The sequence below is a fragment of the Camelina sativa genome, chromosome 6 (genome assembly GCF_030686135.1).
Source record: "Camelina sativa cultivar CO46 ecotype springtype chromosome 6, ASM3068613v1".
Lineage (NCBI taxonomy): Eukaryota > Viridiplantae > Streptophyta > Magnoliopsida > Brassicales > Brassicaceae > Camelina > Camelina sativa.
In genome coordinates, this window is record NC_141885.1 from 5,209,579 (window position 1) to 5,276,541 (window position 66,963).

Sequence of the window (66,963 nt, forward strand, 5' to 3'; positions counted from 1 at the left end):
TAGTTCCTTGTTTTCCTGTTGTTTGACATTGGAATGATTATGTTGGATATTAGTTATTCTTATAGATTATTATTGGATATTGGTATTTGTTATTCCGCTGTTGTGTGTGATTGTGGTTAGGTGACTAGTGGGTATGGGACCACTAGTTGTAGCTTATTATTATTATTATTATTATTATTATTATTATTATTATTATTATTATTATTATTATTATTATTATTATTATTATTATTATTATTATTATTATTATTATTATTATTATTATTATTATTATTATTATTATCTACTATTTATTATTTTAAAAAAAAACGGGACAGGTCGTTTCAGTAAGGAAGAGAAATGAGTATAATGAAATCGTGAGATATAAGGCACGACTCGTAGCATCAGGATTCTCCCAAAGACCCGGAACATATTATGAGGTGACATACTCCCCTGTGATGGATGCAACGACTTTTAGATTTTTAATAAGTCTGGCTATAAGAGAAAAACTTGATTTGCGGCTAATGGATGTAGTGACCGCATATTTATATGGTCCACTGGATAATGAGATTTATATGAGATTACCAGAGGGTATTGAGCTCAAAGATTAGAGTGGTTCTCGCGAACAATACATCATAAGGCTAAACAAATCTCTTTATGGACTGAAACAAAGTGGGCGAATGTGGTACACTAGACTAAGTGAATACCTAGCTAGAGAAGGCTATAAGAATAATCCCATCAGTCCATGTATTTTATAAAGAAGTTTGCAAACAAAGGGTTTGTAATCATAGCAGTTTATGTGGATGATTTGAATATCCTAGGAACCTCTGGGGAAATTGCCCAAACCGTTGAATATCTAAAGAAAGAGTTTGAAATGAAAGACCTAGGTAAAACAAAATTCTGTCTGGGATTGCAACTTGAGTACATAAATGAAGGAATCCTTGTGCATCAAATGGCATATACTGAAAAAGTACTCAAGAGATTTAATATGGACCAAGCTCACCCATTGCATAGCCTAATGGTTGTGAGAAGTTTAAATTTGGATAATGATCTATTTGGTCCAACGAAGGACGATGAAGAGATTCTCGGTCCAGAAGTGCCATACCTTAGTGCTAAAGGAGCTTTAATGTTCTTGGCTAGCCACACTAGACCAGACATATGTATTGTCGTGAACCTCCTAGCTAGATTTAGCTATTGTCTAACCCAAAGGCACTGGAACGGTATCAAACATGTATTACGTTACCTACAAGGAACATTGGATTTGGGTTTATTTTATACTAACTATAACAAAGAAGGTTTAGTTGGTTTTGCTGATGCAGGTTACCTATCGGATCCGCATAATGCTAGGTCTTAAACCGGCTATGTGTTTACACACGGTGGTACAACTATTTCGTGGCGTTCTATAAAGCAAACTATTGCAGCCACATCATCTAATCATGCAGAGATTTTAGCTATGCATGAAGCCAGCCGTAAGTGTGTATAGTTGAGATCGATGACTCAACATATCAGGACAGATTGTGGCATGGCCGACGATAAGGAACCAACCATCATATATGAGGACAATACTGCTTGCATCACACAACTTAAGGAAGGTTACATCAAGGGAGATCGGACAAAGCACATTTTACCTAAGTTCTTCTTCACACATGAACTACAAAAGGCCGGAGAAGTTCAAGTGGTGCAAGTTCCATCTTGCGACAATTCAGCCGATCTCTTCACCTAGTCATTACCGACATCGACATTCAAGAAGCTAACGCACCAGATTGGGATGCGGAGACTTAAGGACTTCTAGTGATGCTTGGAACAGGGGGAGTAATACGTGTTGTACTCTTTTTTCTTCACCATGGTTTTGTCCCAATGAGTTTTCCTGGTAAGGTTTTAATGAGGCAACACCACCAAGCGTATTACGGTGATCCTTTAGCATTTACACGGTTATGTCATCCAAGGGGGAGTGTTGTAAAACACGGATGATGTATTTCCATACACGACTCATACACAGCCCATACACGTCCAAGTCCATAATGCCCTCGGCCACCTCCTTTTAGTCTAAGTCGGTTTAGTAGTCCTAATGTATTTGGGCTTTGTCCTTTACTATATACTAGGTTGATACCCGCGCTACGCCGCAGGTTGTTTTTAGATATTTTATTTAATTATTTTTTTGTTTTGTATTTTCTTGAAATAATATTTATTTTTACGTTGTTTAGAATCAAATATTATAACGAGGAATTCCTCAAAACACCACATCATAAGTCTTATGGCCCTGCACTGCACTATGATCATTGTGGAGATCGCTCCTCTCTATCTTGCACAGTTTCTAGAAGATCTGAGGAATAACCTCCGTAACTGGAATAAATCATTCTTCTCAAATCATTGCTCCATCTTTACCTTTTCCCTCCACGGAGTCGCTTGCAAAAACTACAAAGTTTATAATAAAATGTCATTAATAAACCTATCTCTCCATGGCTCAATCTCTTCGTACCTCTCTAATTGCACAAAACCAAAAAAAAATAAAGAAAATAAATCACAATACATATTAGAAGATAACGACCAATATGGTAATCCAAAGCCTTCTAGCAATGATATTACCATATAAAATGAGCACCATACCACCAAAAATTCCCAAGGTCATCAACCAATCCCATGAATGTACTGAAGAGAGTACTCAATTCTCTTATCTCCTGAAATCTCCACACCAGCAACACATAAGCACATTTGATGTTCTTGCATTTTACAACACCAAAAAAAATAAACCTTTAAAACCAGAAAAAAACGGGTTACAAGACAAAACTCAATCTACTAATTTCATCCAATTGCTAAGAAAACAAAAGAATTAGCGAATCGGGTAAAAGAAATTAGAAAAATGAGTAGTCTACACAAGCCGTATTCAATTGAATCTCTGAATTTTGCAAAGTAGCGGAAGGCAATTAGCTGGTGGATCCAAGCATAACCACATAACATCGCCGAGAAACACACCAGAGCCTCAAGCAAAACCTCATCGACAAAGAAGATCAAGGTAGATGAAATTAGATCATGCAGAGAGAAAACCCTCCCAGTCTAATAATCACACAAGCCTGAAATCTTTAACTTGAATATTTGAAACAACAAAAGAAACATGGCCACAAAAAACCATGTTAACGGCAAAAACACGGCAACGGAAAAGCTGTGTTGACAGCAAGCACACGACAACGGAGAAATCATGTTAACGGTGATACCAGACCTCGTCTAGGCATAGAAGCCGCAAGATATGTCAGACTCCAACGGTGATAGATATGAACCTCTTTCTCTCTGAAAAATTGATCGATACAAACAAGAAGACAATCCACCTTGACAAAAAAAAATCTGATCTGTATTAATTGTTTTAATTTGATTGGTTAGTGATTTTAATTGATGTGTCAACACCAGCTTAAATGTTAAAGTTGATGTGTTATCACCTGGTGAAAAACATCCAAGTTTTATTGTATTGATATGTAACATTCGATTGGATTAATAAGAATAATAAGGAGAGAATACAACCTTTTGTTTCTCTAGTTTCACAACAAGTGCTACTATTTTAATAGTATAGATTAAATAAACAGCTGTTGTGGTCCGTAGAACTAAAATTTAACTATAAATTTTTGTTGTAAACAAAAAAAAGTCCTTAAAAAATGTATTTATCAAATAAAACAAAGAAAATTTGCCAAACTTTTGTTATATAATACAATCCATTAATATCCTTACCAATAAAGAAAAAAATCCATTAAATATTATTTTGCAAATAGAAAAGTTAAGGCTGTTCTGAAAATAACCTTATACAATTTGGCTATTCGTTATAAAAATGCTCTTGAAGTATGTACTCATTTTCAAAATTTAGCCTATTAAAGGCCTTTTGGTTTGTCATATCTATTTAAAACCTTTTTGTTTTTTGGAATTATTTTTCAATTTAAGTTTAGAAAATCTATAAAATCATTTTGTTTAGTAACTTTAAAATCTATACTAAATAAAAGGAGGAGCTATAATCTCCTTAAGGCGTCTACATAAGATTTTAAATAACCTATCAGGATTCGACATGTCACTCATGAAAATTTTTTAAATTTCTAGAATTTTCTATATTAAGAATTATTTTAAACAACAAATCAGGATTGACCTGTCATTCATTAACATTTTCTAAATTTTCAGAATTTTAAATTTATGGAAATAAAATAACTATGTACAACGTCCCACATCGGCTAGAAACTTTTTAGACAATGGTTCAAAACCAATATAAATAAAATTAATATGTTTCCAACAACAATGAGCAGGAAAGCTTGATTTATCAGACATCCAAGTTTAAAAGTTTTATTCGATTTGATTCAGTTTTTTATTTGATCAAATTAAAATTTTAAAAGTTTCAAAAAATATATTATAATATTTCAATTTTTTAAATTTTAAATATTAGAAATATTGAAAGTTCTTAACTTTTATAAAGGTTTAAAAATATTATAAATATCTCCATTAAAAGTTTAAAATATTTTAACTATAAATTTATTTTTAAGTCTAAGAAAAAAGGATTGACGTCGCAAGACCTTAATTTGATGTTATTTGTGTTTAAAGAAGAAGGAACGACGAAAAGCACAAATATTGTTTTAACTATACATGTGTTCATATTACTTTTTCTGCAAGTAAAGGTTTTAGTTTGATAAGTTTCAATATGTGTGGATCTAAAATCGAATAATATGATGAAATTATCAATATTTGTTGCATGTGTTGACTATGCTGGTTTTCATGAATTGCACAAATTTTATGAGAAAAAATGGCTTTGGTCTTGGAATTTTATGGGTTAACAAGTTGTGTGGTAGTCTAAAAAAAAGGTTTTTCAAGGGAAAAATGTGAAAGATGTTGATGAAGAAGAAGAAAAAGAGTATAACGAGAACCGGATGGTAAAAGTAATAATGACAATTACCATAAAAATTAACAATGAAAACAACAAGAAAAAATATGAAAAATAAGAAAACATTGAATAAAAAACAAGAAAACATAAGTGGTAGCGATCAATTAAATATGAAAAACGAAATAAATTCATGATTATAAAATAGTTTCGTTTATTTGGTGGTTAAAAAATGGTTTAGGATCAGTGATGTCACCAGTTTGATCTATATCACCTCGATATCGAATTAAATTCATGATTTTTTTTATCAAATTTAAATTTATAACACAACTGATTTTAACACAACATAATTAAAATTTGTTTTTTTCCTTAATACTAATTTAAATTTTATAAGATAATATTTAATCAAAAGTCATCAATTTTATATAATTTTCATTAAAATATATCAAATAAACTGAAGTTACCTAGTTTGCGAAAAAGGAGAATAAAAAAAGATTATGGTAAATGACGCGTTACACATTGACTTAAACAAATACATAAAAAATGGCAACAAAATTTCCACTAAGAGGAAAGAAAGAGGTTACGCCGTAAAGTGTGGTTTCGATTTACCAAAAACATAAAATAGACTCACCATTCCACAATTCACATGCAAACTCACACCATCTCTTCTCACGCCACGTATATTCATCTGACGGCTACCGTTACATCATTATTGACAAAACAAACAAATATACGAAAAAAAAAAAATCGCCCTTAATTATAACTATCCAAATTTAAAGTTCAAGAAAACGTAATAAAAGAAAAGAAAAAAAAAAGTCTCTACGCGTATGTGTTTTGGGTATATAAAAGCTTATTCGTGGGTATCTTTCTAGGGATGAACGACATGCAACGATGAAATCAGAGAGATGGATGATGATGAACATTGGTCGATTAACACCATTGTTCTTATCTTCGTTTTGTATAACTCTCTTCTTCACCGGTTTTTTCGTTTATCAGAATCCTTTTCAATCCATTTCCGATCAAAATTTTCTTTCTCTTCTACCTCAAATCGGTAAGGTAAAAACCAAAGATAATATAATTCTATAATCTTCAAAATCTTGCATTTTCGTGATTTTGTGGGATTACTATGTTTACAAACTATACTTTTTTTTTTGTTTATTTATTTATTTTTTTTTTCTGTTCTTGAGATTTTTGTAAAATGTAATCATCACAATATGATTGACAACACTTTTTCCCCCAAAATTTTCATGTGGGGGTTTTATGTATTAATTATGTAAAATCTTACATTATTTATGTTTAACTATTCCCTTCGTTTATTTTGTTTTCGTGAGAGATTGTCTGAAAATTGTATTGATTTGTTTGTCTTTTGTTGTTGTTGTTGTTGTTGTTGTGGTTTTGGTTGATTAGATCCTGAATGTGATTTGTTCAAGGGACATTGGGTTCCTGACAAAAGAGGAGCTTTGTACACGAACTCAACTTGTTCTACGATTCCTGACTCAAAGAACTGCATAAAACAAGGGAGACCAGACAGAGATTTTTTGTTCTGGGGATGGAAACCCGATGGTTGTGATCTTCCGAGGTTTAATCCGAAGGTGTTTCTCAGTATGGTTCGAGGGAAGAAGATGAGTTTTGTTGGTGATTCTGTAGCTAGGAACCATATGGAATCACTTCTTTGCTTGTTGTCAATGGTAATTTACGCGTTGCTTTGTTTACAAGGAAGAATAAAAATTGATTTTGCTTAAGCTTTTTGTGTGTTTGATTATACAGGAAGAAACTCCTAAGGACATCTACAAGGATGGAGACGACAGAAACAGGATTTGGTACTTTCCAAATCACGATTTCACTCTTTCCACCTCTTGGACTAAGTTTCTTGTGGCGGAACGAGAGAGGAGAGATGGTAACAATACGGGAACTGGATTGTTTGATCTTGATATTGGCGAGATCGATGAAGGGTGGTTTAAGGGTTTGCCAAATACAGACATTGCTATTGTTTCGTCTGCTCATTGGTTTTTCAGACCGATATTTATACACAGAGGAGATGAGACACTTGGTTGCATTTACTGTAGCTTACCAAACATGACTCAGATTAGCCCGGAAGAAGGGTTTAAGCTTGTATACTCAGCTGTCCTTAAGCACATCGATGAGTGTGAGAAGTGTAAGGATGATTTGGTGACAATACTGAGGACTATTTCACCAGCCCATTTCGAGAATGGGACTTGGGATACCGGAGGAGCTTGCAGCAGGAGGAGTCCTTTCGGAGAAAACCAAATTGACGTGCAGAGCAATGAGATGAAGATCAGGAAATCTCAAATTGAACAACTTGAAGGTATAACAAAACGAGACAACAAAGCCAAGAAGTTTGCGGTTTTGGATGTGACGAGGGTTATGCTGATGAGACCCGATGGGCATCCGAATGGTTACTGGGGAAATAAATGGATGAAAGGTTACAATGATTGTGTCCATTGGTGTTTGCCTGGTCCAATCGATGCTTGGAGCGAGTTTCTGATGGCGATCATTAGACAGTTAAGAAGATGATTTGTGAATATAAAACATTCTTATACCTTTATTCTCAATAAGCATAATACTCATATGATTTTTATCAAAGATACACAATATTCAAAATTACACGAAACTTTCATTGACCTCTTATGGTTGCTCCCAGTCTTCAGATAGCCAGTACGGTTACATGTATTCACCGAGTATATCGTATTGGATCCTGAAAGGTATCTATATTATTATTTTTGAAGTACATTTTGGTTTATGCCCTTCAAGTTTTGCTTATTTAATATGTTTTATTTACAATATTAACCCCTAACAATTTTTCTAAAATAACATTTCGTAGAAATTCAATTAATAGAACTATTTAAATCTACCTAATGTGATATGTTTATTGCCATAAATAGCTGGACAACATTTATACATTTCGATTTTTCCACAAACAACTCTACACATTAAATTTTTAATCCCATAAAATCTTCAAACCTATTTTAATAGATCTTTAGAGAAAAAATCTGTTAGTTTCCCTAAATTATCTCGGCTTAATTAATAGTTTCCATTTCATATGTTCTACATTTAATTTTTTCTACATTTATTGAAGGTGATAATATAGTTTCCCTAAATTATCTCAGCTAAATTAATTGTTATTCTCTTTTAAACACTATATATCTATATATATATATATATGCACTGCATAGTAACATGATCTGTTTACTTTTATAACAGTGAATTTTAATTGATAAATTAAAAATAAAAACAATTAATTTTTATATACATTAAATACATAAAATAACTATTACTTCTAACATATCTCTATATTATTCTACATAGAAAAACACAATCAAGCGGTGTACCGCGGGTCAAAACTTAGATAACATAATAACATTTATATTAAAAACAAAAAAAAAAACTTAACCATTTTATTTAAAATCATATATGACCATTAAAATCGTCCCGTAAATTCAATAAATAGTTATAGATATATAATTTAAAAATTAATAAAACAACAGAAAAATAACAAATAAATATAATATACGTATTTTAAATATTTAAAATTTGAAAAATATAGTACCGCGAGTTAAATCCTAGTTAATATTAAAAAAGGGTTCGAGCAATTCATGGTCATGAAATAACCATGTAACACAAATGAAGAATCCCCAATAAATAACATAAATCTGGTCGAACGTTACTCTACACTGCAGTATATTTAAGCATTTGGGTAGCGAGAAGTATGCATCAAACTGCATTAACATAAACAACAACCATAAGTACGTTGCTTCTACACTATTTTTCATCAACACATAGATCATAAAGATCAAATCTTTCACAGAAAATTTTGATCAGGCACAATCTTGAAACGGAAATAAAAACAAAAAGCTCAAAACTTTTCAACACATTGAACTGAGAACAGATTCTTCATACTATTCAACACTACTTAAAGCAGAAGCTAAATTTTCTTTACCAACCACATATACATTGCTGCTATATTGTTCCATCAAGCCTAACATATGGAGTAATAGCACTGAAGAACAAGAAGCAGATTTTGCTTCTACATTGTTCCATCAACATCATCATGTTTGAAACTTTTGTACAGGTAATAACCTAAAACTCATCAAACATGAATCAAGACTCCAAATTGTTACCAAGACCAAAAGAGAAGACTTCACGAACAGGAGAAAAATCAACCAACCCAATATCCATAGCATAACCATTCACAGGAAGCTTCAAAATATGACACCCCGGTTTCAGGGACATGTGGAGAGGTTTAAAAGAATTGATTTGACCACCTATGTCACCAAAGTGCACTTATCTTTTCATTCAAGGGTCCTAAGAGAACTCCAGAGTTAAACGTGCTTGAGCTGGAGTAGTCTTAGGATGGGTGACCTTCCGGAAGGTGACATTCTGGAACTGTGCGAGTGAGGACAAAACACAGGGAAAAATCATGTGGTGATTTGTATGGATGATAACAAGTCTTTACATAGCAACCCGACCATCAGATATGGATGGATTCACAGGCCTAGTGAGAGGACGTGAAACCCATTAAAGAGATGGGCCATGGACTGGGATGGAGATGGGATCCACTAAAAGGTGGCGGTCGGGGTGTTACAAGTGGTATTAGAGCCAAATTCAGACAAGTGTAGAGTCGAGTGGGCTCACACCGTCGGGGGTTACGGTCATGGTGCACAACAAGGACGTTGTGATATGTTAGTAGGGTTGAATTGTGACACCCCGGTTTCAGGGACATTCGAAGAGGTATAAAAGAATTGATTTGACCACATTTGTCACCAAAGTGCACTTATCTTTTCGGTCAAGGGTCCTGAGAGAACTCTAGAGTTAAGCGTGCTTGAGATGTAGTAGTCTTAGGATGGGTGACCATCCGGGAAGTGACTGTCGCAACTGTGCAAGTGAGTACAAAAGACAGGAAAAGATCATGTGGTGATTTGTAGGGACGGTAACAAATATTAAAAACCTCTCGGTCATAGCAAACTGGCCGTCGGAAGGCCAAGGCGTTCGGATATCGGATCGGATTCGGTTCAGATTACTTGTATTTTGGATTTTTTGGATATTGACTCTAACATAAAATTCGGTTCTGTTTCAGTTCAAAGAATTCGGATTTCGGATCGGTTCAGATATGATTGTCGATAAACAAAATTAAACCAAAAGTTATTGACAATGTTTTATTGGAATACTTTTTAATCTTATTGTACCCAGATAATCATACTAATGGAGTATTAAAACAAAAAAAAAAGATAGAAATTAAGTAAATGACAAGATTCTCATAGAACCTTATAAATACATAAAAGATATGAGGCATATTTATCGGAATATCATACTATTTCTTATATGTTCGGTTATATTTGGATATCTATTGGATATCGGTTCAGATCGGATAATAACCGATATCCAAAATAATGAAAGCCAAGAACCGATCGGTTATTTCTTTAATATCGCTTTGGTTTTAATCCGCTTACTTCGGTTTGGAGACGGTTCGGATTTTTGGATTCAGATTTTATGCCCAGGCTAGCATCGGATATTGATGCACTCACGGGCCTAGTGAGAGAACGTGAGGCCCATAAAAGAGATGGGCCCATGGACTGGGATTGGATATAGGGCCCATTAAGAAGTGGCGGTCGGGGCGTTACATCAAAATCTCTCAAAACCAAAAACACTTCAGCCATACGTGACTTATGCCCATCAAGAGCCACATGACAAAACAGAACCGAAGAATCAGTACAATACTCTTAACCAATCTCAAATCCTTCTTTAGTCATAGCTTCACATAACTGAACCTGAGGCTGGAGAGAAGGCGTCGGCGAAAGAAACAGAGCATCGTTGTTGTTTGAAAAGCTTCCTAGTGAAGATAAAGAGAGTGGGATTGGTTCTTGTTTCGATGAGAATGATTTGATGATTGGTTCAAGCGTTGTTAAATCTATTATGAATGGAGTTGAGAATAAAGTTATATGTGGACGAGACTCGTTGTTGATTAGGTTTGTGCTGATTTTACGAAGTAGAGCTCAATTGCGTAGCCTTCTGACATTTTTTGGTTGATTTCTTTTGGGAAATTTCAAGATTTGAGCAATGGGAATGGGAAAATTTTTCAAACTAATTTACTTACATGGGCAAAATACCCGGATCCAAAGATTCGAACCTAACCTCGTTGGAACGGTTTAGAAGTTGGAATTTTGGGTTTACCTAAGTGGTATTTCGTTGAATTTTTGTTAATTTGGATATTTTTGGGTAGTTTAGGTCTTTTGTGAAGTTTTGGATAGATTTTTTTTTTGGGTAATTTTTGGGTAGTTTAGGTCTTTTGTGAAGTTGTACCCTAACACAGGTTCTGAATAAAAAATGAGCACTAGAGGCGACTCTAGGGTTTTGAAGGACGGAGGAAAAGATGCAACTATGGAGGATATTGGGGAGAGGGAACGACCCTCGAGTGATCCACCAGATAAGCCAGGATTCTGGGTGAGGAAAGTGACGGGTAGTTTTGCAGGGGGAAGGCTGGTACCGGAGGAGGTGGTCGATGATGATTTTGTTATGGAGAGAGTGAGGTTGGAGTTTCCTAATGGGGAGGATGGGGAACCGGTGATCACAATTGAGAAGGAGGTATTGGAGGCCATGAATGGCTTATGGAAGAATTGTATGATTGTCAAGGTTCTCGGGAGAACTGTTCTGATAGCGGTGCTAAGTCGGAGATTGAGAGAGATGTGGAAACCAAGTTCTCCGATGCATATTATGGACCTTCCACGACAGTTCTTCATGATACAGTTTGGCAGTGAGGAAGAGTACTTGGCTGCTTTGATGGGAGGACCCTGGAGGATCATTGGGAGTTACTTGTTGGTTCAGGCATGGTCTCCAGAATTTGATCCGTTGAGAGATGAGATTGATACAACACTGGTGTGGGTGAGAGTGGCGAATATCCCGTTGAATTTTTATCATAAGCACATTTTTGTGGCAATTGCTAGGGGTTTGGGGAATCCGGTAAAAGTCGACTTACAAACGATGAATTTTGATACGGCACGATTTGCGAGAATTTGTGTGGAGGTTAATCTCAAAAGACCATTGAAGGGTACAATGATGATTAACGGAGAACGTTATTTTGTAGCCTATGATGGATTGAATATGATTTGTTCGGGATGTGGTATGTATGGACACCTAGTTCACTCCTGTCCTATGAAGGTGCAAGAACGGGAAGTTGTTGCTGTCTCTGTGGGTACGAGTAAGGACGCTCCAAGTAGGGTGGAACGGTTGAATAATGGCTTTGTTCCAGTGAGACAGAAAGGATTGAAGTCGGAGTATCTACCAAAGGGAGGTCAGTTGACGGTGGCTAGCGGTGGTGCAGGTATGGAAACATCCCTTCGGGAATTACGGAACAGCAGTAATGCGGCAAATATTCCACTGTCGAATAGTTTTGGAAGGTTAGCGGCGGATTTGGCAAGTCCTGATAGAAGGGAAGGGGGATCTCCAGATGGACCAGATAAGGAAAATATTAATACCTCGACGAGGGAGTGGCGTGGGTGCGAAGGTAGTGGTTTTTAGGGCTATGGCGGAGAAGAGTGTCACTGGGCCTGGCGATGCAACTGTACAAGGGAGAAATATTAAAAGGCCTGCGAAGGGGGCCTCTAAGCCCAATAATACTAGATTGAATAAGCCCATGAGAGTGGCTTAATTTTTGGTCCAACAAGAGGGGAAAATGAGATGTCTATTAATGGCAAGAGGTTACGCATCGAGAAGGGTACGATGGGGAGACGCGGGGGTGTTGTGGTTACCGGTGATGCAGAAGGACCGGCGGTGAATGGTGGGGATGGGGTTCCGACCATCTCGTTAATGGAGGTCAATTCTGGTATCCCGCTAGTGGTGGCTCCTCGCGATGCTATTGTGGCTGAGGGTCGGATGCCGTCGGAGGAGTCGACGGATCTCCGATTTCAATAAGGTTTTTCCCTGGCTTTTCTAGTCGTGAATTTCTTTGTAATGATTAATGCGTTATTGTAGAATTACCGGGGGCAAATAAACCTAACTTCAGGAGGTCAATCTGGTATCTCTTGAAGAAATTCCATACGGATGTTTTAGCTATTTTTGAAACTCACGCCGGAGGTGAGCGTGCAGGACGTAATTTTCAGGGGCTAGGCTTTGAGAATATGTTTCGGATTGACGCAGTTGGCCAGAGTGGCGGGTTATGGTTGTTATGGCGTTCGGGTAGAGGAGATGTCACCATTAAGGATTCTTCGGACCAGTTTATTCATGCGCAGATAGTTAATGGGACTAAATCGCTGGACCTGATTGTTGTTCATGCTGCACCAACAGTGAGTAGGATAAGTGGTTTGTGGGAGAGGTTAAACGTAGTGGTGAGTAGCGTTATTGGTCCTATGGTGATTGGTGGTGCTTTTAATACGATAGTACGAACTGATGAAAGGACAGGCGAGAATGGCCTCCTATCGCCGGATTCGCTAGCCTTTGGGGACTGGATTAATGAGCTTTCACTGATCGATATGGGATTTCGGGGTAATCAGTATACTTGGAAGAGAGGTAAGGTTGAGCAGTTCTTTGTGGCAAAGCGTCTAGACAGGGTACTCTGTTGTGCTCATGCTCGCCTGAAATGGCAAGAGGCGGTTGTAACACATCTTCCATTTCTAGCATTTGATCATGCTCCGGTCTATGTGCAACTTATACCAGAGATTTCACAAAATCGCCATAGGAGACCATTCCGGTTTGAAGCTGCTTGGTTGCATCATCCGGGATTTAAAGACTTATTGGTAGCTTCTTGGAGTCGTGATATTAGCACACAGGATGCTTTGTCGAAGCTGAGTAAGATGTTAGAATGGTGGAACCGTGAAATTTTTGGTGCTATTAACAAACGCAAGGAGAAGCTCGCAAGGGATTTGGAGCAGGTACAAATGAGGAATGACTAGAACCAGTCTGATGAGTTGTTGATGCGTGAGGATGTTTTGTTGAATGACTTTGAGACGGTGTTGGAGCAAGGGGAGACACTTTGGTTTCAAAAATCACGGGAGAGATGGATTGTCCATGGTGATTGCAATACGAGATTTTTTCATACGTATACGATTATATGGAGGAGGAGAAATTGAATTGACATGCTTAAAGATGACTCTGGTTCCTGGATCTCTAATGGTGATGAGCTTGAAAAGCTTGCTGTTGATTATTTTAGTAAGCTGTATTCTTTGGATGATGTGAACCTAGATGGGGAAATGTTACCAAGGGAAGGTTTTACTTGTCTGACCATGGAGGAGAGAGGATACTTAAACAGGGCATTTTCAGAGGTAGAGGTGGAGAAGGCGGTCCGTAGTATGGGTGGTTTTAAAGCTCCTGGGCCGGATGGCTTCCAACCTATATTTTATCAACAGTGTTGGGATGTAGTGGGTGAGTCCGTTCTGCGATTTGTGTTGGATTTTTTTGGACAGGGTGTCTTCCTCCGGAAAGAAACGTTGCTCTAGTGGTGCTTATACCTAAGGTGGCGACACCAGAGAGGATTACACAGTTCAAACCCATTAGTTTATGTAATGTGCTGTTCAAGAGTATCACTAAAACAATGGTGGAAAGGTTGAAGGGAGTTATTTCAAAGCTCATCGGTCCTGCACAGTCGAGTTTCATACCGGGACGTTTGAGTACTGATAACATTGTGGTGGTGCAAGAGGCTGTACACTCCATGCGTCATAAGAAAGGTAAGAAGGGTTTGATGTTGTTGAAGCTTGATTTGGAAAAAGCCTATGATCGCATTAGATGGGACTTCTTGGAGCATACGCTAAAGGCATGTGGTCTCGCGGCTGAGTGGGTAGTTTGGATCATGAAATGTGTCACAGGGCCTTCTATGCGTCTGTTATGGAATCGTGAGCAGACGGAGCCGTTCAAACCATCTAGAGGACTCCGACAAGGAAATCCTTTATTTCCATACTTATTTGTACTTTGCATGGAGAGGTTATGTCATTTGATTGAGGAGGAAGTGGAGAGAAAGGCTTGGAAACCGACTAGTCTCATATATGTTTTGCTGATGATTTAATCTTGTTTGTTGGAGCTTCTGTTGCTCAAGTTCGAGTGGCGAGGAAGGTATTAGAGAGGTTCTGTTTGGCATCTGGACAGAATGTTAGCTTGGAGAATTCCACGATTTACTTTTCTGAGAATGTTTCTCGTGAGTTGGGTACCCGAATTAGCATTGAAAGTGGCATTGGGAAAATATTTGGGAATGCCTATCCTGCAGAAGAGAATAAATAAGGATACGTTAGCGAGGTGCTTGCGAAGGTCTCCTCTCGTTTGGCTGGGTGGAAGGGGAGGACACTCAGCTTTGCAGGACGACTTACTTTGACAAAGGCAGTGTTGTCGTCAATTTCTATTCACACAATGAGTACTATTAAGCTACATGTCTCTACGCTGGATAGACTGGATAAGGTATCTCGTGATTTTCTATAGAGTTCTACTGCTGACAAGAAGAGGATTCACTTGGTTTCGTGGAAACAGGTTTGCAGACCTAAGAGTGAAGGGGGATTAGGGATTCGGTCTGCGGCTGATTTGAAGAAGGCTATGGTTGCTAAAGTAGGTTGGACGTTGTTGCATGATCATAATAGTTTATGGGCTAGGGTTGTAAGGGCAAAATATAAAGCTGGGAGTTTGCAAGATTCTCGCTGGATGCAAGTTAAGAGTCATTGGTCCTCCACTTGGAGGAGTGTGGGTGTAGGTTTGAGAGAAGTGGTGGCTTGATAACAAGGTTTTCACCCAGGGTATCAATTCCCTATGTAGTTGTAGTACAAAGGGTTATCAATCCAAATGGTTGTTTATGATAGTAGGAAGGATGCAATCAGAACAATGCAGGTCAAGCCAAGCAAAAGATGGTTTTGATCTAACAATCCTAGAATAAATAAAGAAAGAATATAAACAAGAAACCACAAGACCTAAACACTCGATGCAAGTACAGGATCGGGTGGGGTGATCGAGTAAGCAAAGAAGGTATGAACAACTCGAGGTGTTACTCGAAGCAGGTGATCGTGTACCTGTTCGGGTATTGGATCGAGAGATGAATAAAAATGCAAGCAATTTAAATATGAAAGCTTCAAAGGATGGGGTAATCGAATCCTAAGTGTTCCTGACCAATACAGATGTCTTACATGCCTCAAGCAAATATTCCCTAGACAATGAATCTCTAAAACCTTGTCAAAACACTTTCGTGATAGAAACAATCAACTTTGATCACTCCCCTACCCAACTCTCGTTGGAGAAACATGACCAAGCAGGCAATAAGAACCGATTCATTATTGTCAATAAACCCCTTACTCATCTAATCTCTTAGGCTAAGTGAGTAAATCTCTAGCATTGGTTGATTCAAGCATTTCATCTACACCTCTCGATGGTAAAACACCTTAGATTTAATCTCACCCTCTCGATTTGTTGACAGCATTAAGAACACCAACCTAGAAGGGAATCTATAAAATATATACAATCAAACTAAGACATCCTAACCGATCAAGAACACAAAATCATCTATTCCATCCCTAGAAACTTTGCTTCACTACTCGGAAATCATAGCAAGAAACATAAAAGCATATATTAACGAAAAATGCATTGTGTTAGAAGATAGAGTAGAGAAATAAGAGTACAAAGTAGAAATCTAAAGAAATGACAAAAAGATATAAAATAAATTCCAATAAAAAGTGAAATGTGTTTTGAGTCGCTCAGTCCTCTCACAGAAGCTCTCGCTCTCTAGTTTTTGGGTCTGCGGCGTGCTCGTTTGCGAGGAAGAAGAGGGGGGTTTATATATGGAAACCCCTTTGACCTAGCTTCCCAGTCCTTCCCGAGGGTCTAATTCGATGGGGTACACGAGGATAAGGTCGGATTACTCCTCGGGTTGTTCTTCCTGCTCTTGGATCCTCGTCGATCATGTTGGGATTCAGACTATTCTTTCAGCTCGATGGCTCCTTCGGGTACATGCTCGGATTTGTCCTTGTTTCTCCCCATTTTAGGCTTTAAAGCACCTGTTTTTATCAAAAGTATGCAAATGCAAGAATGCAACACCCTAAATGGCCTAAAAGTGAATTCTTACAGTTAATGACCTAAAAATGCTAAGGTAATGGTATAAACAATGCAAAATATGGACAAAAAAGGATGCTAAAAACATGAAAATTAGAGAGTTATCAGACCCCCAAACTTAAATCTTCCAAGTCCTCCAGCAAAGAAGTAGGAGGGTGCGGTTTGAAAACGGGGACTCATAACCTTTATATGCTAAGCGAAGGATTCAAGCTATAGTCCTTAAAGATAGTTTATTGGTGCTAAGATCAATTAACATACTTAAAAATATTTTTCTATGCTTATTACCATGCATCGATCTAGTTCAACCTCCAACTAAAAGTAAAGAACATCTCTTTCACATTCATTTAAGTGTTTGGCGAATTCTTGCAAATGGAAGGTGAATCAAGCTTAATCGATTTCAAGGGTAAGGCTTTTTGGTAAGGTGGTTTCAAACAAATTCTTTGGGTGGTTTTCTCTCAAAAGAAGGAATGGTAGACAGTTGTGAAAACTATCTAAGATTGAGATCAATTTGGGCATACAAAGTTTAACTCTGGATAATCTACCCTTTTCTCATTCACTTTCTTTTTTTATTTATTTAACCCCCTCCCTAGAATTAAACTACCCACAACCTTGATTTTAACTCTTTTTTTTTGTTAAGGTTTAAACTTTAAACATCTAGCTTTTTTTTTTTTTTTTTCTTTCTTTGCTAAACTCCTAATATGTATATATTTTTCTTTCTTCTTTTTCTAGGAGACTAGCAAGATGTTTTTTTTTTTTTTTTACTAAGAGACTTAGAGCTACTTGATTCTAACCTTAGGGACTTCTTTTCTTCTTTTCTTTTATTCCTTAACTCAACCCAAATAAACATGCTAACCACCTATCTTTCAAAACCGATTCTATTAGCTAGTTCAAATTCTAACTTAGCTAAATCAAGAGGCAGTTCTTTGTCGTTCTCAATACTCTCAAGGTTTCACAACCTATAGCACAATGAAAAAGGCCTCACCCAACTATTCACAACAAGGTTTGAAAGAAAGGTTTGGGTTCAAGGGTAGGAAAAAAGAAATCGGGTTAAACGAAAAGATTGGTAAAAATGGAATGCTAACCCGAGTTTAGAGTTACCATGAGCAAGTACTAAAATTCCATAAGCAAGATAGTTTAAGTTCAAATTAAGCCCAATAATATAGAGATGTTCCAATGTTCAAACAGGTGGAGGAAGTATTCAAAAGACACATGGTTCTAAGCAAAGATTTTTCATTTTTTTCCAAAGATTAATCTAGCAACAATGAACTGTGATTAAGGGCTATAGCTTCAATCCTAAGGTTTGATTTTAAACAAGGTGGTTTAATCATTGTCCCCTAAGATGCATATGCAACAATCCTATATGAAGCAAACTAGACTCGATCCTAATATGTAAATGCAACTACATGAACACTCTTTTTTTTTTTTTTTTTTTTTTTTTTTAATTTTTCAATTTTTTTTGGATTTTTCAATGCACATAGATGCAGACTCAAATGAATAAAACTAGCATGCAAAAATTTGAAATAAGAAAATTAAGAAAATGAAACACAATGTTATAAATATTCTAGGACCCTCCCCCAAACTTAAAATACACAGTCTCTGTGTAAATAAAAGTCAGAAAAAGAATCCAAGAATCACACAAAATGAAATAAAACTAAATCCAATGTTATTTATAAAGGTTGGATGAATTTGGTACCTCATGGGTTGGTGAAGAAGGAGGTTGTAGCAGCCTCCATACTCGCCAACGTGTATCCAGGGTCGTCACCGGCTTCAGCAGGTGCCGGTATTTGCTCGTCAGAGAGCTCAGTGATATGCACGGACGACTTGCTCGGACCAGCATCCGAGGGGTTGATCGTAGGGGGCATCGCGTAGCTCATCGGTTAGGGCATCGGGTAATACGACGAGTGTGGTGAAAGAGGTCCAGATTGATCACCCGTATAGCCACTCGCAGGGTGCATTGAATATGGCATCGTGTAAGGCATCTGGTAAGGCGGAGGGAAGAGTCATGAGTAATCACCCGATTGTGTGCTCGATGGGTACATCGGATAAGGCATCATGTATCCCATCGGGTTAGGCATCGAATAAGCGACTGAATGGCTCCTCCGCGGTACTTCAGGTCTTGTGACGTCCCTCTCAGCTTGGGGCTCGTAGGATGATGCTCTGTGAGGTTCTGGAGGTGTCAGTCCTCGAATTCCTCCTAGGGGTCCGCTTCTCCCCATCCATGTTGGTGCGTATGCCGAGATAGGAGCTGAGGCACAGCTTGCCTTGTCTTGCAGCTCCTTGATCTGACCTCCCATCATCTTCACTGAACCGGTAAGATCCTTCACCTTTCTCTCCAAAAACTTGTTCATCCTCTTCAGCCATCCGATCCTCTGGTGGGCTTCCCTCACTCCAACGGGTTGTTTTTGAGAGCAAGCATACTCCTCAAAGTCAAAGTCTTCCGAGCTATCTCCCTGTCCTCGCCCGGTTGTCTCTCCCTTTTCAGCTTTGGATTCTTCCTCCGGATTGTACAGCTCCTCCAAAGGTGGTGCAAAGTCGATGTTGTCCCCCAGCCGGACCTTGGTGCACATTACATTGGGCAGGATCATTTGGGCAGCTCCGGCGGTTGGGGACAAACTTGAAAAGTAGCATGTCGTTTGGCTTTTCATAAGCCAAGTACCTCGCCAGCGTGAGGAAGTCGATATCCAACCATCTCGGATCGTGTACCATCCCCTTCAAAGGTACATTGCAGGCCACCAAAATTGGTGTGACCAGTCCTCCAATGGAGATCTCTCCGCCCCCTTCTCTTCTCTTCATAGCCCAGGACTTGAGGTGGAGGAACATCTCCTACTAGCGGTGTCCCATCCCTAGCATTGTCTAACACTCCACACAATGAAATGTCTAGCAGCTGGAGCTCATGATCATTTACATTCCCAGTCTCTTTTCTAGCAAAAAGAGTGCTTGCGAGGGACTTGTGAAAATACCTCAAAACAGGGCTCCTTATTTGAGCGGATTTGGAGCTTGTGGACTTGTAGGAGAGCTTGTCCCCTATTGTCAGCCATAGGGACCTCATTTCTTCCTTGCTCACCTCCATTCCTTCTCCACTCCAAGCTTTGAAACCATACAGCTTCTCCATCTCCTTGAAAGTAAGCTGGTACTCCTTGTTTCACACGAAGAAGGTGATGAACCCGATCCCCCCATCGGGTAGTAGGGTCGGGTGGTCCTCAAAGTAGTGCAACTTCAGTGTTGAGAGAAAGTGGACCGCCTCCTCCTCATAAGCTTCAAGTTAGGCTCACATCATATGGCCCAGGTAGCACATGTCGAACAGGAACTCGACATCTCTTGCGATGCCCAATTGCTTCATCGTCTCTCGATGAGTGTAGTGGGTACAAACGAAAATCATCTTGCAGAAAACCTTGAAGAGCTTTGCCGGAGTCTCCACCTATTTCTGCTTCAGCCTACGCGAGGCTTGTCGTGTGCGTTCTCTCTGCTCCTCCTCTCGCTCACGGTTCTCCTCCTCTGTGTCTCGATCCTCTTCCTCAGCTGCTCTCTTAGCACTTTCTCAGCCTTTCCAGAGGCTGGTCTCTTCCCTCTTGCAACCGTAGCTCTGCTCCTTACCCGCGACGTTTGGATCTCCTCCACCAGTGTCAGAATCGACCTCCATAGGGACGATAACAGTTCTCTCGGACGTAGACAGTTGCCTACGTCGAGGAGATCGGCGAACAGCACTCGCCACCAGACTTGGTGAGCGAACTCGGTGGTCTACACGATCGGTTTCTCGAGCACCGGATCGGGTGATGGATCGGGTTAAGCATCGGGTTGGAGAAGCGAAACGTCCAGCCAGGTGGTGGGAATGCGGAACGTTTCTTCTTTCTTGGGTTTCTCGAGGTTCAACGGCATCACCTCCGGTTCTAGCAGCAGCAAAGGTTAATCTTCTTCCCTTCCTTTGGTAGGTTTTCATGTTTGGTTCCATTATCGAATCCTTGAGAAGAAAGAAAAGCTAAACTTCGAGATTAATAGGGTTAGTTCCCAAAAATCAAAGATCACTCGAGTTTGAGAGAGAATAGAAAGTAGGAAAACAGAAAGATTTTAGGGTTGAGAGACTTATAAGTTTGTGCTGCTGAGGGAGAAGGGTAAAAATCCCTTTAAATAGAGTAGGGTTATCAGCTTGGGCTTCACCGAGAGTCGACTTGGTTTGTGGAATTCGGACTCCACTCGCCACCCGAGTAGAGACACGATCAGGCGCGTCGAGTACGGTGTCGGGTTGACCCTTGGGTTCCTCAAATTTTCCTTTTTCACTTTTCTTCTTTCTTTTTTTTTATAAATAAATATGTAAAAATAGAAAATCAAGAAGAATAAATAGATAAAACTTAAAAGAAAATAAAGGATACGTTTGGGACTTAAAGTTACTAAGCTTGACTCTTCATGCTCCTTAAGCATGGGATCTAGGAGGGAGATGTTCTGGAATCCTCTCCACTATAGCAGGCTGATTCAATTGATTCTCCAAGTCTTGTCCAGGTTCCACAGCAAATGTGGTGTTGACTTCTTCAAGATGTTTGACTTTTCTCTGCTTTGTCTTAGTGAAAAAAGCTTGACCATCAATAGTTGGCCTCTTAATTCCATTTTTGACATCAAACTCCATCTTGAAGTGCTTCCCATGCTCAATTCTGATCTTGCCTTGCTTCACCTCAATCATTGCACCTACTGCTGCCAAGAATGATCTCTCCAAGATCAGTGGATCGTCTGGTTCCTTATCCATATCAAGGATCATGAAATCAGTAGGGACTTCCACCCTTCCAAACCTGAGAGGCAAATTTTCTAGGATCCCAATCGGATGTCTGATTGTTTTATCAGCTAGAACCAAATACAGACTACTCGGTTTGAAACTGCTGAAACCCATCTTGTTGGCAACTGACAGTGGCATGATGCTGACTGGGGCTCCTAGGTCGCACAAGCAATTTTTGAAAATTCGAAGTCCTATCGAGCATGGCAAAGTAAAAGAGCCAGAATCTTCCAATTTCTCTTCGATTCGCAGCTCAGGATCTAAGCATACTCCACTCCTGAGAATCTCATACCCAATCTCCTTGACAACTTCCTTAACCTCAATCTCCAGCTGAGCTGCCTCCTTGGTGATTTCCTCTTGAAGCTCGTGTGGTGGCAAAAGTCAAGGGCATCATTGAACATTTCCTCTAGTTCCCCTTCTGCTGCTACAGGTAGTTGAGGTTGATCTGTCATCTGAACATCTTCTCGATGTATCATCCGATCACCATCATCGGGTAGGTCATCGGGTTCTGTCTCGGGTGGCTCTTCGATTTGTGATTGTCGAACCAGTGCTTGATCATCAAATTGATCAGTCTCCTCGAGTGAAGGCTTGGGTTCATACTCATATATCTAGTACTTGGCCTCATTTACCCCATAGTGATCCATATCCTCCCCATCTTGATCATCACTGTCCCTAGTGAGGTAATCCTTATAGTCATCATCAAGGAAGATGGCTTGGGCAGTGGCATAATCCTTTGGGTTCTGAACAGCTTTACCTGGAAGCTGGTTGATTTTTGGAGCTGTTTGGTTGTTGTGGTGGCCCTCTAGGTACCTCAGCTTAGTATTGAGCGAATCATACTTGGCAGTCAAGTCATTGTATCCAGAATCGATCTTGTTGCTCATCTCCGCAAATCGTTTTGCGGTGTCCATAGTGGCGGATGCCTGATTTTGAATCATCTGCTGAATTAGGCCGCGTAGTTCAGCTTCTTGGGATTGGTTCTGCGGGCTTTGTTGTTGTTTGAATCGAGGTGGGGCCATGGGTTGGTGGTAATTTCCAGAATACTGTTGCTTATGGGCATAACCTTGATTGTATTGAACAAAAGGCCTATGCTGGACCTGGTTTCCTTGAACTGCTGATGGGTAGGTTTGGTCTTGAGGATTGGCAACATTCGGGTTACGGTAATACAGATTCGGATGCGGCTTGTAGTTGTTGTACCCTTTGTTGTAACCTCCTTGGTTGTTGATGTAGTTCACATCCTCTATTTGAAAATTCTCCCCATCTTGTTGTAAAAACTGATCTTCCTCTGATAATGCATGAACATGCTGCTGCTGGCTGAGTAGTTTATTGAGCTTGTCATTGAGGGCTTTCATATCCCTCTTGTACTTGGCATCTTCCTCTCCTGTAGATCGCACAATTCGATCATACTCCTCATTATTATGCCCATCAGATTGAGCCAAGTTCTCCACTAGGTCCCAACCTTCATCAACATCCTTGTTGAGGAAGCTACCATTGCTTGCGGTGTCCAGCAACATCCGTATCTTGGAGACCACTCCTCTGTAAAGTGTACACAGCAATAAAGCAATTGCTGAAGCCATGATGAGGACATCTGGTAGTGTATCCCTTGAAACATTCCCAAGCTTCACTGAACGTCTCAATGTTCTTCTGAACAAAGCTGGAAATGTCAGTTCGCAGCCTTGCGGTTTTGGAGTTGGAGAAGAATTCGGCTAAGAACGCCTTCTTGCACGCTTCCCAGGTGGTGATGGACTCCTTGGGGAGTGATTTCTCCCAGAGGTGCGCTTTGTCTCCCAAGGAAAATGGGAAAAGCCGGAGTTTGAATCCATCCTCACTAACTCCATTTATCTTTGTGACGCTACAGAGCCTATCAAATTCATCCAGATGATCCAATGGGTCCTCCATTGGCAATCCATAAAACTTGTTGCTTTGTATCATCTGGATGAGAGTACTCTTGATCTCAAAATTTTTGTTCTGGACAGCAGGTGGCACAATGCCATTCCTTTGAGTATGAGTAGATGGAGCATCTCCTGCTCCTATGTTGGTCCTTGCTTGAGGAGTGTGTACACGAGGGTCAACCCGATCCAGGTGATCGAGTGACGGGTCGGGTGGGTGCTCGAGTTGTACCTGAGATTCAAAACAAACAAACACGAAAGCAAACAAGTAAGACGCCGAACCAATATAGATAAAAAAACTTGATCTAGCAAGTGCTGAAATCCTAAACGTAGCAAAATTAAATTCAAACAAATGGCAACGACGCCAAATTGATAATAAAATTTTCACCCAGGGTATCAATTCCCTATGCAGTTGTAGTACAAAGGGTTATCAATCCAAATGGTTTTTTATGATAGCAGGAAGGATGCAATCAGAACAATGCAAGTCAAGCCAAGCAAAAGATGGTTTGGATAAATAAAGAAAGAATATAACCAAGAAACCACACGACCTAAACACTCGATGCAAGCATTCGAGTACAGGATTGGGTGGGGTGATCGAGTAAGAAAAGAAGGTATGAATAACTCTAGGTGTTACAAAAAGTGAAAAGTGTTTTGAGTCGCTCAGTCCTCTCACAGAAGCTCTTGCTCTCTGGTTTTATGGTCTGAGGCGTGCTCGTTTGCGAGGAAGAAGAGGGGGGCTTTATATATGGAAACCCCTTTGACCTAGCTTCCCAGTCCTACCCGAGGGTCTACTCGATGGGGTACACGAGGAAAAGGTCGGGTTACTCTTAGGGTAGATAATTGGGTTGTTCTTCCTGCTCTTTGATCTTCCTCGATCATGTTGGGGTTCGGACTGTTCTTCCAGCTCGATGGCTCCTTCGGGTACAAGCTCGGATTTGTCCTTGTTTCTCCCCATTTTAGGCTCTAAAGCACCTGTTTTCATCCAAAGTATGCAAATGCAAGAATGCAACACCCTAAATGGCCTAAAAGTGAATTCCTACAATTAATGACCTAAAAATGCTAAGGTAAGGGTATAAACAATGCAAAATATGGACAAAAAAGGATGCTAAAAACATGTAAATTAGAGAATTATCATGGCTAAAGGTTTGAGTTGTGTTATTGGGGAGGGTCGACAAATAAAATTTTGGACGGACCGCTGGTTGACGAGTAGACCGTTGATAGAGTTACTTGCAGACCTCTCCCTCCTGCATATGTTTTGCTCACGGTCCGAGATCTTTGGCAGGATGGTTGAGGGTGGATGTCGTCTCAAATATTACCTTATGTCTCAGAGAATCAGAGGTTGGAGTTAGCAGCGGTGGTGGTGGACACTGTAACTAGTGCACGAGATCGTTTAGCATGGGGGGAGACATCTGATGGTCGGTTTACTGTCAAGACAGCTTATGAGTTGTTGACGCGAGAAGAAAGTCCGGAGAAAAATATGGGACTGTTTTATGCGAGATTGTGGAGTGTCAGGGTTCCAGAGAGGGTCAAAGTCTTTATTTGGCTAGTTTCACGTTAGGTGATTATGACTAACACAAAGCGATTGCATCGTCACTTGAGTGATTCGGCGGTGTGTCAGGTGTGTAAAGGAGGAATGGAGACGGTGCTACATGTACTCCATGATTGCCCGGCCATGACAGGCTTATGGGAGCGTCTAGTCCCAGCAAGAAAGAGGCGATTATTCTTTTCTCAGTCTTTGTTGGAGTGGTTGTATAGCAATCTAGGAAGGGGGACAGATTATGGATCTCAGGCTTGGTCTACCTTGTTTGCTATAGCAGTTTGGTGGGCTTGGAAGTGGAGGTGTGGGAATGTGTTTGGGAAGAACCACTTATGTCGTGATAGAGTTAAATTTATTAAAGATGTGGCAAGGGAGATAATGATGGTGAATGGGGTGAGACAGGATTCAGGACATGCGAAGGGAGAACGACTTATACGTTGGTTGCTTCCGCAACATGGGTGGTATAAATTAAATACTGATGGTTCTTCGCATGGTAATCCTGGATTAGCAACTGTGGGTGGAGTATTTAGAAATGCGGATGAGGATTGGTGTGCAGGTTTTGCTTTTAATATTGGCAGGTGTTCGGCGACATTAGCGGAACTTTGGGGTGTCTACTATGGCTTGTTTATTGCGTGGGAGAGGAGAGTTGAGAGAGTGGAATTGGAGGTTGATTCTGAGGTGGTGGTTGGATAGTCCGGGTGTCATGGCCATGGCTTCCTGGTGCGTCTGTGCCATGGCTTCTTCACAAAGGATTGGATAGTCCGGGTATCACATATGTATATAGAGGCTAACCGCCTTGCGGATGGGTCAGCAAACTATGCGTCCACGTTACCATTAGGTTTTCATTCTTTTATGCAAGCTCCTTCATGTGTTGCATCATTAATGCGAGAGGATATTTTGGGACCTGCGTGTCCTAGAACTGTAAGATTGTAATTTCTTTTTCATGTCTTAATAATACAAGCTGGGAGTGTTAAACTCCCGGTTATTCACCAAAAAAAAAAAAAGTCTTTTGTGAAGTTTAGGATAGTTTTTTTCATAACATGTGTCTAAGAAATTATATATATTTTATTATATAAAGTTTGGTTTTCAAAGTTTGTAACTCACGTGATAGCTATAAGTATAAATTTTATGGATTAGAGATTTCGCCATGTATATAATAAAATAAAAATTTTAACAAGAAGATAATTATTAGTAAACTAGAAAAAAATTAAAATTGATACTTATAAAGAGACAATATGTATAATTTTCTTTCTTACCAAAAAAAATATGTAAATTTTCATAAAATTCGAAATTACAATTTTTATTTATTTATTTCAACTTTAATAATTCTAGAAGAAAAAGAATTACATTAACAAAAAGATTCAGAAAATTATACAATTAATTATTAACTAAAATATAATTACATTAACAAAAATATTTAGATAATTATACAAATAATTATTAATTCCAATGAAATGTAAATACTCACCTATATATATATATATATATATATATATACACAATAATCAACAAAATATCAACAGATAATATATAATTTTGATCTTTGGAACATGAACAACAAAGATTCCACTTCTTCAAACCATTGTCTAAGATAAATAATCCTATCCATCTGAAAAAAAAAAAAAAAAAAAACAACTGACGAACAACCTTCTTCATCCACAATATGCCTCAAATAAATGCTTGCTGAAGACCAACTCCTTGAAAGAGCTTATTGATAGAAAGGGAAAGAAAGAGCTATTTGAGGGTAGCGATTTCACTCTCCATGATGATCTTATCTACATATCTCAATCGTGAGATATATAGCGGGTAACCTCAATACAAATTTATGAGATCCTTTTTTTTTTCCAACAAACACTCCGTTAAAATTAAAATAAGTTACAAAGTTTGGATACTCCCTTCTAGAGAGAGCATGATATAACCATCTAATTTATATATGAGGAAACAGAACATGGTATGATGCTTAAATAAATGCACAACACCCGAGTCAAACTACAACAAAAGAAATAACAAGCAAGAAAGCTAATAGAGATAGTGAAATCCACCAAGTAGATAGGCCACATCAAGTGACGGGAGGCTGACGAAGACCAATCATCTTTTGGCTATTATCTTTTTGACTATTATCTTTTTGGGTATTATCTTTTGGACACATGAAGTGATAGACTACATGAGATCCTTGGTTTTGGCTATTATCTTTTGGATGAAACTCTATAAAACCATGTTCAATGGTAGTTTTTAAGGGGTTTTTAAAAGATGAAGACTACTAAAAAATTAAATTTACAATGCAGATAATCATACGCATCGTCCAATAAAAAGAAGTTTTATCCTGCTTTACCACATGAATGTCCAAAAAGAAAAACAAATTGAAATTCTAAAATAGAAGAAAGGACATACATAAATTATATGACAACCATAATTGCTGGACCAGCTCATGGAGAGTAGAAAAGACATACATAAACACTCTAATGAATAAATAAATTTGTCAAACATTCTCGCCTAATTTTTTTTCTATGTAGTATTAATGTGAACAACAAACATGATAACCTGAAAAAATAATTTAAAAATTATTCAAGAATCATATATATAAAAGTAAGGTTTCACTCTCTCCTATTAGTCTATTTAGCATTTAAGTTTTTTTAAAATTAATAATTATTTTAAATTAAATAAAAATGTATTAATGTACATTAATCTATACTTTAAATCCACATTTTACTACTAAATTGTAACTGAAATTACATAAATTATGAATTGACTATTTTATTTGACCATTCATTTTATTCCAACTACTATAAATTATAATTGTAACTCCTCTAATTAAATTATATTAGAAATGTAACTTTCAACCTTTGGAATCCCATAAATAATCATTCTCACATCATCATCCACCATATCTAGAATCCTAAATATTTACTTTGTTTTGTTTATGTTCTTGCATGTGTTCAAAACTCATAGTAAGAATGTGATTATATAATTTGTACAATTTTATTTCTTTGTTTTTATGTATTTCTTTCTTCCTTCTTTGTATTTTTATTATTTTTAATTTCCAATTACATATTTATAATCAATTATTTTAGAAATGTAACTTCTATCCCTTGAAATCTTATAAATAACGATTCTCACATCATTATCCACCATATCTCATATTCTAAATATTATTTGTTTTGTTTATGTTCTTGCATGAGTTCAAAACTCATGGTAAGAGTGTGATTATATACTTTTTTAGATTTATCATATATTTTGTTCAAATTTATTTCTTTGTTTTTATGTATTTTTTCTTCTTTATTTCTCTTCTTATATTTTTAATTTTCAATTACATATGTATTATAAATATTTGGTGGCTGTAGAAAACAGGTATTCACTCTCTCCTTGGTCCATTAGCATTAAATTTCTAAAAAATAATATTTATTTTTAATTAAGTAAAAATATAATTATGTACATTAATCTATACTTTAAATCCACACTTTACTACTAAATTATAACTGAAATTACATAAATATGAATTGACTATTTTCCCATCTATTTTCATTCAAACACACTATAAATTATAACTGTAACTCCTCTAATTAAATTATTTTAGAAATGTAACTTTCATCCCTTGAAATCTTATAAATAACCATTTTCACATCATCATCCACCATATCTCAAATTCTAAATATTTTCTTTGTTTTGTTTATGTTCTTGCATGGTTCAAACTCATGGTAAGAATGTGATTATATATTTTGTTAGATTTATCTTATATTTTGTTCATTTTTTTTTATGTATTTCTTCCTTCCTTCTTTGTCTTCCTATTATTTAATTTTCAATTACATATGTGTAATAAATTATTTTAGAAATGTAACTTCCATCCTTTGAAATCCTATAAATAACCATTCTCACATCATCATCAACTATATCTCAAATTCTAAATATATATTTTTTTTGTTTTGTTTATGTTCTTGCTTGGGTTCAAAACTCATGGTAAGAGTGTGATTATATATTTTATTAGATTTATCTTATTTTGTTCAAAATTTATATCTTCGTTTTTATGTATTTCATCCTTCCTTCTTTTTCTTCTTATTATTTTTAATTTTCAATTAAATATGTATAATAAATTATTTTAGAAATGTAACTTCCATCCCTTGAAATCCTATTAATAACCATTCTCACATCATCATCCACCATATCTCAAATTCTAAATACTTTTTTTTGTTTTGTTTATGTTCTTGCATGGGTTCATAACTCATGATAAGAGTGTGATTATATATTTTGTTAGATTTATCTTATTTTGTTCAAATGTTGTTTTTTTTTAATGTATTTCTTCCTTCCTTCTTTGTTTTCTGATTATTTTTTAATTTTTAATTACATATACATAATAAAATTTTGGTGGCTGTAAAAAACAATTATAGATGTTGATTCAACAATACTAAATTTCGATCAAAGCCCAATGAGAGAATGAAGCTAAAAAAATCATCTTCATTCATGTATATTTATTTTATTTTTGAAAGTATGCAATGTTTTAACAAAATAAACTATTATAATCGAATTATTAAATAATTTTTTAACTCTCTCTTACCTCCAAAAAACTTGTAATCATTATATTTAGTTCTTGTGATCCAAAATATAATTGTATAAAGATCATTATAATGTTTATTTAATTCAAAAATTTGTAATTTAATGATTTTTATATAAAACACACTTTGATATTCCATTTCCAAAATTTTACTATAAAGAATAAATCGTGAGAATTTGAACAAGCAATATAGCTTAAACTAAGGTGAATATAAAAAAGATTAAAAAATAAATTAATCTTTGGGATGTTTTTATTGCATTTCATATGATTTTATAGAATATATATTTAATTGATACTTAAAAAATAATTTTGGAATTTAATTATTAAATGTTTTATGTAAATTTTGAATATCATAGTAAATTTATAATTTTATCATTAACAATAGTTTTTAAATAAGTGGTATATTTTGATATTGTATGATTTGAATTAATAAAGTGTATTATTGACATTTACAAAATTTGTTTGTTATATATGTATTTTTAGGGAGAATTTCAAAAATACATCATTTTCAATCTCATTTTTCAGAAATACCATTTTAAAAATTTTTATTAAAAAATATTCTTCTAAAATTCTAATAGTTTTATGATTATTACATAAACTAAAATGAATTAACATAACTAATACATCAACCCGTGCATATGTGCGGGACAATACCTAGTACCTATTGAAATTTGGAAATATATATAAAACTAATATAATTCTTTATAGGAACCTAATGACTGTAATTAAATAATAATAGCTGAAAATTGTTTTAAAAGGAGAGTAATTAGAGATTGAATTTTAATTTCATTGAAACGGAATGAGTTCTACTTTTATGGAAAACAAATTGGTAAGATCTAATGGGGAATAAATGAGTAAGTATTTCTCAAATTACTTACGGAAAATATCCCACCATTAGATTATATAAGATTATGAAAATCCAAATATTTATGAATTTATAAGAGAATTTTGAGAACACATAAATATCCCACATTCTAACATAATCTAGAATCCTTTCTTTCCCATGAATCATTTATAAGATTGAAACCCATAACTAAATTTTATACATAACTTAGAATCCGTTTTTGCCCTGAATCATACATAAGATTGGAACCTATATTTATAATTTCAAATTTTCAAAATAAACTATAATTAGTTTTTTCCTAGGATGAACTCACAAATTGATAAATGGTGGTTTTAGATCAGAAGGAGATTACAACTGGTTCTTATCGAAGAAGGGAAAAAGGAAATGTTAAGAGTTTTTTTGTTTATTTTATGGGCCACTAATTACTTAGGTCCAAAGTACAAATAAATTTAATTAATTAGGTCCAAAAAACAAAAGAAGATAGGTGTTAGATAGATAACATGACAAGTGCCAAGTGTCTAGATGAGGTGGGGTTTGGTATGCTTGTGAGAGTTTTTGTAAGGAGCGATTTCTACGCCGGTTGTCTCGTCGAAATTATGGGGTTCCGGTAAGAACGTTTCCAGTGGATCCTGTGTGAGGATTAGGAATCCGGGTGCGGTCGTTTCAATCATCAAGAATTTGAGAAGGATACCATCATAATCAAGAAACATGACAATCTTTTTTCCTCTTGCAGCGTTGATGATATATGTTAAAACATGTCTAGAATTTGAGAGTAAATTTGAGTCTAAGTATTTAATTAAATGTATACCTATGGCTATATATATGACTCTCTTTAATGCCTGGTAAAAGCAATTTGTAACCCACTACATGATATTAATATAAAATTTTAATAGATTTTCCATATAAGAAATAATCAACCTTAATGATTTAATTAATACTATTTTAAATACGGCACTTACAATTTTCTAATGAAAAAAATAGATAGAAAATCAAGAAAGTCAACATATATGAAAATGTGTGATTTGAACATGACAACAATTCTGAAATGCTCTTGACAAGATAGATTTTATGTTGATATGTGTATTGATATAAAAGGAAAAGCTCTTGTTGTGTAATTTATCATAATTTAGTAGGATTTTAGTGGAAGTGTGGAGCTGACTAACTTTATTGCCTACTCAATTAATGAAAGAAAATATTATATGATTCTAAAACGTGTAAAGATTAAGGTTTATAAAGTTACATAAAAGCTTAATCATAATCATGTATTTAAACTATTTCATTTCTCATCCAAGATATAGTTTTTATTATGATATTTTCTTTTATTATAAAATAGTGTGAGTTTTTTAACTTTAAAGGACGAAAGAAAAATTTAATAAAATGTAAGAAAAATGTGTAAAGTATCAGTAGTAAATGTTATAGAATATTATATTTTGTATCATATATATAATATGAGATTTTAATTTTGTTATAGAAAAAACCAATTTTGTTTAAGAAAAGAACTTAAGATATAAAATGGAGTTAAAAATATATGTCAATTGTACCAATATTAAGAAAATAAATATGATTATTTGGAATTAGAAATGATATAAATTTGTTTTAGAAGAATAAAATAGAAAGAAAAGATGACATGTGTCACTAAAAGAGAATGCCAAATGTCGCAATGTGAGTAAATGTTAGAAAAAACTTTCTCATGTATAGATTAAGGTTTATAAAATTACATAAAAGCTTAATCATAATCATGTATTTAAACTATTTCATTTCTCATCCAATATATTGTTTTTATTATGATATTTTCTTTTATTATAAAATAGTGTGAGTTTTTTCACTTTAAAGAACGAAAGACAAATTTAATAAAATGTAAGAAAAATGTGTAAAGTATCAGTAGTAAATGTTATAGAATATTATATTTTGTATCATATATATAATATGAGATTTTAATTTTATTATAAAAAAAACTAATTTTGTTTAAGAAAAGAACTTAAGATATAAAATGGAGTTAAAAATATATGTCAATTGTACCAATATTAAGAAAATAAATATGATTATTTGGAATTAGAAATGATATAAATTTGTTTTAGAAAAATAAAATAGAAAGAAAAGATGACAGGTGTCACTAAAAGAGAATGCCAAATGTCGCAATGTGAGTAAATGTTAGAAAAACCTTTCTCATGTATAGATTAAGGTTTATAAAATTACACAAAAGCTTAATCATAATCATGTATTTAAAATATTTCATTTCTCATCCAATATATGGTTTTTATTATGATATTTTATTTTATTATAAAATAGTGTGTGTTTTTCACTTTAAAGGATGAAAGACAAATTTAATAAAATGTAAGAAAAATGTGTAAAGTATCAGTAGTAAATGTTATAGAATATTATATTTTGTATCATATATATAATATGAGATTTTAATTTTATTATAAAATAATCTAATTTTGTTTAAGAGAAGAACTTAAGATATAAAAATAGATTTAAAAATATATGTCAATTGTACCAATATTAAGAAAATAAATATGATTATTTGGAATTAGAAATGATATAAATTTGTTTTAGAAGAATCAAATGGAAATAAAAGATGACATGTGTCACTAAAAGAAAATGCCAAATGTCGCAATGTGAGTAAAAGTTAGAAAAAAACTTCTCATATCATATAAGATATCAATCCATCATCATCACCACATTACCATAATTATGATCAAGTTAACATCATAACCATTTTTTTAATGACAATGTATGCTATACTAATATATATCTGAAGAAATAAATGTAGTATCAGAGATAATATTAATCCAAATATCTAATTTCTTATAACTAATAAAGTACCTGGGTTTTGTAGGTATAAATGTTTTTAGCAACAGTATGTATAAATTATATTGCCAATAATCAGAATCATTTTGTATTTTTAATATGAATTTTATAGTTTCAAACTAATATTCTTTTATGCTTTCAATTATGACCCCCCAAAAATAGAGTTAAAATAACATATGTGAAAAAAGAGGAATATATAATCACATATTTCTAGATAAAATTTTTTTGGTGAGGAACTGTTGGGTCAAGACTCAGTTGTACTCCACCTTAGTTGTTGCCGTCTCTGAAAACCTAGGTTCGAATCTTGTGTTGTGTCTCTCTGTTTAAGGAGAAGTAGATGGTCACTGGACCAATAAAGAAACTATTTTGAAATATAGTCAAATTTATATGTTCATACAACAAAGTAAAAGTAGATATTTCATTTCATATTCTAATTTATATGTTATACAACAAATAAACAAACGTGGTCGGTATAACTTTATCAACATAATAATATCTTCAATATTTAGCATAAACAAATTATTTCTTCATTTTCAAAGTGTATTTTCTCATTTTTATAAATATATTTGTATAAATTAGATGGACAAAAGAAAAGACAGAAACATATTTGGATTTTCTTGACTGTCGATATCATAGGATATTTTGGACCATTCCAGTTGTATTTTGCTGTTATCTCTTCTTCCGTTTGGGCATTACAGACACAAAAAAACAATTGTTAACCAAACCCCAAGACACCTATTTATTATCATTCAGCACCGACATTATAACAAAATTATAGAATCACAAATACATTTTAAAAATGTTAATGCGGTGATTATTATATAGAATCATCACATAGATATTTGGACTACCATTAGACAACCCAAACAAGGTTTCTTGAACTCAGTGCTGTTTAAGTATGATTTAGGGGACCATTCCGTTATCAATATTTTTGCATTGGTAAAGTAATCATATACTTTATTTCATCTAACGGTACAAATTATATATCAAGCAAAATACTTTAAGTAAACGTTTTTTTCTTTTTTTTTTTGGTTTACAACACAAAGTGTCCCGAATGATTTAAAACTCGAAAATAATAATAGAGTATTATATGTACCAAAAGTTACAATAGTTCTGAATTTTCTGTAAACTTTAAACACGTAATGTGTGTCCCATTATTATTTTTGACAACATAGTATACTCACTCTATTAATGCTATCTTGAATCTTGATTATTATTAGTTTTTTTTTTTTGTTAAAGGGTTGTTTTATTAGATTATAACTAAGTGAGACCTTCCTCTTTGGTTTTGAATATTTTGAATTTTTGATGATGGAAGAGGGTTTTGAAAGAGGTTTTCCAAAGTGTCATACATACTTGTAAAATTAAATTTAAACCATAAAGAATAAAGAATAAACCCATCCATATCATATATGCTGTATTACCGAATCGCCACGTAAAAATTAAGTAATCGAATAAAATTCATGAGAGACTTTGTAGATATTGCTGCTTCACTGTCTTTTCCGCGTGGATAAGAGAGCAAATAACACATGCAAAAAAAATAGTTTAGCTGCATGTGTACTACGTAATGTCCGTCAATTTCTCTGTTTCGCCAATTTTTCACTAATAATTTAATTTATCAACACGAATAATTGAACAAAACACATGCATCATCATTCCATAAATGTAATTGTTTTACACATTGGCAATTTCTGTTTTTTCGTAACTTCTTTTCCGAACCTATTATTATGTTATCTTTTACCTTTTTTTTTTTTTTTTTGGGACAAATGTAATCTTTTACCTCAATCATGTGAAATCTCCACCTTTCATTACTCATAAATAATTTCATTGACCTCTCTCTCTTTTTTATATTTTTTTCTGAAGTATACAACATGTTAGATGATCATCATCAACTAACATACTATTTAATAAAAACATGTTCAAAATAACATAGCATTTTACGTGATATTACGATATGTTAAACAATTTTTATAAACACCCCTTCAATTTTTCTTTTTAGCATTTCGCATCATTGTCATTTCTCTTTAATTAAAGAGAATGTGACTAAATTTTTTGTTCTCCACCTTACTAAAAATTTTATAAACAATGGTAATTTCTGCTAAATCAAATCTAACATAGACTGAATATATAAAATAATAGAAATTCAATTTGATTTTTTTCATTTTCTCGTTATTCAACCATTTTGAAAAACCTTTTGTAAAAATAAATAAATAAAAAACTATAAAAATTATTTACTGGAAATCAAAAGCTCTTCCAGCTTTCCAAACCAAAACAAATAAACAAACAAACACTGTTTTATTGCCACTACTAAATCGATCCATATAAAAGTTAAAAGTTATACCAATACACACCTTCACCCCAAGTTTTGACTTTACACACATCCCCGTGCTTGGTGTGGACCGTACATCGGCGCGTCACCTCCACTCTCCCTCCCACTCTCCATTATAACCTCATCTCTCTCTCTCTCTCTCTTATGCTACAACGACAATGGCTTCAACACTCAAATCTCTCTTCTTCCTCTTCCTCTTCTTCTTCACAGCTCAATCTCGCTTAACCACAAACTTCTACTCGAAAACATGCCCAAGATTCCTCGACATAGTCCGAGACACAATCACAAACAAACAAATCACAACACCAACCACCGCAGCCGCCGTGATCCGTCTCTTCTTCCACGACTGTTTCCCTAACGGCTGCGACGCCTCAGTCCTAATCTCCTCAACGCCATTCAACACAGCTGAACGTGACTCATCCATCAACCTCTCGCTCCCTGGAGACGGCTTCGACGTCATTGTCCGAGCCAAAACAGCTCTCGAACTCGCTTGTCCCAACACTGTTTCTTGTTCCGACATCATCTCGGTCGCGACACGTGACCTTCTTGTAACCGTCGGTGGTCCTTACTACGACGTTTACCTCGGCCGTCGTGATTCAAGAACATCTAAATCTTCTCTTTTAAACGATCTTCTTCCTCTTCCTTCTTCGCCAATCTCTAAACTCATTCACCAGTTTGAATCCAAAGGCTTCAGTGTTCAAGAAATGGTTGCTCTGAGTGGCGCTCATTCAATCGGGTTTTCACATTGTAAAGAGTTTGCTGGTCGGGTGGGTCTTAATAACACCGGGTATAACCCGAGATTCGCGGTGGCTTTGAAGAAAGCTTGTGCTAATTACCCTAAAGATCCGACTATTTCAGTGTTTAATGATATTATGACTCCTAATAAGTTTGATAATATGTATTATCAGAATATACCAAAGGGTCTTGGGTTACTTGAATCGGATCATGGGTTATATTCTGACCCGAGAACCCGACCTTTTGTTGATCTTTATGCTAAGGATCAAGATCGGTTTTTCAAAGATTTTGCTAGAGCTATGCAGAAGTTGAGTCTTTTTGGTGTCAAGACTGGTCGAAGAGGAGAGATCCGAAGAAGGTGCGATGCCATTAATTGAGTTTATGTTTATTTTTATATTTTTATTTTTTTTCGAATTATATTTGGGACCAAAAAAAAAATGTGAGACTTGAGGGATTGTGAATCTTCTGAGTAATTTGCTCTTTTTTTTTTTTTTTTTTTCCTGTAATGTAAACACATAATCTTTATGAATGATTGTTCTAATCAAAGATGGCGCTTGGTACAAAAACTAATAACCTTTGTGAAGATCACGCGGTTCATAATTTGATTCCGGTTCACTGAGAGTAAACAAAGCTGAAGTAGTAGTTAGTTTGAGTTTCGTAATGATTCATTAGTGGCTGATTGATAATTAATATGTTAGTTGAGATAGGTGTTGTGATTTAATGGTCACCCAAAAGAGAAGTGTTTTAAGTTGATCAACTCTATTCTCACTCTAGTCTGAAAAGGTATTGGCCAGAAACTTCTTCGTAACATTAAAAAAAAAAATCAAATATCAAAAATGTGTTCAGGAGTATACATTTTGCTTTTGTTATCTTCTGAATTTATTATTATAAATTTCAAAAATTAGATCACTTAAAGAATTCAATCTATACGGTAGTAGTCACAAAAACAAGTCCAGCTATGCCTTCTACATCTCGGCCCAAATATAAGTCCAAGATTTTTGATGCAAAAATATCAAAACTAAAATTAAAATTAAATCACAAATTTTTTTGTCTTTGTATTTTACCGCTAAAAAAAATCTGAGTTTTACACTGGGCCTGGCTACTTTGGAATCATGTGTACATGGAAGCCTCATTGCAAAACTATCAAGATGGTTGAAACTAAAAAGAACAGCTGATAAGAACATTAGTGATATATATGATTTCTTGAAGCTGAACTTGGTATTGAGATTAATGTTGAAGCAATCTTGATCTTGAACTCACTACCTGTTAGATATGACGTCCAGCTGAAACATACACTCAAGTCTGGCAACAAAATTCTATGTAAGATGTGGTGTCTTATATATGCAAAGTCACTAGAGAGTGAATTTAGCTGAACGAAAGGAGTTTGAGAAATGTTAATTTATACAAGAGAGAGAGGTAGACCACTTTAGAGAACTCAACAAAAAGCAGGAAAAGGTAGAAGCAGAGAAATATATGAAATTCATGATATCAATTAACATAAAACTAAAGCAGAGTTTTCAAGTGGTGGACTACCTCGTCACCCATTCATCTTTGTTTAAACTTTTGACATCTTTTTTTCAGTTCTCACTCTTAAACTTGTAACTTTTTTTTTGGAGCTGCCGAGTGAGTTTTGCGGTTGAGATTGTTTTGGAGCAGTTTGAAGTTTGAAGGAAAGAGACTGTTGGTGATGCTTTCTCGGAGAACACTTCTCACTGGAATCCGATGCAGCCATCGTGGCAAAACGTACAAGGGAAAGTGTGATCCTTCGATGGTGCATGACCACAGTTACTGTTTATTTAGTTTTAACTGTAATCGCTAACCATTAAATGGTTATGGTTTTTTTTTTTTTTTTTTTTTTTTTTTTGTAGAATAAAGAATTGATGCAAGTTAATGAATTTCACAATTATTTTTCTTATTTATTTTTGTTTGTTTTGCTTATTTAATTTTATTATATGTTTATTTTGTTATTTTATCTTTTCCTTTTCTAAATTTCTCAATCATCCTCTATATATTAGTTTAGAAGTGTTTTAATGCTTTTTTCCCGAGAAATGATGTTTTAGCCGAGCGTTTTTCGTAATTATGCTTGTGTCGTCTTCATAATATTTTTTCTCAACCTAATTGACTAACACCAAGTATTTTTCCATTTTAAAATTAATGCACCAAATATTTGTTTTCTCCACGAAAATATTTAACCTTTTAGATGGTATCCATTTAGCACCACTGTAATGGAAATGAATATCTGTTTTATTTTTTATATTTTATATTTTATAATAAAATATGATTATCTTAATAGTAAAACAATTGAAATTTTGAATTAAATAAAAAGTATTCCAAAGAATAAAATTTAATAACTGGAAGTAAAAGAAAATCCTGATTGAATACTATTGGCCCTATTCAATCAAGGATACTTTTGTTTCTATTTATTTGGTAGTTAGAAAACTAATCACATGTATGGCAAAAGAAAATATATATTATATATATTTTTTTTGTTAATTAAACATTAAATTAGAAAATAATCTCGGAGGAGAAAAGTTTACAAATGAAATTTTACAAGATAAATCTATTATATTATATTTTTTTTGTCGGCTATCCATTTTCATTGATTAACCCAACATGAGCATATTACAAGAGAGATACAATGTGAATTTTCAGAGTCCAATAACCCAAATATAAAGCCCAAACGTAAACCTATATAAATGATACAACACAACAGGAAACTAGGTCTGGGATGGGTCAGGTGGTAGATACATGTTAAAATGCAAGGGTGTGGTGGAAAACGACGACTCAACAGTCAACGCCGTCTATCCACTGGAGCTGAAAAACTAATCGAATCTGAAAAGATTTCCGGTGAGAAAATCATCTTTTTCGCCACAAAATTCCAGAAGATTTCAGCATCTTACTCCGAAGTTCACCAAAACCTTTTGCAGTTTTCTTCTGAGTATGAAGAAACAGAGGTCCAAAATTTTTCAGATCCATTAACTCCAGAACAAGCGAGAATATGAGATTGCCAAATTTGTCGCAAAACTTTGCTCTCCTAATTTGTTCTTCACCAACCACGAATTCCACTCATCACGATTCACATACCGAATGAGAAACCATCATCCAAAGCCGATAGTACGGCCACCGATATATGGTATGAGGATTTACTCTCCTTAAGAATGAGATCGAGTAATCAGAAGATCCAGAAACTCTGTATCCCCTTCTCAGTTTTTGCCTCTTCGATAAGAGGTTTAATAAAATCCGCAAAAGGAGAAGAAAAAGAAGAAAAAAACTAAAAAGATAGCCACAAAAGCTAAGTACATCTCGCACTTAGACGAGAAAGACAAAACCGGACCTAGCCGAAGACAAAATGACTGACGAGAAGAAACGCCAGATAGTATAAACAGAGCTTTTTCTCTTTGAAAGATTTGAGAGAGAGAAAACTTTTTATATATTATATAATATAAACTATTATGACAAAAGAAAATAAAAAAATAAAAAATATTTAAACCTTTTAATTAGAAAGTTACCGTCCACTATTACTCAACTATTTTTAAAACTATGCTTTTAAATAAGATAAAAATAATAAAGTACTATGATTAAATTAAGAAGATAAGAACAAAAAATTATGTAAACAATTTTCTTCCAAATTGGCTCGGTCGTTTGTAAAAATTTTGTAAACAATAAAAAAGAACAAAGAATTATGAATTAAATGGGCCTACAAACTTCTAAAACCGCGTTACGTCTAAAGGAAATTATAATTTCCGCTTCAAATAAAAAAATAAAGAAAAATCCAAATAAAGAAAACTTAAAATTGACAGCCGAACCTTCCCGAAGGAAGAATCCAACTTGGACGCTGGCTTCGTCTTCAAGTCAGACCTCTCTCTATTTAAACATAATCAAGAACACAAGAAATTGAAGAAGAAGAAAAAGAACATACGAAGAAGCTATGGCAGGAGGAACAGAAGCGTTTCCTGATCTTGGAGAGCATTGCCAAAACCCTGATTGCAAATTACTCGATTTCCTCCCTTTTACTTGCGACGGCTGCAAATTGGTAAACATATTTTTTCTCAGAATCTTTCAATCTTTTCTCACAATTGAATGTTTCTTGATTCAAAATCTTTGTATGTGAAGGTGTTTTGTTTGGACCATCGATCATACAAGTCCCATAACTGTCCTAAATCCGATCACGGGAGCAGAACAGTTTCCATCTGTGAAACGTGTTCTATAGCTATTGAAACAACTGGTTTTGATGTAGAAGGGATCAAATCTTTGCTTGAGAAACACGAAAGATCCGGAGATTGTGATCCGAACAAGAAAAAGAAACAAACGTGTCCTGTAAAACGTTGCAGAGAGGTTCTGACTTTTGCGAACAACCTTACTTGCAAAGATTGTGGAGTCAAGTTCTGTTTGAAACACCGGTTTCCGACAGATCATGTTTGTAACAAGAAGACCATTAATAATTCAGGGAAAAGCTCGAGGTGGAACGAGAGGTTTATGGAAGCTTTGAGTTTGAGAAACGAGAAAGGTTGTGGAAGAGGAAGTTCTGTTTCATCAAGATCTCCACCATCAGTTAGATCCTTTTAGTTTTCTTCTATTATAACAATTTGCTTCAACTAGTCCAAATCTTTCTATATGTTCTCATAATCTCATGTATCTCTTCGCAATGAACAACGAAGTCTTTTGTTTCCAACTTCTTTATCATTGATATGACATTTGTATCTCAGAATTCAGAAAGTGGATTTTAATTTATACAATGATTTTGTAATGAAGGAGACTAAGTAACACATTTGTCTTACACTCTTACATACGGGCAGCAATTTTAATCTCCAGGGCAAAACAACCTCTTTTTCTGTTAGTTTTCCCAACACAAAAACACTTACACGATCTGGGCCTTAATCACATAATAGGCCCATTCACCTCTTTTCTTTGGTTGACATATCTCATTGTCTTTGACTCGTCCTCACGACCACGTCTTCTTATTCCTTTTACACTCTGCTGCTTCTTCTTCTCATCTTTTCCATTCAACCTTCAGCAATTTAATTTATTCATACTAATTACATATTGATAATAACGTCTGATTAGAAACTCTTATAACATGAGTATGAGTAATAACTGCGCTTAAAAAAAATATAAAGTGCATTAATATATAACTGTCAGGAAATATACATATATATATCGATCAACATCGAGCGAGAATCTTTAACTTTTCATGATTACTGAACAAATTGATTTATATATATATATATATATATAACTATACATAATTATTTATCTAAAACTCATAAAAATTGTATGTTTGGAAACTACAATGATGTTCAAGAAGAAAATGAGGACGTCTCTATGAACATTATTGTTAGAATGTGAGCTAACTCATTTTTGACATGATTACTGGACTACTTTTTGGGATAATTTTTTAGCAAATTATGTTGACAGAACAACCAGATTTATGAGAGCAATGGATTCATCGTCGTGAGTACTATAATATAGTGTATTCATATGTTAAAATTGAACAGAATTTGTATGAGAAATGACAGTCCAAAGTTGACTGCTGGCGACTGAAAAAGTCTTTCACTCGAAATGACCAAACCAAACTAATCTGAAAAACAAAATCTTAACCAAAAACCTTACAAAGAGTGTAAGATCGGACGTAGATGGACGAAGATAAGGATGGAAGGGAAGCAGAGATTGCCGCGAACAAGTAGATCGAAAATCGCCGATCGAATAAGAAGGAGAAAACGACAACGAAGAGAAGGACATCCAATAATTAGGTTTAGTACATTAAGGGTAAAATTGTTCTTTTCAACCAAAAAAAGGTACTCTTAAAAATGGACGCGTCCAAAGAGTATTTTTAAAAATAAGCTCACCAAAAGAGGCATTTTTGAGAATTCCCTTTTAAGATAGTAAAGTATGCCTGCACAGCTGTGGTCCAGTGGTAAGGAAGAATTGGGGAAAGGTTGGAAGGAACTAACCCAGGTTCGATCCACCCTGGAAACAAAAATCATGGTTGTGTGGGAAGTCTGTCAGTTGGGCATTGGCCCAATTGGTTTACTTGGTAATCAGAAATGCAGGCGGCCTAATTACCCCCTGGCACTAGTCGGAAAGCATTCCAAACTCGGGACAGACAGTGTGGTGGCCCTTCAGGGAGAAGTCCACTGTGAAGCACTTCGGTGCGTTTCTACCGAGACTGACCGGCTCAGCCAATAGGGTTTATCAAAAAAAAAAAAAGATAGTAAAGTATTCATTATAGCTTTTATAATAGAAAATTAATTAATATATATGATATGTGAAATTAATAAAAATCAATTCAAATTTATTTTAATGGATATATAAAATATATCTAGATATTTGTAAATACTCTCTAAAACACAAGATATGCAAAAAATATCTTTAAAAATATATTATGTAACTAATATATTTTGTAATCATAAATAAAAATAATATACGAGAGCAATGAACTCATTGCAGTGAGCACTATAACATAGTGTATTCATATGTCAAAATTGAACTACATTTGGATGAGAAATGATAGTCCAAAGTTGACAGGTGAAAATAAAATGTCTTACTGAAAATGACCAAACCAAGTAACCCCAAAAAACCTACCGAAGTAAACCGGATTTCAATTACAAATAAAACCAAAGTTATTCTAAGTCAACAAAAGCTAGATATATATTGTACTAGATGAGGACCCGCCCGATGTGCAGGTTTAAAGTTTTATAAATAAAATTAAATTTATTAAAATTTGTTGTATGTTATATATAAATTTTATTTTTGTTATAATACACTGATTTATATCCATTTACAAATCTTTTATGTATGTTACTATTAAAAGTATATTTTTTATACCTAAATGTACTCTTGTATGTTACAAAAATATTCTTTATCACCATCTATAAACTGTCTGTATAAACACATTAAGCCAAATATATTACTTTCACTTCTGCATAGTTTTTCAATTACTAAAATTGTTGGCTCAAAATACATTTTGAATAAAAAATATATTACATAATATACTAATCAATGATGTATCATCACAATAATGTATGACCACTATGGAGAAAACATCGGCTCCGCCTTCATCCCATTATGGAGAGCACCTTGCGTCCAACCTCCTCCACCATGGAGAGAACTTTGGCTCCGCCTTTCTCCCTTGGAGAGATAACCTTGCGTCCAATCTCCTCCACCTTCTTTCCTTGCGGAGATAACTTTGTGTCCAACCTTCTCTACCATAGGGAGAACCTCGGCTCTGCCCTCCTCCTATGTGGATAAAATATGTTCACGTCTTTTTGCTATCTCAAAATGGCTTGTTCCGACAACCAATGAAAGTAAAAACAATTTTCTAACTTCACAAAAAAAATCTTTTGATAGTAACTAATGTAAATTTCCCAATGTATTTGTGATAGTAACTATGCCAAAGTGAAAGTAAAATAGTTGGCTTAATGTGTTTATAGATAACATAATATACTAATCAATGATGTATCATCACAATAATGTATGACCGCCATGAAAAAAATCTCGGCTTCGCCCTCATCCCTTATGGAGAGAACCTTGCGTCCAACTTCCAACATCATGGAGAGAACCTTGGCTCCGTCTTCCTCCCTTGGAGAGATAACCTTACGTCCAACCTCCTCCATCTTCCTCTGTTGGGTAGATAAACTTGTGTCCAACCTTCTCCACCATAGAGAGACCCTCGGCTCTGCCCTCATCCTGTGTAGAGAGAAAATGTTCACGTCTTTTTGCTATCACAAAATAGCTTGCTCCGACGACCAATAAACGTCAAAACTTTTTTCAATAGTCATAAAATATTTTGATGTAACTAATGCTAAATTTCTCAATATATTCGTGGAAGTGTCTTTGACACACCATGATGTAGTCTCTGTCTCTGTAACGCTTCAACCGCCACATTGTTTAGTGAGCCCATGTCTACTCTCAATCCATGGGCCCACCTTCCCAAGTGGGCCCTACATCTATTCCCAGCTTGTGGACCAACCCATATTCGATGGCCGGGTTGCTACGTCTAGAAGTCTTTAAAAACTTGATTACCGACCTTACAAATCAACAAATGATATTTTCTTGTGTTTTGTCCTCACTCGCAAAATTTTGACAATCACTTCCAGAAAGGTCACCCATCATGAAGTTCTCTCAAGACCCTTGACTGAAAAAATAAGTGCATTTTAGTGACGTATGTGGCTAAATCAATTCTTTTAAATATTTCCGCAAACCAGGGTGGCAGAGTCTTTGAGCTCCTATGGATCTATCAAGAAGGATTTTTTTTTCCAATCTATCTATCTATGTTTGTTGTACGCTTGTGTTTGATTAGCCTATTTTATCAATTCATTAGGTTGATGAGCTTCTATTCGTTATCCCCCTTTGGGATTGAATGAATAATGATAACAATTATGTTTGCAAAAAAAAAGAAGAGTTTATGACCAACCAATCAAGTTTTAGAAATTGAAAGAAAATTAATTTGGCATAATTAAAGAAACAATAGAAAATTATAAGCATGTTAATATATGAATCCCAAATCATTCAAAGATTAAAATATAAATTAAAACAATCTAAAAATACTACAACAAATTTTAAAATACAGTATTAGAAAAAGAAGACTCATATATTAATCTTTTTTTTGGTCAACATATTAATCTTACCTATTACCAATGGAAAAATGAGAAAGTAGTAGAAAATTTTGGCTTAAGAAAATAAGAAAAATTTACATTCCCATTAAAATATATTCCCTATTAAACAAAGTTGAAAGCAATGTTTTTGAATAAATTATTTAAATATGAGGCGATTTTTGATTATATAGAAGTGAGTACAAAATTTAGAATTAATAATTAAAAATATATTTTCTTTAATCCTTTTTTCTATTTTTTAATAATTAATCACTAAAATTAAAAATAAGTAAATAATATTATAATTTCAAATTTTATGAAATATATCTAGATATAATCTCCTTATAATTATTTTAAAAAACTTTGTTTTTTTCTAAATTCTGAAATTTTTTAGAATTATAATTTTACTTTATTAATATTTGGTAAAACAAAATATTTTCTTTTTGTTGTAATCAAATCCTTCCTATTAAATATTTACATATGTCAAAATCTCATATTGATAACTTGACACATATCGAAATCTTGTTAATGACTAACTTTAAAACCCAACTTTATATAATAAGATCTTAAATTCTTAATAGTTGATTCTTGAGGTGGCAATCAATAAAATAAAAGATGGAGTGTTTCTCTCCAGAGCTTGACACCTCAGCTTCAATGTTGAAGCCGAGACTGACACATCAGAAAAAAAACTCTACCCTATCAAATTATAACATTAATACAACTCATCAGATACAGCCAATAAAAATTGAATTATGTTCCACACATGTCGAACGATCAAGGCAGCCCTTCCTACTGGGCTTTGTATTCATTATGGCCCAAATAAATTAAATAAAGTGATACAACGTCGTTTAACAGTTAGCAGCCTAACATACAACCAAATCATATGAACATCTTCATCGCTTTCCCTGATTTACCGATTTATGAGAGAAATCAATACGATAAAAGATGGAGTGTTTCTCTTCAGAGCTTGACACCTCAGCTTCAATGTTGAAGCAGAGACTGACACATCAGAAAAAATTCTACCCTATCAAATTATAACATTAATACAACTCATCATATACGACCAATAAAAATTGAATTATGTTCCACACATGTCGAACGATCAAGACAGTCCTTCCGACTGGGCTTTGATATTCATTATGGCCCAAATAAATTAATTAAAGTGATACAACGTCGTTTAACAGTTAGCAGCCTAACATACAACCAAATCATATAAACATCTTCATCGCTTTCCCTGATTTACCGATTTATGAGAGAAATCAATAAAATAAAAGATGGAGTGTTTCTCTCCAGAGCTTGACAACTCAGCTCCAATGTTGAAGCAGAGACTGACACATCAGAAAAAACTCTACCCTATCAAATTATAACATTAATATAACTCATCATATACGGCCAATAAAAATGGAATTATGTTCCACACATGTCGAACGATCAAGGCAGCCCTTCCTACTGGGCTTTGATATTCATTATGGCCCAAATAAATTAAATAAAGTGATACAACGTCGTTTAACAGCTAGCAGCCTAACATACAACCAAATCATATAAACAACTTCATCGTTTTCCCTGATTTACCGATGTATGAGAGAAATCAATACAATAAAAGATGGAGTGTTTCTCTCCAGAGCTTGACAACTCAGCTTCAATGTTGAAGCAGAGACTGACACATCAGAAAAAAAACTCTACCCTATCAAATTATAACATTAATATAACTCATCATATACGGCCAATAAAAATGGAATTATGTTCCACACATGTCGAACGATCAAGGCAGCCCTTCCTACTGGGCTTTGATATTCATTATGGCCCAAATAAATTAAATAAAGTGATACAACGTCGTTTAACAATTAGCAGCCTAATGTACAGCCAAATCATATGAACATCTTCATCGCTTTCCCTGATTTACCGATTTATGAGAGAAATATTTCTAAAGCAATGGCTCAAAATCATATACGTTTAATAAAATAAGATAGACTTACTCTAAAATTTTCATTTTCTTTTGCGTGTTGGTTAAGGAATTTTTTCTTCCAAATAATATTTTTAACCCAAATTAAAAAATATTCACAACCCAATTTTTAAAAATCAATACTAACATATATTTTTTCAAGTCGTATATCTTCTCAAATAATGTTTTTTTTTTAAAAGACATAAGAGCATGGCCAATGGTAGTTTCTTTTAAGAGTACTATTAATTTAAAAATAAAATATAATAATAAGAATGATAAAAATTGAGAAGCGTTTCTTCTTTTAGAACCGTAAGAATCGATTCTCTGGACAAAGAGGACATGTGTCAGTTTCTAATAGGTTTTTTATTTTATTTTTCCAAATTTATTATTTAAATATATAATAATATTAAAAGAAAACAATTAAAATGTATTATTTTGAGAGAACGATGAGATGTAGATGGTCTAATAAATCTAAATAAAAAAATTCCCCCTTCTAGCAGCTGCCTCTTTCTATTTGTTTTATTTGAATTCTATCGAGTTAAGCAAAAGCCGAGACTGTGGATCATGTGGAAAATAAAATGTGCTGTTCTCTTTGAATCTAAGACTTTTTGATGAGTTTTTTTTTTTTTTTTTTTCTGATTTATCTTTGTATTCGTAGTTTTGGGTAGAAGAGAAATTTTGAGTTTTTCCAATTGAATCTCGTTATGAATTCTGTATTCGCCATGATTCAAGGGTAGAAGAGAAATTTGACACTTTCGGATTATTTCTTTGTTAGGTGATTGAAGATTATGATTAAAGTTGGAAGCTTTATAATGTAAACAAGTTATGGCTTGTGAACATTGTCCAAATTGGTATGGAAATGGAACTATAGGATTTAGCTCAATGGTGTTTGCTTTATATCTATTACTGAGTTATTTTATGAACTAAACTGTGAATTGAATATGTGAGCTCATATTCATGGCATAGTTGCTTTTGTTTTGTTTTATCTGCAATTAAGTTTTTGGAAGGTGTGTTTTTGAGATTGCAGTTTAAGATTGCTAAACCATTGTAATAAATTGTGCTTGATAATAATTTTATATAACAATAAAAAAGTGATTAAAGTAATTTTTATATTAACCATTGTAAAACACTATATAACAATTATGTGATTAAATTTGTATAAACTACAAAAAAGTTACATCATAAATTCATACTATATTAATAATATATCTGTCCCACAATTTTTTTGAAAAAATAAAACAGAACATATATTAGGGTTAGTTAGTTTATTTAAGTCAATCCGATTTAAATGTAAATATTTATAACTCATCTTAAATTTGAGATTTCTCTATGTTTATTATATTAATGTATTTTCTATCTTATTATTGTATAAACTATAGTTTTTACAGTTAATCTATTTTTTTAAAAATTATATTTTCAGTAATTCAATATATCTAAAATAGTTATAAAAAGTACACTGCGGCGTAGTGCGGATCTAACCTAGTCGGATCTTAAAAAGAAGTTAAACTTAAACACATTTTCGCTATTAGTAGACTCGAACGTTTGCTCTCCTGCGAAAACTTGACTTACATTATGAGTTGTATATGCTTAATTATGATTGATTAATTTTAAGGGTATGATCGACTTATTATAGTCTTCAGCGGTTGGCTCCATTTTTTGGCTAAAATTTACGGTCCTTCTCGTTAATTCGTCTTCATGCTAAATTTGGTACTACTCCTATACTTTATTTACATTTTGTTTAAACACGTGTTGAGAAATCTGGTCTATAGTTCATAAAATCTTATCTAGTAGCAATCCAACTTATACCGACATGATAATTTTCGCAACAATCCAAATAAACCCATATCACAATTTGTACGTACATTTCTCCTCCACAAAATTTTCTTGTTTTGGTAAAAATAAAAGTTTGCAACAAATTAATGAAAAAGCCAAAAGAAACATCATTCCTTATTCCAATCGTTTGATTATAAATGGCTACCGTCACACTTACACACTCACTTAACTAAATATGTTTGAAAAGGGGTTGATGATAAAAAAAGAAGAAAACATGTTTCAAGAGGAGAAGAGAAAAACAAATTATGGAGCAATATTCTTGGTTTGCTTCTTTTTTTGTTTCTTTGCGTTCCAATGCATGAAACTTGTAACAACACAACCTTCAACAACAACATCATCCATTTCCGTTATCGATAGCCCAGTCACCTCCGGTAAACTCTATGACAGGAGAGAATTGTGGAGAGTTAGTCCACCGTCTACGTATTGTCTCAAAATCGAATCTTTCACAAAACTCGCCACTTCTCCAAATGCCGAGAAGTATGAATCCCGTCCTTTTCAATCCGGTGGATACAACTGGTAAGTCTTCTTTCCTTTTACGGCTTACCGCATTCAAGTTGCAAAGACACATTTGATAGTAAGAGTATAAATATTCATTTTCAAACAGGACATTTATTGTCTATCCTAAAGGAAACGTTAAGGATGGTGCTCCAGCTGGTTATGTTTCGATGTACGTCCAAATAGACAATTCAACACTCCTTAACTCTCCCAAAGAAGTTTACGCAGAAGTCAAATTCTTCATTTATAACCGAAAACAGGACAAGTACTTCACATATCAAGGTATATCACATATAACATTTGCTTTCTTATAAGCACTAGTTTATTAATCAAAATTTCATTGCATCCTCTAGATTTAAAACATAAACGGCCATTTTATTACAAAAATGAGTTTACATATTCTTTTTTACAAAATTTATAACTTCTAAAAATTAAAAAAATCGTTGATGATTTTTACATAATTCCAAATGCCTTTCATTTAAAACACACCATCTCAAACTTATGTCTGGTACACAGAGACGGATGCAAAGCGCTTTTTTCTATTCAACCCATCTTGGGGATACGGTAATGTTAGACCCTACGTTGACGTGGCCAATCCCGCTGCTGGTTGGCTTTTTGACGGTGACAGTGTTATATTCGGTGTCGACGTATTTGTCACTGAAGTTTTTAACAAATGGGAAGTGTTCTCCTTCACTAACAATTTGCATAACCGCCTTCTTGAATGGACGATACCAAACTTCTACTCACTAAGGAAATATCTCTATGTATCTGACATTTTCATTATCGGAGAAAGAAGCTGGTGAGTTCCTCATAAGTTATAATTAAGTGATCTTAAGTATATATGATTTAATAAAAAAATTTATAACTATTTACTATGTTCCTATGTATAACTCTTAGGGCTTTGACAGTGTATCCAAGTGGCGATGGGGAAGGACAGGGTAACTCATTGTCGTTATATGTTTATGCGGTTGGTGTTAAGCGGTATGAAAAGATTTACCTAAAAGCTAAGCTACGAATTATAGATCAGAAAGATTCAAAAGATGTGGAGAAGAAAGGTAAATTAATTAGAGACAGTAGTGTGACTAATGCTACTTATTCTGTTAATATTGTCCATTAGAATTTAACCACCCAATTGTAACTATCTTATCGACAGTTGAAAGCTGGTCGGATCAAGAAAACAGTTGGGGATTCCAGAAGTTTGTACCGTTTGCTGATCTTAAGAATACTTCTAAAGGTCTTCTAGTGAATGATACATTGAAGATAGAGGTTGAATTTGAAGAGTTCTCTAACACCAACTACTTCCCAAGTTATGGTCTGCCTTTTGCAACCGATTAGCCGAGCCGGATAGCCTCAAACAAGACAAGATAACCGGATAGCACTCTTTGCGTTTTTTTTTTTGCCAAGTGTTTTTGTGTTAATAATTGGAGGATTGGTCTTCCTAAGATACGAGCCTATCTACCACTTTTCCATCATGCTCTTTGTGTACTTCTTTCCTATTTAAATAAATGAAAACAAGAATAAAAGCAGTATTTATCTGCTAATTACCAACCTAGTAAAAACAGTCTTTATCTACCTACTAAGCTAGTAAAAGCATTCTTCATAATTTTGCGTATGATAGTAATGTGAAAAAATAAAAAGTTTCCCCCTAACGTAGTACTTTGTTATTTTCTCTCTTCTCTGTTTTCCACTCTATTATTTGCATGGTTATGTAGAGTTTGATACATAGAGATCTACCAAGCTAGTTGTACAGTTTATGTAAATTAAGTTAGGTAACAAATTCATACTCTTTTTTTAGAAAATTATTTTTCTTTGAAAATCAGTTGTGTTTATGCTATTCTTTTTTGAAGTAAAACTTTTGTAATATTTTTTAAAAAATCATTAATTGTGATATTTTAGAATGTGGTATTTCGAAGAGTTACTCCAAATATAAATGCAAGATCTAGTCAATTTTTATATTTGTTTTTTTTTCTAAATTTCATAAACAATATTGATAGAATTATCTTTAGCAATTATCATGGAGAAAAGAATATGGAATAGTCCTCAGCTGTTGGGCCCATCTTCTTGTTTTGTAGCCAAAAGCTACTATCTAGTGTGTGGCGTATAGGGTCGATGGTGCTTCTCGTTAATTACTCTCCATGCTAAATTAGGTACTACGGTTATATAGTTTAGGGTCATTGGCACTTACACCTACTTTCTCTCAATGTTATTGCACTTAGACCTACTTCTAACTATTGCTATACTTTTTTTCAAGTTATTGGCTTAAGTGTCAATTACTCTTCCCCAAACTGTCCCGAGTTTTAATGTCTTCATCCAACTTATGCAGGAAACAATCAAAACTAAGTTGTATTCCGATTTGTTATTGGAACCGTCCGATCGTAACTGTTTGTTTAGATCCGATGGCTGAAAATAATAGTAGTTTCAGTTCCCTTTTTGGGTGACAGGTTGGATGTTTTATGAGTTACAATAAAGTGAGACAGGTTGTGGATGAGAAACGTGAAGCTGCTGTAGGGTTTTGGGAGACATGGCTGCGCAGGTATGTGTTTGACATTCATGTGGATAGGGTTTTTACCGATTTATGTAACTTGTTATTTGTGGATGACTGAGTAATCGGGTTTTATGAAACGTAATGCAGGATAATTTCCCTTCTTACTGTGTCATGATTTCCGGCCTTTGGAGTTGCTCGAGGGATGGCGTTTGGGGGTTTGAAGTGAATAACAAGCTTTTGTCGCGTGTAGTTCCTTTGACGGCGTCGGCGAGTTTAGTTGAATTGGAAGATTCGGTGGTGGCTGAATTCGGTTTGGTGGAGAAGAAGGCGACACTTTGCTACTGCATCCCTACATTTATGCAATTGACAACGAGGGTGAGGACGCCCCCAGTTGTTGTGACTACTAATGTTGGGCTGGAGTACTATATAGGGATGTTGCGTCTGAACCGAGGGTTGAATCTATTTGTTACGTTTGAAGATGTTAGGAAAAGAGCTAATCATGAGGGTTTGATAGACTCGAAAGAGGGAAGTCATAAAAAGCAGAGCTGTGGTTCGCCATCTGGTCTTAGTAATAGTGCAAATGAAGAACTTATTTTGGGAGAAGCATGTACTGCCGGTTCGAAGACAATAGTTATTGAGACTACTCAAGTTGATGATGATTTCATGGCTGGAGTCGCATAAATTGAGGTGCGATAGGCTTAACGGAGGGGATGTAGAGGCTGAGGAGAAGAGGAGTGATTCAGAAGGGTATGTAGTTGCAGATAGTTATGAAGATGTTGAAGAGGAAGAAGAAGATGAGGTGGCAAAGGGACTATGATAAGGAGTTTTGGGGGAATTTCATTGGAGATCAGTTTGGTCGAGTTAATGTTGCTGAGGTTATATGTAATACATTTTCATGCTTTGACCATACGGTGTTAGTAAATGGGGCTACTCCTTTAAAAGAAGAAGAGAAAGAGAAGACAAGTTTTGATGTGAGACCTGAAGAAGCAAATATGGGTCTGAGATCTATAGACGGTGAACATGCTGCGTCGGCCACGTGGTCAAATGGTTGTGGACAGAGTAATGGCTCCGCCGTGGACAGTATAAAGCTAGAAGATATTGATGATGAGGAGTTCGACATCCCTCCTCTGTTTGACGACACAGAGTTTGAGAGGGAAGAGATCCCAGATCTAGATTTTGAGGATGATGGTAAAGAACTTTGTAAAGGGAAGTTGTTTGCAAACAAAGAGGATTGCCAGATTCCGCTAGTGATATATGCTATTAAGAACAAATTTCATTTTAAGCAAACAACAACGAAAAAGGATTCGTTTGTAGTGAGCTGTACTGGGGAGAGTTGTGAGTGGAGGGTTCTAGCAAGTGAAATGAAGGAGTCAAGATACTATGAAATTAGGAAAGCAGATCTTGAACACACTTGCCCCATAGAGACGAGGAGAAACTATTTGAAGAAAGCAACCTCTAGGGTAATTGTTGCTGTTTTCAAGTCGAAGTACTGTGATCCGAGTAAAGGACTAGGCCCATTGGATCTGCAGCAAATGGTTCTTGAGATCTTAGGGTGGGGGCATCATACAACAAGTGTTAGAGGGCGAAGGGGAAGGCTTTGGATGGAATGTTTGGTTCGGATGATGAGTCTTTCGAAGATCTTCCTGCATATTTGCATGTCTTAAAAGAAGCTAATCCAGGGACAATTACTGATTTAAAAACTGAAGTCTTAGAAGATTGTAGTGAAAGGTTTTTGTATATGTTTTTGGCATTCGGGCATCAATTGAAGGTTTCCAGAGGTTGAGGCGTGTTATTGTTGTGGATGGTACTCATCTGAACGGGAAGTATAATGGAGTGCTGCTTACAACTAGTGGGCATGATGCTAATTTCCAGGTATTCCCGCTGGCTTTCGCAGTAGTAGACAGTGAGAATGATGATGCTTGGACATGGTTCTTTGAGAAGTTAGAGAGAATTATTGCGGACAGCAAATCCTTGACAATTATTTCTGATAGAGCCGGGTCAATCTACACGGCTAAGAAGAAAGTTTATCCGTTGGCACACCATGGAGCTTGCATTGTTCATCTTGCTAGGAATGTGAATGCCCGGTTTCATAACAAAGGTCTTGCAAAACTGGTGACAAAAGCGGCATTTGCCTATAAGGTAACAGCCTTTGAGGAGACATATAGGCAAATAAAGGCAAAGAACAGCAATTGTGCAACTTACTTGGATAAAATAGGTGCAGGCCACTGGAGCAGGGCATATTTCCAAGGAAATCGTTATAATTTGATGACGTCAAACATTGCGGAGTCATTGAACAAAGCTTTGGGTAAGGGTCGATCGTCACACATTGTTGAACTACTGAAGTTCATTCGTGCTATGTTGACACGGTGGTTTAGTGCGAGGCGGAAGAAAACTGCTAAACATCAAGGATTAACTACCCCGGAGGTTGACAAACAGATGCAGAAAAACTTGGTGGCAGTTAGTGGGAGCAGAGTCGCGAATATTTCAAGCTGGAGTTATGAAGTTGTTGGGTTGCTAAACGGAAAACACCATGTGTTACTTGATATGAAACAGTGTTCGTGCAAACAGTATGATCGAGTTAAAATCCCATTTGGACACGCATTGTTGGCAGCAGATACACAGGGGATACCATATGGTTCGTTGGTTGGGGATTTTTATAAGACAGAGTGTTGGAGATCTACTTATGAAGGTGTAATAAATCCCGAGATTAGTGATGTTGAAATACCATTCGAAATTCAGCACCGTGTGTTATACCCTCCAAAGGCTCGAAGGCCATCAGGACGTCCAAAGGAGTCAAGGATCCCGTCTATTGGAGAATTTCCAGTAAGTTGATGTTTGTATAAGTTTCATAGATGATAGTATTGATTATTTTGTGTTAGGTGTGATGATGTTTTACGTTGTTTAACTTCGCAGAAAAATGGTGCGGCGAAAGGGAAAGTGAATAGGTGTGGGAGATGCAAACAGAGTGGGCACAACCGAGCTAGTTGTACGAAACCGTTGCCATGATGTATCCAACCGAGCTAGTCGAGGTGTGGTGTAGTGTGGATTCTCTTAAGTTTGTTTTTTTGTGTGTTGTGGTGTATTGTGGATACACCTAAGCAACCATTTTTAAGTTTGTTACGGTTAGTAATGTTTGTCGGGGTCATTGGAATGACGTATCCATGTTTGGGTATCCATAAGATTGTAGGCTTGTGGATATCCTCATGGCATAGGTGATAATTTTTTGTGGGGTTTTTGTACCCGATCACCGTCGGAGGGATAATCTAACTATTTTGTTTAAGGGGTAATTGAAAAATTAAATACTCGATGATAGTGTTTATGAATATTTTGGATTTTATGAATTTTTGAATATTTTGGAATTTATGAGTAACTTTGGATTTTATGGATTTTATGAATATTTTGGAATTCTATAATTGTGTCATTAGATCAGGTCGAAGATGTGCAATGCCTTTGTTAGATATTTGAATTAGTTTTGAAAAGAAGAAATGGATATCCAAAAAGATCAAATGTGGGTATCCAGTCGTTAACGTTGCGTGGATATCATGTGAGGTAGTATCGTCAGACTATATATAAGGTTCTTTCTTAAGTCCAGACGTCATACTTGAGTGGATACCCTGATTCTTGCCAAAAAGATCAAATGTGGGTATCCAGAAGTTAACGTTGCGTGGATATCCTGTGAGGTAGTATCGTTAGACTATATATAAGGTTCGTTGCGTGGAGATCCATGTGTGTGTATGTTTGAAGTGGTTAGGGCACAAACTCAGTCATTTGAACATTCAATATTGTTCTAGCCATCCATTTTCTGCATTATGTATTAAGTTATAGGTTTCAACTATTCAAAACTAGTTGAACCACATTATGTATCGATTCATAGAGTTTTGGAAATATTGCATATATAGAAGAAAAAATGAAAGTTAAACCAGACAATAGGTAGCAGCCGTTGCAAAGTAGAAAATAAGTACATAACTACTAAAGGTATCCATAGGGGTCTGACCATGTGGTTATGTTATAACATTAAGAATCCAGGCTTTAAACAGTACTAGACATCGGGAAAAGAAACATGCAGTTTACACCAGTCAATCGGATGAGGAACTTTGCACTACTCGGCATCGACCGCCGCCACCTCTCGGGTCTCCTCTAATCTCTTGTGCTCTGCCTCGAAATCGACTAGTTCTTGACCCAAAATTTGATTAACCTGGGAGATTTGAGCGTATATTAAGTCAACTTGATGCTGGAGTGCGGTTGCCTCCTCCTTCTTCTTCATATGTTCATGCAGCATATTTAGGATTGCTTTGAACCGATCTTTTGTCTTCGCCTCAACCACTGCTCTAGTCTTACTAAAAGCCTCCGAAATTGTCTCAAGTGCTTCCTATTCCCACTCGAAGTCTGAAATGAGTTTTGGTCGTTTTCCGGGATTAGGGCCGTCCATGTCTTCCCACTCACAATTGAAGGTCCGACGTCTGCTGGAACTTTCACCGGCCATATCTTGTTTCTGAAAATGAGAACAGCACAATCCAACTTAGGTTAAAGCAAGATGTGAAGTTAAATAAAGGAGAACTAAAAAATTATAAGAGAAGCAAAATATTGCCTTAATCAGTGTAAGAAGGTGGATGTTAAAGATATAGAAACTGCTTCTAACATGATAGAATGAGACGATATTTATAGATGAAAAGATTGAAGACGAAGATGAACAGAACCCTATTATCGAAACGACACAATGAATGTACAGAACACCAAACAGTACAATGAAAGTACTCAAACTAAACGACAACTTCTAGTTACAATGACTCTAGGCTAACCAAACGACACCTTTTTGTCTCAGCAGTTGGGCCCACTAAACAGCCCGACATCCAACGCTCAGTGTCCATGGAATATAACCTATTGGTTGTGAATATGTATCCAACCATATCTGACCATAGTGGATACATTACACATCTGTACAATATGAAACAAGGTTTGTATCCATGTTAACATGACAGTTTCTGTATCGATATGTATCCAACAATATCTGACCATGTGGTTAAATGACACATCTTTACAAATAGGGGGAAAGGAAAAAGATGTGTTCAACCATGTGATGGGGAAAATTAACTTATGATACAAATTAGTTTCGACCATGTATTCACATGGTGTACCATGGTAGGATACTTGTTAACAACAAAATGGATGATTAACTTATGATACTAATCGGATGTGACCAGGAGCATTATGAAGCATATAGGTGTTCCCAATCATCTATGGGGAGAAGCAGTGAGACACTCGACTTATCTACTTAATCGAATAGCTGCAAGAGCCGTGAAAGACAGAACACCATATGAATTGTTCTGTAACAAGGAACCAAGTGTAGAGCACCTTCGGATTTTCGGATGCATTGGTTATGCAAAGGTGGACACACTAAATTGGTATCATAGGTTATTCATCTTTGTGTGTAATAACTATCATTTGTAAAGATGTGTCATTAATCCACATGGTCAGATATGGTTGGATACATGTTAACAAAAACAACTAATACAAGACAAAGTCGCAACTGTTGGATTCATGACACATCTTTAAAAATGTCGTGTTGTTAACATGTAATTATTTATTTAATATAATATGTTTAACGTATGATAATCTATAATCAAATATTGGATTATTCAGTCTGGTTTGGTTCAGTTACACATTTGATCAGCTTTGTTTGATTTCGGTTTGATTTGGTATCGAAATTGAATCAATTTTGGTATCGAAATTGGTATCCAACAACATCTGACCATGTGGTTAAATGACACATCTTTAGAAATAGGGGAAAAGAGGAAAGATGTGTTCAACCATGTGGTGGAGCATGTATCCACATGGTGTAATATGGTTGGATACATGTTAACAACAACATGGATGATTAACTTATGATACTAATCGGTTTTTGACCATGTATCCAACCAAATCTGACAATGTGGATACATGAACTAATATTACACACACGAATGATTAACTTATGATACCAATTGGTTGTGACCATGTATCCAAACATAACTAACCATGTGGATACGTGAAATTACGATAAGTATTAAACACACTCATGATTAACTTATGGTAAATACGAAAACATTCAGAAATTCAGCATCATAGTTCCCAAAACAAACAACCTTAAATACATAACTTAAGATAAGTACATTATGTCTCTGGAAAAGTAAAAGTAGATACACTCCATGCACCTCCCACCGTTGTATTCATCAAACGCGTCATGCGCCGACCAACACTCTGGGAAATCCTCAAATAGCTAAGTCTTCTCGTCCGTGCTTTTTTCTGAGGTCCAATTATGTAGATGTGGTACATCAGAGAGTCCGCCATTTTATTCGCTTGACCAAACCTGATATGATCGTGGCCAGCAAGGAGACAAAAGCTGCAGAGAAACCGGAGATCGTGGGAAGGATCACTCGTTCAAGAGCTAAGGAGATGGCCAAGGAAGCTCATGCACTCATAGCTGACGGGTCATTCAATCTACCGAGGATCCAAGTCTTCAACATATCCACCCTGAAGACTTCACCCGGTAATGATAACTAGATAACTTAGGTGTGAAGTTTGTACTCTTTTTCCCATAGCTGAGTTTTGTCCCAATGGGTTTTCTCGGTATGGTTTTTAATGAGGAAAATGGATCACTACGTCGAGTTATCTAGAAGTCATTACCAATGGGGAATAATGTACTAATACAAGTGACTTTTGTACTACTACAGATCACCTAGACGCTTCGTTGTTTTCTTATTTCCTTTCAAGCCTTGTTGTTTTATTTTGAACTTCCTGTTGTTTGGAGTGTCGAGCCCTAGGGTTGATTATAAAACCCAAAAGCGACGCCTCCTTGTTTGGCAGCAAAGAAGTTTTATGTAACAAGTATTGTTGAATCTTTCTTCTCTCAATCCGAACTCGTGAATGCGTTCATGATTCCGAGTTTCTAAACACTTTGTGATTAAGAAACTCTTCACTTTATTTTCGAATCCATATAACCATCTAACACTTCTCACCATCGAATCATTGCTTCTCTCTCTCGAACACCACCTACCGTCACTCGCAATCCACTTGAGCATCATCACCATCAATTCACGTCGCCTCTTACCTGTCATCAGCCTCCATCAGAGTTTCATCCTAGGGAGTTCGTATTATGCCGTATTTCTTCCAACTCTGTGCCAAAGGCTGAGCGATTCTAAACCCTAATCTCGTTTTGTGTTGTTTTGATTTTGGTCATTTGTTTAATTCTTTGTTGTGTTAGTCTCTGCTGTTTTAGCTTTCGTTGTGAGTCTTGTTTAGTTTTAGGATTTGTTTTTTGTTGTTGTTCGTTTGTGTCTAGATTACGAGTCTTAGAGTCTATTTTGTTCTTTCACTCAAGGAACGTTTTACTTCGAGTTTTCTTCTTTATTTTGCAGGTACAATGGAGCTTTCTCCAGAATCTATGGAAGCTTTGAACTAAGCCATGGCTAAGCAAATAACAGAAGCAAACAAGACAATGTCTACTCAGTTCCAGCAACAGATGGAGCAGCTCAGTAACAAGTTTGAGAAGCAGATCAAAGACATAGCTCAAGCAACTAGCGCTTCAGATCAGAGTTCTTCAGAACCGCCTAGTCCTAATGAGGCTCTCCGCTTAGCTAAAGAAAAGGCACACGTGGGAGCTTCTTCCAAACATACACGGATCAGAACAGCTAAGACACCTACTGGGGGAAGAGAGACTTGTTTTAATCAGAGAAGAAACACTCAAAGCACAGAAAGTGAGCATCAAAGAACTGGTAGAGATCCTACACGCCCACGACGAGATGAACACGTAGCTGGGCATCGAATATACTTTGATACAGATAGAGAGTATTCAGAAGAGGAAGCCTCAGATCATAGCCAAGAGACAATGAGGAGAAACAGAAACAGAGATCACGGCAGGGATTATGATCCTTTGAGGCAGCAGCTGAATCATCTCAAGATTCAGTATCCTTCGTTCCATGGTACCAATGATCCAGAGACTTATCTAGACTGGGAAAGGAAGATGGAGTCGAACTTTCAAGTTCAAGGTACCTATGAGTTGAACAAGGTGAAGATAGCCATATCTGAATTCAATGGCTATGTTTTGTTGTGGTGGGAGCAGTTGGGACTCACTAGACATCGACAGAGAGAGCCTGCTATCACTACATGGGAACAGTTAGTCACGCAGATGAGAAAGAAGTTTGTGCCTACACACTACCAGAGAGAGATTCTTAATAAGCTGAGGCATCTCACTCAAGGCACTAAGTCTGTAAGAGACTACTATCAGGAGCTGGAAACGCTTATGATCAGGGCTGATCTGAGAGAAAGTGAAGACATGGTTATGTCTAGGTTTCTTGGAGGTTTGAACAGAGAGATTCAAGACAAGATAGAGCTGCAGAACTATGAAGATGTGCAAGAAATGGTACATAAGGCAGAGCTAATTGAATCACAGATAAAGGGAAAGGGAGTGAGGTCAACGTTTACGCCTAACATTCCCAAGCCAAGAGAGTTCAGTAAACCCGCCTTCACCAAGGACAGCAAACCCGCGACAGCCACAGTCAAAGAGGAAGTTAAGATCGATTTCAAGCCCAAGAGTAGCACCTCTACAAGTCATATCAGGTGTTTCAAATGCCAAGGGATGGGGCATTATTCCAGAGACTGTCCTAACAAGAAGATGTTTCTTTTTCAAGAAGGAGGAGAGATTGTGCCTGTAGACAGTTCAGAGAGTGAACCAGAGTCTGATTTAGGTGAAGAAGGTGAACCAGCAGTCATGGGAGAGATGTTAGTAGCACGCAGAGCTTTAAGTGTTCAGACTCATCCAGATGATCGAGGGCAGCGTGAGAATCTCTTCCACACCCGGTGTATGGTTCAAGACAAGGTCTGCACCTTGATCGTTGATGGTGGTAGCTGTACTAATGCTGCTAGTGAAGAGATGGTACATAAGCTTAATCTCAAGACCACTTCACATCCAAGACCTTATCAGCTACAGTGGTTGAATAACAAAGGAGCTTTAACAGTTTCGCAGCAAGTGGTAGTGAAACTCACAATTGGGAAGTATGAAGATGAGCTGCTTTGTGATGTGATTCCGATGAAGTCCAGTCATATTCTTTTGGGAAGACCATGGCAGTTTGACAGAGGAGTGTTCCATGATGGCTACACCAACAGGCAGTCATTTGAGTTCAAAGGACGCAAGATCACTCTTCTACCACTTACACCCAGCGAGATCTACAAGGATCAGCTTCACATGAACCGCAAGGATACAGAGAAAGTGTCTCACAGCCTGTACATCAATCACAGCGAGTTCAATAAGCTATTTGACCCAGAGATGACCACATTCATGTTTTTCTACATAGAGACACTCGCTAGTACCAAGCCAGCAGAAGAGCTTCCACGCGAGATGATAGAGATTATAGAGAAGTACAAGGATGTATTTCCAGAAGAGATACCTCCAGGCTTGCCTCCAATACGTGGGATAGAGCATCAGATCGATTTGGTACCAGGTTCAGCTCTACCGAACAGACCAGCTTACAGAACCAATCCTGTAGAGACTAAAGAGCTGCAGAAACAAGTAGAAGAGTTGATGAACAAGGGACACATCAGAGAGAGTCTCAGTCCATGTGCAGTACCAGTCTTGCTCGTACCAAAGAAAGATGGTTCATGGAGGATGTGTGTTGACTGCAGAGCTATTAACAATATCATAGTGAAGTACAGACATCTGATCCCGAGATTAGATGACATGCTGGACGAGCTATGTGGGTCAACATTCTTCTCAAAGATCGATTTGAAGAGTGGGTATCATCAGATCAGAATGAAGGAAGGAGATGAATGGAAAACAGCTTTCAAGACCAAGCAAGGGCTCTACGAATGGCTAGTCATACCGTTTGGTCTCACCAATGCTCCTAGCACCTTCATGCGTTTAATGAATCATGCTCTCAGACCTTTCACTGGCGTCTTCGTGGTTGTGTACTTCGACGACATCCTCATCTACATCAAAGGTCTAGAAGAACACTTAGAACACATCCGCCAAGTTTTAAATGTTCTTCGTTCTCAATCCCTCTTTGCTAATTTTTCTAAATGTTCGGTCTGTACTATTGAGGTTGTCTTTCTAGGCTTTGTTGTCAGTGCAGAAGGAGTTAGAGTGGACGATGAGAAGGTCAAGGCTATTAAGGAGTGGCCAACACCCAAAAACGTGACAGAAATCAGGAGCTTTCATGGACTAGCAGGATTCTACAGACGATTTGTCCAAAACTTCAGTACTATCGCAGCGCCACTTACAGAAGTTATCAAGAAGGATGTATGATTCAGAGTGGAGGAAGCACAAGAGAAGGCGTTTTCAGCCTTAAAAGAGAAGCTTATCACTGCCCCTATTCTCTTACTTCCTGATTTTATGAAAACTTTTGAGATTGAATGTGATGCCTCCGGAGTGGGTATAGGTGCTGTTTTGATGCAGGATAGGAAGCCAGTAGCTTACTTCAGTGAGAAGCTAGGAGGATCGACGCTAAACTATCCTACATATGATAAGGAGCTGTACGCCTTGGTTCGGGCTCTTCAAACGTGGCAGCATTACCTGTGGCCAAAGGAGTTCGTTATTCATAATGATCATGAGTCCTTGAAGCATCTCAAAGGACAACAGAAGCTCAACAAGAGACATGCCAGATGGATGGAGTTCATAGAGACTTTTCCCTACACGGTTAAATACAAGAAAGGTAAGGATAATGTAGTCGCAGATGCATTATCCAGGAGGTACACTCTCGTTTCTACCTTGTCTTCTAAGCTTGAAAGTTTTGATAAAATAGTAGAACTTTATGAGAATGACATCGATTTTGCTGAGAGCTATGGCAAATGCCATAAGTTTGCTTTTGAAAACTACTATAGGCAGGATGAATATCTATTTTATAAGGATCGATTGTGCATACCAAGAGGATCCATAAGGGAACTGTTGATTAGAGAAGCTCACGGAGGTGGACTAGCTGGACATTTCGGAGTGTCAAAGACTCTACTTGGACTGCAAGAACACTTCTATTGGCCTCAAATGAAGAAAGACGTTGAGAAAGTCTGTTCTAGGTGCCATATCTGCAAAATGGCCAAGGGTAAAGTACAGCCCAACGGCTTGTACACTCCTCTCCCTATCCCTTCTCAACCTTGGACTCATATTTTTATGGATTTTGTTCTTGGCTTACATCGAACCAGAAATGGTAGAGATTCGATTTTCGTTGTGGTTGACAGGTTTAGCAAAATGGCTCACTTCATTGCCAGTCACAAGACGGATGATGCTGTTATTGTAGCTAACTTGTTTTTCAGGGAAGTAGTACGTCTGCATGGAATACCTCAAGTAATCGTTTCAGACCGAGATACTAAGTTTCAAGGACACTTCTGGAGAACGCTATAGGCTAAACTCGGAACCAAGCTATCATTCTCAACCACATGTCATCCGCAAACAGATGGGCAAACCGAAGTGGTGAACAGGACGCTATCTAGACTCCTCAGGACCTTAGTGAAAAGCAATCTCAAGTCATGGGAAGAATGTTTACCACACGTAGAGTTCGCATATAATCACGCTAAGCATTCTGCTACTCTATTCTCTCCTTTTGAAATTGTTTATGGTTTTAATCCACAATCACCTCTAGACTTGATTCCTTTACCTTTAAGTGTGAAGTGTAGCTTTGATAGAAAAGAAAAGGCTGAACAGGTCAGGAGGATACATGTTAAAGCTAAGGAGAACATAGAGAAAAGAACCAAGCAATACGAGAAACATGCGAACAATGGCAGAAAGGAGATCGTTTTCGAAGAAGGAGACTTGGTGTGGATTCATCTACGCAAGGATAGGTTCCCAGAAGAGAGGAAAAGCAAGCTTCTACCACGAGCTGATGGTCCATTTGAAGTCATCAAGAAGATCAACGACAACGCTTACCAGATTGATCTTCAAGGTAAGTATAATATATCTTCAACATTCAATGTTTCTGACTTGCTTCCTTATTATGCAGATCCCGATTTGAGGACAAATCCTTTTGAAGAGGGGGAGGATGATATGATCGTGGCCAGCAAGGAGACAGAAGCTGCAGAGAAACCGAAGATCGTGGGAAGGATCACTCGTTCAAGAGCTAAGGAGATGGCCAAGGAAGCGCATGCACTCATAGCTGACGGGTCATTCAATCTACCGAGGATCCAAGTCTTCAACATATCCACCCTGAAGACTTCACCCGGTAATGATAACTAGATAACTTAGGTGTGAAGTTTGTACTCTTTTTCCCATAGCTGAGTTTTGTCCCAATGGGTTTTCTCGGTATGGTTTTTAATGAGGAAAATAGATCACTACGTCGAGCTATCTAGAAGTCATTACCAATGGGGAATAATGTACTAATACAAGTGACTTCTGTACTACTACAGATCACCTAGACGCTTCGTTGTTTTCTTATTTCCTTTACACGCCTTGTTGTTTTATTTTGAACTTCCTGTTGTTTGGAGTGTCGAGCCCTAGGGTTGATTATAAAACCCAAAAGCGACGCCTCCGTGTTTGGCAGCGAAGAAGTTTTATGTAACAAGTATTGTTGAATCTTTCTTCTCTCAATCCGAACTCGTGAATGCGTTCATGATTCCGAGTTTCTAAACACTTTGTGATTAAGAAACTCTTCACTTTATTTTCAAATCCATATAACCATCTAACACTTCTCACCATCGAATCATTGCTTTTCTCTCTCGAACACCACCTGCCGTCACTCGCAATCCACTTGAGCATCATCACCATCAATTCACGTCGCCTCTTACCTGTCATCAGCCTCCATCAGAGTTTCATCCTAGGGAGTTCGTATTATGCCGTATTTCTTCCTAAAGTTCCAGTAAACATCCATATCTAAAGTCCCAGCGCAGCTACTCAACATCACCCATAATAGTTCAGCAACTGGGTACACACTCTTTACTGTACCCACCACATCAATAGCCTCCTTCAATTGCAGGCATTGAAACGCAAGAAACAAGCTTTTCACATACAAAGCGTACAGATTCTTCTCGTACAAACACATTCCAAAGAAATTGTAGTACACATGCGAAGGCCTTGACCATTTCACAAATTCGGGACCACGATCCAACCTCATAGCATTAAGTGTCTCCGGAGACAAAGCAACTACTTTCCCCGCGTGACCAGCAACTATCCAGCTTTTAAGCGATCTTGGACCATCAGTTGCTACCAAACTTACAATTTTCGCCAGTATAGGCGCTGGAATGTGTTGATATCTTGGCACAGGCTCCTTTAGATGGTTGGGCAGGTATTAACAACAAAAGAAGTCAATATAGACCCTACAATAAGGCAGATATGATGTTTAGTATTCCAGAAGACTAACCTGCAAATTTGTTGGACAATAGACTCGCGGATTGGCTTTGCTTCAGGTTCACGGTCTCCCCTGCATGTCAAAGCACTATGCAGCCAAGGGTAATGTCTGGTCCGCGTCAAACCTGTTCCACCACCGACGATGTTGTTGAGAGGATACATGTTTTTACTAAGTTTGCAAAAGTGCGTTAATCCACCCTCACATATTCACTTTGATATGGAGCCTTTATCCAATTCCCCTTCGGTCTTCGTAACTTTTTCCCACGTGGGCGTACTTGAAAAAATAAAAAATTGATTCAGTTCGATAACAACTACCAAACCCAACAACTAATTACAAATCTCACCTACCACCAAACGTTACCCAAGATAAAAAATAGTACTTTTACTGTCAGGGCCACTGCATTGTCAAATCACGATGCTAGGAAATCATCTTTTTACCTGTTGGGCAATATGCACCATAACTGTGTCAACATCAGAACAAAGATGTGTCGAATGATGTCCACCTGCCCCCAAACACCTAAATCTCACACACTGATACAAACCCTGTCATACAGATTTAGGTGTTAAACGTCGATGCGACCAAACACTGTCTCACATTTATGAAGGTGTGTCGTGTATCCACATGGTCAGGTATTATTGGATATATGTTAACAAAACAACAAATATCGAAACACAAAAAACCTACCATCATCACAATAAAGTCCAGCTGGCCCCCAACAACTAAAAACTCAGCATTATTGAGCGCTCAGTGGACAGGACATGAGCAAGCTTTGATTGCAGGAGATCAACTAGAACTTCCATGTGCTGCGTAAGGAAAAATGCAGAAGAGTCAAAGTTGTTATAAGGGGAGTGCTCAAGATTTGATAGAAAACTTACCAAAGTGTTAACCCAATTCTGAGGCCTCGTAAGTTGTTTGAAAAAGTGATTGTTAAGTTCGTAGCCACACAGGGTAATGTATGTCTTGCAGTTCGTATCCACGCAGGGTTATTTTCTTGTTGTGTTAAAGTCAATGGAAAAGAGTGTAGGATGAAGGATATTACGTGTTTGGGGATGATTTAAGTGTTTTCTTCATCAAAGACGCCAGATCTTTCTCAACACGGAGTAAAGCGTCAGGGCTATGTGATGTCTCCCTTGCAGGCATATCCATTACAGCAAGTAGAAGGGTAGCTTCTTTTTCAGAGAGGGCAGACCTTTCTGTTGATCGCGCAGGAGAAGAATCGCTAAGAGAAACATATTATGCAGGCGTAGCATCGGTCTGTCAAGAGAACAAAATACAAGGTATAAGATAAACCCAATAGTAGGGCTGGTTAACTCCAAATAAAAAGGGTGAAAACGGGATCCATATATTAAAACCTCGTTGTCGTTGCTGTCTGATTCCTTGTTCTGGATGGGTGAATGGCAGCGAGAAGAGTTAGATGTATTCAATGTGGATAGGATAGTAAGAAGACTTATATGTAGTAAAATATGTTGTTTATGTGGATAGGGTAGTATGGATAGTAAAGCTATAGATACAAAATTTGTTACCTGTTGCTCATTGTCTGATTACATCAGCCTCGTCCTTGTCCTGGCTTACATCAGATACCTAAAGAAGGAAGAATAGTAAATGAACGTAGATAATAAGGACAATAGCTGGCGAAGGTGGGGGTAGAAAGGCATGTGGAGCAAAGCATTTAGATATTTTTTTGTTACCTATTGGTCCTCGGTGTTAGATGCCTTCGAATCTACCGCGGCCTCGTCATCTTCCTCGCTCTCACCAGAAACCTACAGAGGCAAGACGATGAAAGGATCGTCGATAAGAAGGAGAATTGGTAGATGAAAATGGACAGGATGACTCATTAAATGATATTTAGACATTGATAGTTAGAAATGGATAGTTAGAAATGGATAGTTAGTAATTGATAGTTGGAAATTGGGACTTCTAAATTGGTTGTTCTAATTGGATTGTTATAAGTGGATAGTTAAAAATGAAGTGTTAGATATGGATAGTTATAAAATGGATTGTTATCAGTGGATAGAAAATAGCT

At 36.2% G+C, this 66,963-nt stretch overlaps 4 protein-coding genes, 1 long non-coding RNA gene, 1 other non-coding gene and 2 pseudogenes across 6 annotated transcripts; 7 read left to right on the forward strand and 1 right to left on the reverse strand.

Annotated features, from left to right (window-relative positions):
• Positions 1–2,163: 2,163 nt before the first annotated feature.
• Positions 2,164–3,263, reverse strand: LOC147942296 (uncharacterized). Its single transcript, XR_015559117.1, has 2 exons — positions 2,566–3,263; positions 2,164–2,394 (listed from the first exon to the last, which is right to left on the reverse strand). It is a non-coding gene; the product is annotated as an uncharacterized LOC147942296 (long non-coding RNA).
• Positions 3,264–5,571: 2,308 nt separating this feature from the next.
• Positions 5,572–7,426, forward strand: LOC104790466 (xyloglucan O-acetyltransferase 2-like). The gene is made up of 3 exons (XM_010516224.3): positions 5,572–5,873; positions 6,230–6,510; positions 6,590–7,426. The coding sequence occupies exons 1-3, from the start codon at positions 5,714–5,716 to the stop codon at positions 7,355–7,357; spliced, it is 1,209 nt and encodes a 402-aa protein (XP_010514526.2). The 5' UTR covers positions 5,572–5,713; the 3' UTR covers positions 7,358–7,426.
• A 3,738-nt stretch (positions 7,427–11,164) lies between these two features.
• LOC147942297 (uncharacterized) lies at positions 11,165–13,725 on the forward strand (annotated as a pseudogene).
• Positions 13,726–23,175: 9,450 nt separating this feature from the next.
• LOC147942298 (small nucleolar RNA R71) lies at positions 23,176–23,282 on the forward strand. The gene has a single exon (XR_015560548.1). It is a non-coding gene; the product is annotated as a small nucleolar RNA R71 (small nucleolar RNA).
• Positions 23,283–35,508: 12,226 nt separating this feature from the next.
• On the forward strand, positions 35,509–36,839 carry LOC104790467 (peroxidase 31). The gene has a single exon (XM_010516225.3). It carries the CDS (start codon positions 35,717–35,719, stop codon positions 36,668–36,670), a length of 954 nt encoding a protein of 317 aa, XP_010514527.1. The 5' UTR covers positions 35,509–35,716; the 3' UTR covers positions 36,671–36,839.
• A 3,255-nt stretch (positions 36,840–40,094) lies between these two features.
• Positions 40,095–41,044, forward strand: LOC104790468 (zinc finger AN1 domain-containing stress-associated protein 12). Its single transcript, XM_010516226.3, has 2 exons — positions 40,095–40,326; positions 40,407–41,044. Exons 1-2 carry the CDS (start codon positions 40,222–40,224, stop codon positions 40,857–40,859), a joined length of 558 nt encoding a protein of 185 aa, XP_010514528.1. The 5' UTR covers positions 40,095–40,221; the 3' UTR covers positions 40,860–41,044.
• Positions 41,045–48,670: 7,626 nt separating this feature from the next.
• On the forward strand, positions 48,671–50,695 carry LOC104790469 (uncharacterized). The gene is made up of 5 exons (XM_010516228.3): positions 48,671–49,175; positions 49,264–49,436; positions 49,671–49,953; positions 50,052–50,209; positions 50,308–50,695. Exons 1-5 carry the CDS (start codon positions 48,835–48,837, stop codon positions 50,487–50,489), a joined length of 1,137 nt encoding a protein of 378 aa, XP_010514530.1. The 5' UTR covers positions 48,671–48,834; the 3' UTR covers positions 50,490–50,695.
• Positions 50,696–52,406: 1,711 nt separating this feature from the next.
• Positions 52,407–54,645, forward strand: LOC104698715 (uncharacterized; annotated as a pseudogene).
• The last annotated feature ends 12,318 nt before the right edge of the window (positions 54,646–66,963 follow it).

Excerpts from the sequence above, each read along its gene's own strand:
- LOC104790466 (XM_010516224.3), top strand. The coding sequence starts at position 5,714 with ATGAAATCAGAGAGATGGATGATGATGAACATTGGTCGATTAACACCA. Across the intron at positions 5,874-6,229 it reads TTCTCTTCTACCTCAAATCG|ATCCTGAATGTGATTTGTTC; the intron begins GTAAGGTAAAAA and ends TTGGTTGATTAG. Across the intron at positions 6,511-6,589 it reads TTCTTTGCTTGTTGTCAATG|GAAGAAACTCCTAAGGACAT; the intron begins GTAATTTACGCG and ends TTGATTATACAG.
- LOC104790467 (XM_010516225.3), top strand. The coding sequence starts at position 35,717 with ATGGCTTCAACACTCAAATCTCTCTTCTTCCTCTTCCTCTTCTTCTTC.
- LOC104790468 (XM_010516226.3), top strand. The coding sequence starts at position 40,222 with ATGGCAGGAGGAACAGAAGCGTTTCCTGATCTTGGAGAGCATTGCCAA. Across the intron at positions 40,327-40,406 it reads CTTGCGACGGCTGCAAATTG|GTGTTTTGTTTGGACCATCG; the intron begins GTAAACATATTT and ends TTGTATGTGAAG.
- LOC104790469 (XM_010516228.3), top strand. The coding sequence starts at position 48,835 with ATGTTTGAAAAGGGGTTGATGATAAAAAAAGAAGAAAACATGTTTCAA. Across the intron at positions 49,437-49,670 it reads CAAGTACTTCACATATCAAG|AGACGGATGCAAAGCGCTTT; the intron begins GTATATCACATA and ends TCTGGTACACAG. Across the intron at positions 50,210-50,307 it reads AAAAGATGTGGAGAAGAAAG|TTGAAAGCTGGTCGGATCAA; the intron begins GTAAATTAATTA and ends TCTTATCGACAG.